General features: G+C 38.0%; 4 protein-coding genes and 2 long non-coding RNA genes across 12 annotated transcripts; 2 read left to right on the top strand and 4 right to left on the bottom strand.

Annotated features, from left to right (window-relative positions):
* Positions 1-3,781: 3,781 nt before the first annotated feature.
* Positions 3,782-10,397, bottom strand: LOC140035351 (uncharacterized). Its single transcript, XM_072075992.1, has 2 exons — positions 8,240-10,397; positions 3,782-7,144 (listed from the first exon to the last, which is right to left on the bottom strand). The coding sequence occupies exon 2, from the start codon at positions 7,063-7,065 to the stop codon at positions 6,148-6,150; it is 918 nt and encodes a 305-aa protein (XP_071932093.1). The 5' UTR covers positions 7,066-7,144; positions 8,240-10,397; the 3' UTR covers positions 3,782-6,147.
* A 5,395-nt stretch (positions 10,398-15,792) lies between these two features.
* On the bottom strand, positions 15,793-22,408 carry LOC140035350 (uncharacterized). The gene is made up of 2 exons (XM_072075991.1): positions 20,251-22,408; positions 15,793-19,155 (listed from the first exon to the last, which is right to left on the bottom strand). Exon 2 carries the CDS (start codon positions 19,074-19,076, stop codon positions 18,159-18,161), a length of 918 nt encoding a protein of 305 aa, XP_071932092.1. The 5' UTR covers positions 19,077-19,155; positions 20,251-22,408; the 3' UTR covers positions 15,793-18,158.
* Positions 22,409-27,803: 5,395 nt separating this feature from the next.
* Positions 27,804-35,124, bottom strand: LOC140035349 (uncharacterized). Its single transcript, XM_072075990.1, has 2 exons — positions 32,262-35,124; positions 27,804-31,166 (listed from the first exon to the last, which is right to left on the bottom strand). Exon 2 carries the CDS (start codon positions 31,085-31,087, stop codon positions 30,170-30,172), a length of 918 nt encoding a protein of 305 aa, XP_071932091.1. The 5' UTR covers positions 31,088-31,166; positions 32,262-35,124; the 3' UTR covers positions 27,804-30,169.
* A 5,660-nt stretch (positions 35,125-40,784) lies between these two features.
* LOC113727366 (uncharacterized) lies at positions 40,785-48,159 on the bottom strand. Its single transcript, XR_003457793.2, has 2 exons — positions 47,782-48,159; positions 40,785-41,380 (listed from the first exon to the last, which is right to left on the bottom strand). It is a non-coding gene; the product is annotated as an uncharacterized lncRNA (long non-coding RNA).
* Positions 48,160-52,102: 3,943 nt separating this feature from the next.
* LOC113727362 (mediator of RNA polymerase II transcription subunit 15a-like) lies at positions 52,103-63,352 on the top strand. Of its 7 annotated transcripts, XM_072075988.1 has the most exons (13): positions 52,103-52,351; positions 53,389-53,518; positions 53,684-53,804; positions 56,019-57,389; positions 57,939-58,009; positions 58,130-58,204; positions 58,599-59,447; positions 59,511-59,760; positions 59,848-60,002; positions 60,102-60,446; positions 61,841-62,041; positions 62,141-62,229; positions 62,877-63,352. In XM_072075988.1, exons 1-13 carry the CDS (start codon positions 52,167-52,169, stop codon positions 63,085-63,087), a joined length of 4,053 nt encoding a protein of 1,350 aa, XP_071932089.1. In that variant the 5' UTR covers positions 52,103-52,166; the 3' UTR covers positions 63,088-63,352. The 7 variants fall into 7 exon arrangements, with proteins under 7 accessions (XP_071932089.1, XP_071932087.1, XP_071932088.1 ...); XM_072075986.1 differs by having other exon boundaries at positions 58,599-59,760; XM_072075987.1 differs by having other exon boundaries at positions 52,104-52,351; positions 53,407-53,518; positions 58,599-59,760.
* LOC140035348 (uncharacterized) lies at positions 54,787-55,102 on the top strand. Its single transcript, XR_011839484.1, has 2 exons — positions 54,787-54,859; positions 55,048-55,102. It is a non-coding gene; the product is annotated as an uncharacterized lncRNA (long non-coding RNA).
* Positions 63,353-71,907: the final 8,555 nt, after the last annotated feature.

Genomic DNA, 71,907 nt, shown 5'->3' with positions numbered 1-71,907 from the left:
ACGGGACTGACCCGAACAAAAATGTAAACGGGACTGACCCGAAAAAAAATGTAAAATGGGATTTCGCTGGGGAATTTTTAAACAATGAATTGAGTTCTTACCTGAGAGTAGTTCAAATTTTTGTACCAAGAGGGAGATTTGGATCTTTATAGCTAGAACGATAGCTGATGTTGTTTCTTATGACCCAACCTTTGCCAAATTATCATTTCGTCTTTGCTTACTGGGGAGCTTTTTCTGACGTCGATTTAGGTGCGAAAAGAAGTGTGGTTGTTTGTGTTTGTAAATGCAACGTTCTTGCAAGAAAAGAAGAAATAATGGACTTGCCACCATCATTCGATCCGGTTTGCCTTGAAGATCGTGTAAACATGAGTCTTTTGATGCCTTTGCCAACTTTTGCTGCGGTATCTGCCTTGGTTGAATTTGTAATTTTGAAACCTTTCGATTCTGGAGACCAATAAAGTGCGCATTTACCCTGTCACCAAATCCATGTAGCAGCTTGGTTGCATTTTACTCACTTTAATAGATGATTGAATCCCATATTCTTGCACAAATCTTACGGTTTATCATTCATCCGAATCCAATGGTAAAAGAATGATGCATGAAAAATCAAAATATATGCAAGATGATTTCCTATGTTATGCATGGAATGAATATGTCAAAGAATGTAAAACACATCCAACTATGCTTAATCCTACAAAATGCCATGAATACAAGCAAATGAGAAAAGATGTATTTGGAAAAGAATATTTTTACAAAGCAACACAGTTTTGGCCAACAGATGTCATATTCAAACCTCTGGATATCTTTGTTCTGGAATTCAACATTGGCCGAAGTATGACAAAAATGAGGAAAAGGTCCAAATGAACCAGGTCACCCGCTGTTCCTTCTCGTGCTCGTCTGTCGAGAAAAATTGCCTTGACGCCCTCTCGGGTTTTCACCAAAGTTGCCCCCACCCTTTTTATTTTTGTTTTGTCTTTTCTTTTTCTTTCTTTTCCTTCTTTTTGCTTTTGCTTGCTTTTTCCTTTTTCGAGGCGCCCTTTCGGGTTTTCACCTAAAGAACAATGAACTATCTCGACCATGATTGACTCAGAAACATGAATTTAAGATTTCTGGCATCAGTAAAATGCACTTCTCTTATGAGGTTAGGCGAAGACATTATGGACATCACCTGCCAATTGATTAGCGAAAATCCCTAATAGAAATATAGCAAGTGACGAAAGCCAGGACTTTTGGATTTTTGTAATGAGGTCAGGTGGGGTGTTTTCAAGAAAAGTTGAGGCTTGAAAGCAAATTTTGCTTAAAGGTGTGAAATAACCTGAGATTGCATCATTTTGAGACTATCTCCAATTTTTGAACGAAACCGAGGAAGATTTGCCCCAGTTTGATTGAATTCTTCTCTTTGCATTTTTCATTGCATTTCCTCACTTTTGCATTTCTCTTCAAAAACTAAATTTGCCCCAGTGTGGGGTTTTCCTTTTCTTTCCGATCATCTCTTTTCAAAATGAATTTGCCCAGTGTGGGGTTTGCCTTTTCTTTCCGATCATCTCTTTTCAAAATGAATTTGCCCCAGTGTGGGGTTTGCAATTCTCAGGGGCTGCCAAACGAAAATTTGTCAATTCTGATGGCTCAAAGGGGACAAGTAGGGATAAAATGCTTTAAATGTAAAAGAAGAGGGCCTGACTTGCATTTCGTCACTTGCATGAATTTCTAAGGAAAATTTGCATGATCAAATGAAAATCTTCTTGCACATATCTGATTTGATGGGTTGAGGGAATGTTTGACCATCCATTTCCGCCAAAATGAGTGTTCCGCCAGGTAATACCTTTTGGACAACGAACGGCCTTTTCTGATTTTGAGCGAATTTGTCTCTGCCTTCGTCTTGTATTGGCAAAGTTCGCTTGAGTGCTTTGTCGCCTTCCTCAAAATGTATGCTGATGAAACTTCTTGTCGTAGGCTCAGACCAGGCATGTTTGTAACATTTCATGACAAACGACATTCTTGGCTGAACTCCCATTAGAGTGTGCAAAGATAGAATTTCTGCTACTGCAAACGAGACTGCCTCCAACCATCTGTATACCTTGACACATAGTCAAACTCTTAATCATCTCCTTTTCTGCTTTTGTCCAAACGAATGCTGATTTATGTCCTTTTGACCTCATTCTCAGTGCCAATGTGAACAATTGCTATGGCTTCTTGGTTTGGTTCGAATTTCTCCTCATTTTGTTCAAGATTTTTGAAAAAGAATCAAATACTTTCTCTTTATCACTCTCGCTTTGAAATCTGGGTTCCAAAATTTTCAAGTCGTGAGTGAGATAGAGATTGCCATTATTGAATTCCAGAAAAGTGATATCCAAAGGGTCAAATAATTTCATCTTTGGCCATTTGAAAGAATTAACGAATTTGGAATAATAAGCAAACAAGTATACAACAAACAAGCAATATGACCGAAATATAAACAAATGAATAAACAAAATAACCTGACAAGAATGACTTGTGCATTTTCATAAAACCTTTGATTGAAAGCAAATGGAAATGAAATAAAAACTTAAAAAATATTTACATGCGCAAATTTTAGTCAAAAGTAAAGATGCTTTCATTAGCTAATTACAGATGCAAAAGTATTTTTCATGAATTCGCATAAATGACAAACCCCTTGGTTTACCGGAACTCCTTCTGAATGGGTAGAAATTTGGCTGTCCAATTTACAAACACCTCAGCCTCACTTGACGAGTTTTTAACAGGCTCCTTAAATTCCGTATTGTCCATAATAACCCCAATGGTGTTATCGTATTCTGGCAGGGGGTTCTTATCCACATTTGGCGCTTGTGCCTCTTTTCTTCTAATTACAATCTCTCCAGCTTCAATCATGTCTTGAATTTTATGCTTGAGTGTTTTACACTCAGCAATCGGATGGCCGGGTGCCCCTGAATGATAAGCACAGACAGCTTGTGGGTTATACCCAACGGGTATGCCATACGGATAGGTTGGAGGGGGAATGACACCTATTTTTCCGTGTGACGACCCCACCTCCCCCTAGGGCGTACCCCAGGGTTCGGCGGGCCGCCTGCCCAACTCTCGCCGGGACTCAGTCGCTCACTACAGTCCTCAACCCAATTACAATATAAATCTCAAAATTTCATCAAATTCGCCAATAATTACATATCACAAATACAGCGGAAACTGATTCCAATCATGGAACGTATACTTACATCCATATCAAATTCAAATATTTATACAAGACCAACTCGTACATAAAATAGATCCAAACTTAAACTGTACACGATATAAGCCATCCAGTCACGTGAATAAGCACTCCAAGCTTTTCTTCGCCTTGAGCCCTGTGGGGGGGGAATAAAACATTTTTGGGGTGAGCTAAAAGCTCAGCGAGTAACCAAATAAAACCAGTAATCAAATATCTTTCACAATAATGCATTTCGATGATGTCGTGATGTCATGATTCAAGTATCAAATGCACGTATTTTTGCTCTCGTGAGCCAGTGAAATCATTGAAACTTGAACACCCAACGCTCAAATAGAGCATAACACACGAACAGAGAGAGGAAGCCCCTTTTTGAGCTCCAGATAACATGAACATGAACCACAAACAGAGTGGAGACGTTGGTGTCCAGTACAAGACTTTCCCAGAACTCATTGAAGCCAAAATCATATCATGAATTCACATGCAAGCACGCATGAGATGCAATCGAGTAAATAATGCAAGAAACATTTCATAAGAAGCTTTAACAATAGTTTGGGGTCACTCACCTCCACGGCTCAGAAACCATCCATCATGTATCATTGCCTTGCTCAACTCCAAGCCTTAGATCACAAACCCAATGCAAACAAGTCCCTTCAAAGTTCGGACAACACTTCCCCTACATTTCTAACTTTTCCAGCCATTAAGGCTTCATTATTACTCCAGCCAGTCCCAAAGTCACACAAATAAGTTCATCTAATATCCATTCAGCAAGCTCCAAGTAGTACAAAGACAAGTCAAGCTAGGAAAAAGTCTGGAAATGAAAGTTAAGTTCAAAACCAGAAAAACAGGTTTTGACGTCATTTTGCGGTAATGGCACCAAAGGCGCTACGATTGTCGGATGAAGGTGCAAGATACACCGTTTCGAAGCTAAGAACCAGGGCTACAACAATGTAGAAGGTCACTCAGTCCAGTTCCTAGCACAACTAGGTCAAATATGCCAAAAATACCAAACCAGAACCACTAAAACAGGTTCACAAATCACACAATGCTGTAATTACTATAACTCAACCTATACAGGTCCAAATGCCGAAATTCCAAAGGCATATGTTAGCTAAGACATCCAGCTACATTTCATCAGAAGACACCAACTTCAAAATCCAAACCAATTCCAGTGAAAACAAACGATTACAAGCGCAGTTTTCACATTCTGAGCAACCCAGACCAGCAACAGTAAAATCGACATAAATCACTCTACACAAATCCAAATGACCTGAAATTTTACAGGCACTTCAAACTCATCAATACCTACAACTTTCATGTTTTGAGCAAAGTCCAATTCGGCCTCTAACATGGTGCAATAAATTCGGGCAGAATGTAGCTTCATGAACCCTAACTTTCCAAAATTTATTCCAAATCCAAAATTGGTTGCAAATATCAATCATTTCCATCCACTAGAGTCATAACCCCTCATTATCAATCATCATAAACAACCACAACACCATAATCCAATTAAACCAGAAAAATCATCAATAAAATCAAAACTTCACCAAATCACTTCAAACCAAGATAAAACCAGAAATTTCAGCACTTTAATCACTAATAAGCATAACTTAAGCTTCATTAAGTGCAAGAGGGAATTCACACACCACTCACCTAGTAACCAAGAGAGATAGAGATGTTGGACACCTTAACTCTTCCAAAAACTTCACCAAATCAACCACTAACACCAACTAGAAAGATTTTATGGAGTAGAAACTAATTTATGCAATTGTTTTGGTTGATTTGAGCTAATTGGGAGCTTGAAAATTGAAGAAGCTTTCTTCCTTCTTGAGCTAAGAGGGCCGGCCATCCAAGGTAAGAAAATGGTGATTTTTTGTGAAATTTTTAGATATTTAACCAATTTTGGTCAAAAGTCAAAAAAAATGAATAGTAACTCTTAAGTCAAATCAAATGAAATGGTGACACTTGTCACTCTCATAAATGCAATCCTATCCTTTCTTTTCTCTCTCATATCAATCATTTCACACACTCTACTTATCTCTTAACACCCGATAAATTTTACACAGTATCCGAAACTTAACCTTATTGGCCGAATTTTTCCGAACTTTTCGCACTAGTGGGTCCCACGTCCATTATACACTCTTAATTTTCCAAAAACTCTCCAATACTAGAAAAACCATCTAAAAACAATAATTACTCATAAAAATTCCTCAGGAAAATTTCCTAAGCCAGGAAATGCAGAAAACATGCTATTAAAGGAACCCTCGGAAAAGATTAGGGTTTTTACGGGTTCTCAAACTCTTTTTTTCGGGGCGTCACATTCCGGCAGCCTTCAATTGGTCATATAATTGATCCAAAGGCCTGTCGAGATTGGTGAATGTGCGGTTACGTCCCGGATTGTTGGCTTTAGGAGGCCGAGGATAGTTGTAAACGGGTCTGCTTGGCGGAGGCATTCTTGGATTGAATGGAGGCCGATGCCAATTTTGGTGAGGATTTGGTTGAGAAATTTGAAAAGGGGTTAAAGGCGAGTTGGTGTAGTTAGGGCGAGATCGAGGATGATTGGTGTTGGTGTGATAAACAGGATGAAGGTTTGAATAGTAAGGGTAAGGGTTGGAGTAGGTGGGATATTGTCGAGGTTTAGGTCTTGGGATAGGGTTTTGACCCCATATGAAGGCAGCTTCCCCCTCTTTCTTTTTAAGTTGTGGATTCTTCCCACTATTCCCCTGTCCCTGCAAGGCATCCAACTGGGATTTGAGGGCAGAGACATTAACAATCTTCCCAGCTTTCACGAAGTCATCGAACTCTTCAAGCTTATTGACAATAGCGGCAAACGAGCATCCAGTCATGCGAAAAATTTCTTCAAAGTACGGCGGATCATGTGCTTTAATGAAAGTGCGTATGATTTCGTCCTCGGTCATTGGTGGCTCGACTTTTGCAGCTATTTTCCTCTACCTCTTGGCATAAGTCTTGTGATCTTCAGATGGCTTCCTCTTTGTCCCTTCCAACGTGGTTCGTGTTGGAGCCAGCTCGCAATTATACTCGTACTGCTTTACAAAAGCGTTGGACAAGTCAAGCCAGGTCTTCGCTTCTTCGGGTTTCAGCTTGGAATACCAGTCGAGTGCATCCCCCTCCAAACTTTCTGGGAATAGCCTCAAAGGCAGATTTTCATCATCTGTTGGCCTACCCAACTTGTTGGCGAACAGTCGGAGATATGTTTTGGGATTACCCGTGCCATCGTACTTGTTAAACTTCGGAGTTTTGAACCCCTCAGGCAATTGCATATTCGGGAAAAGGCAAAGCTTATCGTAATCCAAGACTCCTTGTTTGTTCAACCCCTGACTTTTCCTCATAAACTCATCAAAACGGTCAAGGCGTTTGAGCAGCTTTATATCAACGGGAGCGAAAGATTCCCCCATTTCTGGCTTGGTTTGAACAATATGGTCGGGTAGGAATGGCTCAGCAGCAGTGTGATAAAAAGTATGTGGCTCTGGTGGTATGTTTGAAGTGATTTGGGGTTGTGGGCCTTGCATGCAAGTAGGGAAAAATGAAGGATCAGGAGGGTAAGTGTATGGCAAATGTATGGTGGGATATGTGAAAGTTCCTTCGGGTGGAATAGGGAAAGATGGAGTAACGGTGACTTGAGTTGAAGGGATGACAAATGGCTCTTGCTCAGGCTGCTTAACGGGTATAGGTTCAGGTTGAACTCCGCTGCTAATTAGCTCATCAATCAACTTCCTTTGGGCCGCCATTTCGGTAGCCATTTCACCAAACTTAGTAAGCATCTCAGTCAACTGAACCCCTAAACTTGTAGTTTCAGGTTGGGCGGTAGTAGTAGACCTATCTGCTTGTTCCGATTGTGAACTCATGTTTACACGACTCCTCTGAGCTTGACTACGGGATCGTGTTATGATGGGGTTTCGACGAGAAGCTATGTTTAAATATATCCTGAAAATTTTTGAAAAGATTGCCTTTAGATTCAACCCTCGCTTAGTTATTCCAATAAAATAAAGAAAAGGAAAAGGAAAAGACAAGAGTTAGTAAATATCCAAAAAATCGGATGCATGTCCTATGGAGGAGCTCTTTTTGTGCCAAGGGTAAGCCTAGAATGAGGATGCAATCCTCTAGGGTAGGCACTATACCATACCTGATGGATCCGATCAACTCATTGAGTGAGAAGTAATTTTAAAAAAATTTGGTCAATTGAAGTGAGAAGAGACGTTTGTCAAAATGAGGATATCGTCCGAAGGGATTGATCACTTTGGATCGATACAAGAATTTGCACGGGTTTTGACCTTAACGAACTTCCTATCGAAGAGACTGGAATTTGTTTGACAAAATTTTCTCAGTGAAGCACGGGCCAAAACCCCAATTGAATCAAATGGCTGGATGCAATGGATGTTTTTATCAAAATCGACTAGATTTTCCAATTTGAAATTCGACATTGAAATCCTAATTGGTCAAATGAAATTGACAATTTATTAAAAGAGAAACAGGTCAAATGAATTGAATGAAATTTAATTTATCCAAAATTAATCAGATCACCCTAAAAAGGGTAAATTGATCAAATAGATTGAACGAAACTTGATTTATTCAAAATCGGCTCGGTTGCCCTAAAAAATGGATAAATTGGCCAAATGAAATGAAGATTTATTCAAAAATCGACCGGATGACCCTAAAAGGGGTAAATTGGTCAAATGAATTGATGATTTATACAAAAATCGACCGGATGACCGGATGACCCTAACAAAGCAAATTAACACGTAGTAACTAAACATGCAAGACACATAAGACAATTAAAGCCCTAACTATTACATTTGCTAGCTAGGCACATGACTTCGATAGGTCTTCATTGAATGCTCCTCCAAGCCCTATCTATTACAAGCCAAGAGGTGTACACATACCCCATAAATAATAACTTAAATAAAAAGCAAAAGTAAATGAAAGGAATTAAAGAAAAACAAGGGAAGCAAGTAGACATGCAATTTTCACGTAGCACGTTGGATCACATAGGAGAGACAAAAAAGATAAAAGAAGTTATACCTCCCTTGAGTTGGAGCTCTAATGGGGTGAAGTCACTTATTTATCCTCCAAAATAAAAGAAATGGTCAAGGTACCAATTTATTTGGGAAAATTAAAGAAAATAGGCAAACACAAGCTCATTTAGATATAAAATTCACAAATTCATGCAATTAAGCACCACCTTAACAAAATATGGTCATTAATGAAAGTAAACAAGCAATCAAGTTGAAAAATTGAGGCTACCAAGGACTCAATTGTGAGCATTAATCAAGCACTCAAGCCTAATTAAACATTTTTAGGAACTTCAAGGGCCCAAGAGCAAAGAAAAGGTCAAGTAAAGGTTAAAATGCAACTACTTCTAGGACCAAATTGCAAGAAAATGGAATGTAATTGGGCCATAATGCATTGCTGCAAAAATCACAGGGACCCAATTGATTAATTTTCTCAATTTTGTGGGTCATAATAGCATAAGGTGAAACTTGAGGGGGTTAAGAGGCAATTTTGAAGAATATTTTCATGCAAACGTTGTGCCATGCATTCAGGTTTCTGTAACTTCAAACCGCAACTACTCCTGCAAGCCTTTGCAATTCTCGAAAGATTTGAATCATTTGCACATCACCAAAGGAAGCTATAATATGGCATTCCAACACAAAAACCTACATGAAACCTACATGAAGCTACTCAACTCTAGCCAACGAAATTTCTGAAATGATAACATGTGACACAGAAGAGGACATCGGCAAAGAGAGAAAATGGAGCAGCAAAAACGAGAAAACATGTGTGACCCCAAATGACTAAAACAAACTCTACTGACTGGAGCATGATAAGATCCCAGGCACATGACAAACACAAGAAGTGAGACAGGAGGCATCAAAACCTTAAACCTTTTGGGAAACGGACCCAAATAATGAAACAAACAAGATAGCAAGAAACGCAGGATGAACTGATGCAAAAATCTGGGGTTACATTCATGTAAAACAGGTTTGGCAACCTGAAATTCATCTTCAACGGGTATGTGATCTTGATTCAGGTGGTTTAGACTCCAAGCAGGCCAACTCAAACACCACTTATTCAATTTCTTCTTTTCAATATAAGGTCAACAAACAAGCTAGGGGCGAAACTTGGTGGGCAATCGTGGAAAGGGAATCAGCAAAGAAAATGCAGCAAAATGATTCGATGGCTGCAACGAATGGGATTGCTATATTGCAGCTGAACTCTATTTCAAAACATAACTCTACTTCACATCATACATGCATACGGTACTCCAATCAAATGGTAAACAAATCAAACACTTTAACTATGCAAAACTTCAACAAACGGACATGCAAGCCTGCTGCATTTTTTCATTTCCAAACTCAAATTTCAGACCCAAACATTCAGCTTTGTTTTAAAAAAATTTCTGGTTTTCTGGTGTGATTTCTTTTCATCCGAACACCACAAATGACTTAAACAACACAGCCTTGGACTTGACATCCAATCAAGCAAAAACTTAGACAGAAATGACGCAAACTCTTGGAAAACTTTTATGCAAAAAAAATGCGATTGAAGCTGCGTCCTTCAGCAGAGGACGACAACTTCATCTAGCCATCCTTTCACTCAAACCCGGCGTTTCAGACTCAGATAATGAAATATATCAAGGACCCACACAAACACTAACTAATCAGGTTCGATCATGCACCATTAGGTGACAGAAAGATAACAGGTCAAGAACCTGTCTGACACTCTAGACAGATTTCCAAGATAACAATAAAAAACCCATGTGAAACATGAATCAAGAAAGTGATTGTTACCTTCAATGAAGAGGCTTGCGGAGAAAAGGTTCTTACTTCAGAACAAATCTTTCCAGTTTGCTATTTTCCTTCCACAGATTTTCCGTTTCCAACCTCCCTTTTCGAATCCCCTCGGCTGCAACTTTCTCCTTCGTGCGCAGTCTGCAACCTTTTTCTATCCGCAAGTTTTCTTTTCGTTTGCCCCAAGATTTATAGCTATCCTTTTTCTGGTTCCTCTCTACCCAGTAGCCCTCAGCCGTAGCTATCTCATCTCTATCCGTCTCTCAGTTTTCCTTTCTCCTTTCCAATTCCACCGCCGCACCTCTGTCTTCATTTTTTTCTTTCCAGATTGGCAGCCGCCACCCTCACTCTCCTTCGTTGCCCCCTTTTCTTATTTCTTCTCCTTCGTCTGCCCGAAACCCAGCTCCTCTATTTCCTTCCTCTGTTTTTCCTTAAGTTTTGCAGCCGTCACTTGATGCCTATTCTCTCTGATTTCTATTTTCTTTTGTTGTTTTTAGATTTGCGGCCGTTATTCCCTATCTAAAACTTTCTCGCCGTCCCTCTCCTATCTTTTTCTTTTTTTTTTTCGTTCTTTTTTCTGTTCTGGCCACCCCTTTCTCTCCCAAAACTTTCTATTCTGTCGATGTTTTCTTTCTTTCTTCTCTCCAGATGTGCGGCCGTCGATCGATACCCCCTTATCCTCTCCCTCAAGTTTTCTCCGTAGCTTTTCTGGTTTTTTTTTTTACCGTCGCTCCCTCACAGCCGCCTCACTCTTATTTCATCAGCCCCCCCTAAAATAATAAAAGGCTATCTCCTCCCTTTTATATGGGAACCTCCAACCCCTAAAACCCTCAGCCATTTTCCTAAAATTGCAGCTAAAGGGGCTGCCCAATTCTCTGTTTGCAAGCTGCGACAATACGCAGCTTGCATGCCGCGTATCTGTTTTTTTTTTTCATGATTTTTCCTTTTTTTCATTTTCCATGATTTTCTATGCTAAAACTTAAAAAGCAAAAACTAAAAAAAAACTAAAAAGTGAATAAAACTAAAATAAAATAAAATAACACCTAAAAGGGCAAAACAAACGATAATGAACAAAAATGCAAACCATCTAAAATAAAATCATGAAATTAACAAAAATCAATAGACAAGAATTATCACTAAAACGAAGCATATAAATTATTTCAAAATTTGGTGTCTACAGTTTGCCCCTCTTTGTCTGAGTTTTGAAAAAACTTGAGACCAAGAAGTAGACACCAAATACTTACCTGCATTATTCGGCTGCGAATGATTCCAACGATAGCCGCCCTTGAAACAAGGACTGACCTCTTTATCAAAATGTTGAAATGAGATTGACCCAAACAGGAAATTAAAACGGGGCTGACCCGAGCAGAAATTTAAACGGGACTGACCCGAACAGAAATGTAAAAACGGGACTGACCCGAACAGGAAATTTAAAACGGGATAGGCCCGAACAGAAAATTTAAAACGGGATAGACCCGAACAGAAATGTAAATGGGATAGACCCACGGGATAGATCCGAACAGAAATGTAAACGGGATAGACCCGAACAGAAATGTAAATGGGATAGACCCACGGGATAGACCCGAACAGAAATGTAAATGGGATAGACCCGAACAGAAATGTAAATGGGATAGACCCGAACAAAATGTAAATGGGATAGACCCAAACAGGAAATTAAAACGGGGCTGACCCGAGCAGAAATTTAAACGGGACTGACCCGAACAGAAATGTAAACGGGATAGACCCGAACAGAAATGTAAATGGGATAGGCCCACGGGATAGACCCGAACAGAAGTGTAAATGGGATAGACCCACGGGATAGACCCGAACAGAAATATAAACGGGATAGACCCAAACAGAAATGTAAATGGGATAGACCCACGGAACAGAAGTGTAAATGGGATAGACCCACGGGATAGACTCGGACAGAAATGTAAATGGGATAGACCCACCGGATAGACCCAGACAGAATTTAGACGGGACTGACTCGAACAGAAATTTAAACGGGACTGACCCGAACAAAAATGTAAACGGGACTGACCCGAAAAAAAATGTAAAATGGGATTTCGCTGGGGAATTTTTAAACAATGAATTGAGTTCTTACCTGAGAGTAGTTCAAATTTTTGTACCAAGAGGGAGATTTGGATCTTTATAGCTAGAACGATAGCTGATGTTGTTTCTTATGACCCAACCTTTGCCAAATTATCATTTCGTCTTTGCTTACTGGGGAGCTTTTTCTGACGTCGATTTAGGTGCGAAAAGAAGTGTGGTTGTTTGTGTTTGTAAATGCAACGTTCTTGCAAGAAAAGAAGAAATAATGGACTTGCCACCATCATTCGATCCGGTTTGCCTTGAAGATCGTGTAAACATGAGTCTTTTGATGCCTTTGCCAACTTTTGCTGCGGTATCTGCCTTGGTTGAATTTGTAATTTTGAAACCTTTCGATTCTGGAGACCAATAAAGTGCGCATTTACCCTGTCACCAAATCCATGTAGCAGCTTGGTTGCATTTTACTCACTTTAATAGATGATTGAATCCCATATTCTTGCACAAATCTTACGGTTTATCATTCATCCGAATCCAATGGTAAAAGAATGATGCATGAAAAATCAAAATATATGCAAGATGATTTCCTATGTTATGCATGGAATGAATATGTCAAAGAATGTAAAACACATCCAACTATGCTTAATCCTACAAAATGCCATGAATACAAGCAAATGAGAAAAGATGTATTTGGAAAAGAATATTTTTACAAAGCAACACAGTTTTGGCCAACAGATGTCATATTCAAACCTCTGGATATCTTTGTTCTGGAATTCAACATTGGCCGAAGTATGACAAAAATGAGGAAAAGGTCCAAATGAACCAGGTCACCCGCTGTTCCTTCTCGTGCTCGTCTGTCGAGAAAAATTGCCTTGACGCCCTCTCGGGTTTTCACCAAAGTTGCCCCCACCCTTTTTATTTTTGTTTTGTCTTTTCTTTTTCTTTCTTTTCCTTCTTTTTGCTTTTGCTTGCTTTTTCCTTTTTCGAGGCGCCCTTTCGGGTTTTCACCTAAAGAACAATGAACTATCTCGACCATGATTGACTCAGAAACATGAATTTAAGATTTCTGGCATCAGTAAAATGCACTTCTCTTATGAGGTTAGGCGAAGACATTATGGACATCACCTGCCAATTGATTAGCGAAAATCCCTAATAGAAATATAGCAAGTGACGAAAGCCAGGACTTTTGGATTTTTGTAATGAGGTCAGGTGGGGTGTTTTCAAGAAAAGTTGAGGCTTGAAAGCAAATTTTGCTTAAAGGTGTGAAATAACCTGAGATTGCATCATTTTGAGACTATCTCCAATTTTTGAACGAAACCGAGGAAGATTTGCCCCAGTTTGATTGAATTCTTCTCTTTGCATTTTTCATTGCATTTCCTCACTTTTGCATTTCTCTTCAAAAACTAAATTTGCCCCAGTGTGGGGTTTTCCTTTTCTTTCCGATCATCTCTTTTCAAAATGAATTTGCCCAGTGTGGGGTTTGCCTTTTCTTTCCGATCATCTCTTTTCAAAATGAATTTGCCCCAGTGTGGGGTTTGCAATTCTCAGGGGCTGCCAAACGAAAATTTGTCAATTCTGATGGCTCAAAGGGGACAAGTAGGGATAAAATGCTTTAAATGTAAAAGAAGAGGGCCTGACTTGCATTTCGTCACTTGCATGAATTTCTAAGGAAAATTTGCATGATCAAATGAAAATCTTCTTGCACATATCTGATTTGATGGGTTGAGGGAATGTTTGACCATCCATTTCCGCCAAAATGAGTGTTCCGCCAGGTAATACCTTTTGGACAACGAACGGCCTTTTCTGATTTTGAGCGAATTTGTCTCTGCCTTCGTCTTGTATTGGCAAAGTTCGCTTGAGTGCTTTGTCGCCTTCCTCAAAATGTATGCTGATGAAACTTCTTGTCGTAGGCTCAGACCAGGCATGTTTGTAACATTTCATGACAAACGACATTCTTGGCTGAACTCCCATTAGAGTGTGCAAAGATAGAATTTCTGCTACTGCAAACGAGACTGCCTCCAACCATCTGTATACCTTGACACATAGTCAAACTCTTAATCATCTCCTTTTCTGCTTTTGTCCAAACGAATGCTGATTTATGTCCTTTTGACCTCATTCTCAGTGCCAATGTGAACAATTGCTATGGCTTCTTGGTTTGGTTCGAATTTCTCCTCATTTTGTTCAAGATTTTTGAAAAAGAATCAAATACTTTCTCTTTATCACTCTCGCTTTGAAATCTGGGTTCCAAAATTTTCAAGTCGTGAGTGAGATAGAGATTGCCATTATTGAATTCCAGAAAAGTGATATCCAAAGGGTCAAATAATTTCATCTTTGGCCATTTGAAAGAATTAACGAATTTGGAATAATAAGCAAACAAGTATACAACAAACAAGCAATATGACCGAAATATAAACAAATGAATAAACAAAATAACCTGACAAGAATGACTTGTGCATTTTCATAAAACCTTTGATTGAAAGCAAATGGAAATGAAATAAAAACTTAAAAAATATTTACATGCGCAAATTTTAGTCAAAAGTAAAGATGCTTTCATTAGCTAATTACAGATGCAAAAGTATTTTTCATGAATTCGCATAAATGACAAACCCCTTGGTTTACCGGAACTCCTTCTGAATGGGTAGAAATTTGGCTGTCCAATTTACAAACACCTCAGCCTCACTTGACGAGTTTTTAACAGGCTCCTTAAATTCCGTATTGTCCATAATAACCCCAATGGTGTTATCGTATTCTGGCAGGGGGTTCTTATCCACATTTGGCGCTTGTGCCTCTTTTCTTCTAATTACAATCTCTCCAGCTTCAATCATGTCTTGAATTTTATGCTTGAGTGTTTTACACTCAGCAATCGGATGGCCGGGTGCCCCTGAATGATAAGCACAGACAGCTTGTGGGTTATACCCAACGGGTATGCCATACGGATAGGTTGGAGGGGGAATGACACCTATTTTTCCGTGTGACGACCCCACCTCCCCCTAGGGCGTACCCCAGGGTTCGGCGGGCCGCCTGCCCAACTCTCGCCGGGACTCAGTCGCTCACTACAGTCCTCAACCCAATTACAATATAAATCTCAAAATTTCATCAAATTCGCCAATAATTACATATCACAAATACAGCGGAAACTGATTCCAATCATGGAACGTATACTTACATCCATATCAAATTCAAATATTTATACAAGACCAACTCGTACATAAAATAGATCCAAACTTAAACTGTACACGATATAAGCCATCCAGTCACGTGAATAAGCACTCCAAGCTTTTCTTCGCCTTGAGCCCTGTGGGGGGGGAATAAAACATTTTTGGGGTGAGCTAAAAGCTCAGCGAGTAACCAAATAAAACCAGTAATCAAATATCTTTCACAATAATGCATTTCGATGATGTCGTGATGTCATGATTCAAGTATCAAATGCACGTATTTTTGCTCTCGTGAGCCAGTGAAATCATTGAAACTTGAACACCCAACGCTCAAATAGAGCATAACACACGAACAGAGAGAGGAAGCCCCTTTTTGAGCTCCAGATAACATGAACATGAACCACAAACAGAGTGGAGACGTTGGTGTCCAGTACAAGACTTTCCCAGAACTCATTGAAGCCAAAATCATATCATGAATTCACATGCAAGCACGCATGAGATGCAATCGAGTAAATAATGCAAGAAACATTTCATAAGAAGCTTTAACAATAGTTTGGGGTCACTCACCTCCACGGCTCAGAAACCATCCATCATGTATCATTGCCTTGCTCAACTCCAAGCCTTAGATCACAAACCCAATGCAAACAAGTCCCTTCAAAGTTCGGACAACACTTCCCCTACATTTCTAACTTTTCCAGCCATTAAGGCTTCATTATTACTCCAGCCAGTCCCAAAGTCACACAAATAAGTTCATCTAATATCCATTCAGCAAGCTCCAAGTAGTACAAAGACAAGTCAAGCTAGGAAAAAGTCTGGAAATGAAAGTTAAGTTCAAAACCAGAAAAACAGGTTTTGACGTCATTTTGCGGTAATGGCACCAAAGGCGCTACGATTGTCGGATGAAGGTGCAAGATACACCGTTTCGAAGCTAAGAACCAGGGCTACAACAATGTAGAAGGTCACTCAGTCCAGTTCCTAGCACAACTAGGTCAAATATGCCAAAAATACCAAACCAGAACCACTAAAACAGGTTCACAAATCACACAATGCTGTAATTACTATAACTCAACCTATACAGGTCCAAATGCCGAAATTCCAAAGGCATATGTTAGCTAAGACATCCAGCTACATTTCATCAGAAGACACCAACTTCAAAATCCAAACCAATTCCAGTGAAAACAAACGATTACAAGCGCAGTTTTCACATTCTGAGCAACCCAGACCAGCAACAGTAAAATCGACATAAATCACTCTACACAAATCCAAATGACCTGAAATTTTACAGGCACTTCAAACTCATCAATACCTACAACTTTCATGTTTTGAGCAAAGTCCAATTCGGCCTCTAACATGGTGCAATAAATTCGGGCAGAATGTAGCTTCATGAACCCTAACTTTCCAAAATTTATTCCAAATCCAAAATTGGTTGCAAATATCAATCATTTCCATCCACTAGAGTCATAACCCCTCATTATCAATCATCATAAACAACCACAACACCATAATCCAATTAAACCAGAAAAATCATCAATAAAATCAAAACTTCACCAAATCACTTCAAACCAAGATAAAACCAGAAATTTCAGCACTTTAATCACTAATAAGCATAACTTAAGCTTCATTAAGTGCAAGAGGGAATTCACACACCACTCACCTAGTAACCAAGAGAGATAGAGATGTTGGACACCTTAACTCTTCCAAAAACTTCACCAAATCAACCACTAACACCAACTAGAAAGATTTTATGGAGTAGAAACTAATTTATGCAATTGTTTTGGTTGATTTGAGCTAATTGGGAGCTTGAAAATTGAAGAAGCTTTCTTCCTTCTTGAGCTAAGAGGGCCGGCCATCCAAGGTAAGAAAATGGTGATTTTTTGTGAAATTTTTAGATATTTAACCAATTTTGGTCAAAAGTCAAAAAAAATGAATAGTAACTCTTAAGTCAAATCAAATGAAATGGTGACACTTGTCACTCTCATAAATGCAATCCTATCCTTTCTTTTCTCTCTCATATCAATCATTTCACACACTCTACTTATCTCTTAACACCCGATAAATTTTACACAGTATCCGAAACTTAACCTTATTGGCCGAATTTTTCCGAACTTTTCGCACTAGTGGGTCCCACGTCCATTATACACTCTTAATTTTCCAAAAACTCTCCAATACTAGAAAAACCATCTAAAAACAATAATTACTCATAAAAATTCCTCAGGAAAATTTCCTAAGCCAGGAAATGCAGAAAACATGCTATTAAAGGAACCCTCGGAAAAGATTAGGGTTTTTACGGGTTCTCAAACTCTTTTTTTCGGGGCGTCACATTCCGGCAGCCTTCAATTGGTCATATAATTGATCCAAAGGCCTGTCGAGATTGGTGAATGTGCGGTTACGTCCCGGATTGTTGGCTTTAGGAGGCCGAGGATAGTTGTAAACGGGTCTGCTTGGCGGAGGCATTCTTGGATTGAATGGAGGCCGATGCCAATTTTGGTGAGGATTTGGTTGAGAAATTTGAAAAGGGGTTAAAGGCGAGTTGGTGTAGTTAGGGCGAGATCGAGGATGATTGGTGTTGGTGTGATAAACAGGATGAAGGTTTGAATAGTAAGGGTAAGGGTTGGAGTAGGTGGGATATTGTCGAGGTTTAGGTCTTGGGATAGGGTTTTGACCCCATATGAAGGCAGCTTCCCCCTCTTTCTTTTTAAGTTGTGGATTCTTCCCACTATTCCCCTGTCCCTGCAAGGCATCCAACTGGGATTTGAGGGCAGAGACATTAACAATCTTCCCAGCTTTCACGAAGTCATCGAACTCTTCAAGCTTATTGACAATAGCGGCAAACGAGCATCCAGTCATGCGAAAAATTTCTTCAAAGTACGGCGGATCATGTGCTTTAATGAAAGTGCGTATGATTTCGTCCTCGGTCATTGGTGGCTCGACTTTTGCAGCTATTTTCCTCTACCTCTTGGCATAAGTCTTGTGATCTTCAGATGGCTTCCTCTTTGTCCCTTCCAACGTGGTTCGTGTTGGAGCCAGCTCGCAATTATACTCGTACTGCTTTACAAAAGCGTTGGACAAGTCAAGCCAGGTCTTCGCTTCTTCGGGTTTCAGCTTGGAATACCAGTCGAGTGCATCCCCCTCCAAACTTTCTGGGAATAGCCTCAAAGGCAGATTTTCATCATCTGTTGGCCTACCCAACTTGTTGGCGAACAGTCGGAGATATGTTTTGGGATTACCCGTGCCATCGTACTTGTTAAACTTCGGAGTTTTGAACCCCTCAGGCAATTGCATATTCGGGAAAAGGCAAAGCTTATCGTAATCCAAGACTCCTTGTTTGTTCAACCCCTGACTTTTCCTCATAAACTCATCAAAACGGTCAAGGCGTTTGAGCAGCTTTATATCAACGGGAGCGAAAGATTCCCCCATTTCTGGCTTGGTTTGAACAATATGGTCGGGTAGGAATGGCTCAGCAGCAGTGTGATAAAAAGTATGTGGCTCTGGTGGTATGTTTGAAGTGATTTGGGGTTGTGGGCCTTGCATGCAAGTAGGGAAAAATGAAGGATCAGGAGGGTAAGTGTATGGCAAATGTATGGTGGGATATGTGAAAGTTCCTTCGGGTGGAATAGGGAAAGATGGAGTAACGGTGACTTGAGTTGAAGGGATGACAAATGGCTCTTGCTCAGGCTGCTTAACGGGTATAGGTTCAGGTTGAACTCCGCTGCTAATTAGCTCATCAATCAACTTCCTTTGGGCCGCCATTTCGGTAGCCATTTCACCAAACTTAGTAAGCATCTCAGTCAACTGAACCCCTAAACTTGTAGTTTCAGGTTGGGCGGTAGTAGTAGACCTATCTGCTTGTTCCGATTGTGAACTCATGTTTACACGACTCCTCTGAGCTTGACTACGGGATCGTGTTATGATGGGGTTTCGACGAGAAGCTATGTTTAAATATATCCTGAAAATTTTTGAAAAGATTGCCTTTAGATTCAACCCTCGCTTAGTTATTCCAATAAAATAAAGAAAAGGAAAAGGAAAAGACAAGAGTTAGTAAATATCCAAAAAATCGGATGCATGTCCTATGGAGGAGCTCTTTTTGTGCCAAGGGTAAGCCTAGAATGAGGATGCAATCCTCTAGGGTAGGCACTATACCATACCTGATGGATCCGATCAACTCATTGAGTGAGAAGTAATTTTAAAAAAATTTGGTCAATTGAAGTGAGAAGAGACGTTTGTCAAAATGAGGATATCGTCCGAAGGGATTGATCACTTTGGATCGATACAAGAATTTGCACGGGTTTTGACCTTAACGAACTTCCTATCGAAGAGACTGGAATTTGTTTGACAAAATTTTCTCAGTGAAGCACGGGCCAAAACCCCAATTGAATCAAATGGCTGGATGCAATGGATGTTTTTATCAAAATCGACTAGATTTTCCAATTTGAAATTCGACATTGAAATCCTAATTGGTCAAATGAAATTGACAATTTATTAAAAGAGAAACAGGTCAAATGAATTGAATGAAATTTAATTTATCCAAAATTAATCAGATCACCCTAAAAAGGGTAAATTGATCAAATAGATTGAACGAAACTTGATTTATTCAAAATCGGCTCGGTTGCCCTAAAAAATGGATAAATTGGCCAAATGAAATGAAGATTTATTCAAAAATCGACCGGATGACCCTAAAAGGGGTAAATTGGTCAAATGAATTGATGATTTATACAAAAATCGACCGGATGACCGGATGACCCTAACAAAGCAAATTAACACGTAGTAACTAAACATGCAAGACACATAAGACAATTAAAGCCCTAACTATTACATTTGCTAGCTAGGCACATGACTTCGATAGGTCTTCATTGAATGCTCCTCCAAGCCCTATCTATTACAAGCCAAGAGGTGTACACATACCCCATAAATAATAACTTAAATAAAAAGCAAAAGTAAATGAAAGGAATTAAAGAAAAACAAGGGAAGCAAGTAGACATGCAATTTTCACGTAGCACGTTGGATCACATAGGAGAGACAAAAAAGATAAAAGAAGTTATACCTCCCTTGAGTTGGAGCTCTAATGGGGTGAAGTCACTTATTTATCCTCCAAAATAAAAGAAATGGTCAAGGTACCAATTTATTTGGGAAAATTAAAGAAAATAGGCAAACACAAGCTCATTTAGATATAAAATTCACAAATTCATGCAATTAAGCACCACCTTAACAAAATATGGTCATTAATGAAAGTAAACAAGCAATCAAGTTGAAAAATTGAGGCTACCAAGGACTCAATTGTGAGCATTAATCAAGCACTCAAGCCTAATTAAACATTTTTAGGAACTTCAAGGGCCCAAGAGCAAAGAAAAGGTCAAGTAAAGGTTAAAATGCAACTACTTCTAGGACCAAATTGCAAGAAAATGGAATGTAATTGGGCCATAATGCATTGCTGCAAAAATCACAGGGACCCAATTGATTAATTTTCTCAATTTTGTGGGTCATAATAGCATAAGGTGAAACTTGAGGGGGTTAAGAGGCAATTTTGAAGAATATTTTCATGCAAACGTTGTGCCATGCATTCAGGTTTCTGTAACTTCAAACCGCAACTACTCCTGCAAGCCTTTGCAATTCTCGAAAGATTTGAATCATTTGCACATCACCAAAGGAAGCTATAATATGGCATTCCAACACAAAAACCTACATGAAACCTACATGAAGCTACTCAACTCTAGCCAACGAAATTTCTGAAATGATAACATGTGACACAGAAGAGGACATCGGCAAAGAGAGAAAATGGAGCAGCAAAAACGAGAAAACATGTGTGACCCCAAATGACTAAAACAAACTCTACTGACTGGAGCATGATAAGATCCCAGGCACATGACAAACACAAGAAGTGAGACAGGAGGCATCAAAACCTTAAACCTTTTGGGAAACGGACCCAAATAATGAAACAAACAAGATAGCAAGAAACGCAGGATGAACTGATGCAAAAATCTGGGGTTACATTCATGTAAAACAGGTTTGGCAACCTGAAATTCATCTTCAACGGGTATGTGATCTTGATTCAGGTGGTTTAGACTCCAAGCAGGCCAACTCAAACACCACTTATTCAATTTCTTCTTTTCAATATAAGGTCAACAAACAAGCTAGGGGCGAAACTTGGTGGGCAATCGTGGAAAGGGAATCAGCAAAGAAAATGCAGCAAAATGATTCGATGGCTGCAACGAATGGGATTGCTATATTGCAGCTGAACTCTATTTCAAAACATAACTCTACTTCACATCATACATGCATACGGTACTCCAATCAAATGGTAAACAAATCAAACACTTTAACTATGCAAAACTTCAACAAACGGACATGCAAGCCTGCTGCATTTTTTCATTTCCAAACTCAAATTTCAGACCCAAACATTCAGCTTTGTTTTAAAAAAATTTCTGGTTTTCTGGTGTGATTTCTTTTCATCCGAACACCACAAATGACTTAAACAACACAGCCTTGGACTTGACATCCAATCAAGCAAAAACTTAGACAGAAATGACGCAAACTCTTGGAAAACTTTTATGCAAAAAAAATGCGATTGAAGCTGCGTCCTTCAGCAGAGGACGACAACTTCATCTAGCCATCCTTTCACTCAAACCCGGCGTTTCAGACTCAGATAATGAAATATATCAAGGACCCACACAAACACTAACTAATCAGGTTCGATCATGCACCATTAGGTGACAGAAAGATAACAGGTCAAGAACCTGTCTGACACTCTAGACAGATTTCCAAGATAACAATAAAAAACCCATGTGAAACATGAATCAAGAAAGTGATTGTTACCTTCAATGAAGAGGCTTGCGGAGAAAAGGTTCTTACTTCAGAACAAATCTTTCCAGTTTGCTATTTTCCTTCCACAGATTTTCCGTTTCCAACCTCCCTTTTCGAATCCCCTCGGCTGCAACTTTCTCCTTCGTGCGCAGTCTGCAACCTTTTTCTATCCGCAAGTTTTCTTTTCGTTTGCCCCAAGATTTATAGCTATCCTTTTTCTGGTTCCTCTCTACCCAGTAGCCCTCAGCCGTAGCTATCTCATCTCTATCCGTCTCTCAGTTTTCCTTTCTCCTTTCCAATTCCACCGCCGCACCTCTGTCTTCATTTTTTTCTTTCCAGATTGGCAGCCGCCACCCTCACTCTCCTTCGTTGCCCCCTTTTCTTATTTCTTCTCCTTCGTCTGCCCGAAACCCAGCTCCTCTATTTCCTTCCTCTGTTTTTCCTTAAGTTTTGCAGCCGTCACTTGATGCCTATTCTCTCTGATTTCTATTTTCTTTTGTTGTTTTTAGATTTGCGGCCGTTATTCCCTATCTAAAACTTTCTCGCCGTCCCTCTCCTATCTTTTTCTTTTTTTTTTTCGTTCTTTTTTCTGTTCTGGCCACCCCTTTCTCTCCCAAAACTTTCTATTCTGTCGATGTTTTCTTTCTTTCTTCTCTCCAGATGTGCGGCCGTCGATCGATACCCCCTTATCCTCTCCCTCAAGTTTTCTCCGTAGCTTTTCTGGTTTTTTTTTTTACCGTCGCTCCCTCACAGCCGCCTCACTCTTATTTCATCAGCCCCCCCTAAAATAATAAAAGGCTATCTCCTCCCTTTTATATGGGAACCTCCAACCCCTAAAACCCTCAGCCATTTTCCTAAAATTGCAGCTAAAGGGGCTGCCCAATTCTCTGTTTGCAAGCTGCGACAATACGCAGCTTGCATGCCGCGTATCTGTTTTTTTTTTTCATGATTTTTCCTTTTTTTCATTTTCCATGATTTTCTATGCTAAAACTTAAAAAGCAAAAACTAAAAAAAAACTAAAAAGTGAATAAAACTAAAATAAAATAAAATAACACCTAAAAGGGCAAAACAAACGATAATGAACAAAAATGCAAACCATCTAAAATAAAATCATGAAATTAACAAAAATCAATAGACAAGAATTATCACTAAAACGAAGCATATAAATTATTTCAAAATTTGGTGTCTACAGTTTGCCCCTCTTTGTCTGAGTTTTGAAAAAACTTGAGACCAAGAAGTAGACACCAAATACTTACCTGCATTATTCGGCTGCGAATGATTCCAACGATAGCCGCCCTTGAAACAAGGACTGACCTCTTTATCAAAATGTTGAAATGAGATTGACCCAAACAGGAAATTAAAACGGGGCTGACCCGAGCAGAAATTTAAACGGGACTGACCCGAACAGAAATGTAAAAACGGGACTGACCCGAACAGGAAATTTAAAACGGGATAGGCCCGAACAGAAAATTTAAAACGGGATAGACCCGAACAGAAATGTAAATGGGATAGACCCACGGGATAGATCCGAACAGAAATGTAAACGGGATAGACCCGAACAGAAATGTAAATGGGATAGACCCACGGGATAGACCCGAACAGAAATGTAAATGGGATAGACCCGAACAGAAATGTAAATGGGATAGACCCGAACAAAATGTAAATGGGATAGACCCAAACAGGAAATTAAAACGGGGCTGACCCGAGCAGAAATTTAAACGGGACTGACCCGAACAGAAATGTAAACGGGATAGACCCGAACAGAAATGTAAATGGGATAGGCCCACGGGATAGACCCGAACAGAAGTGTAAATGGGATAGACCCACGGGATAGACCCGAACAGAAATATAAACGGGATAGACCCAAACAGAAATGTAAATGGGATAGACCCACGGAACAGAAGTGTAAATGGGATAGACCCACGGGATAGACTCGGACAGAAATGTAAATGGGATAGACCCACCGGATAGACCCAGACAGAATTTAGACGGGACTGACTCGAACAGAAATTTAAACGGGACTGACCCGAACAAAAATGTAAACGGGACTGACCCGAAAAAAAATGTAAAATGGGATTTCGCTGGGGAATTTTTAAACAATGAATTGAGTTCTTACCTGAGAGTAGTTCAAATTTTTGTACCAAGAGGGAGATTTGGATCTTTATAGCTAGAACGATAGCTGATGTTGTTTCTTATGACCCAACCTTTGCCAAATTATCATTTCGTCTTTGCTTACTGGGGAGCTTTTTCTGACGTCGATTTAGGTGCGAAAAGAAGTGTGGTTGTTTGTGTTTGTAAATGCAACGTTCTTGCAAGAAAAGAAGAAATAATGGACTTGCCACCATCATTCGATCCGGTTTGCCTTGAAGATCGTGTAAACATGAGTCTTTTGATGCCTTTGCCAACTTTTGCTGCGGTATCTGCCTTGGTTGAATTTGTAATTTTGAAACCTTTCGATTCTGGAGACCAATAAAGTGCGCATTTACCCTGTCACCAAATCCATGTAGCAGCTTGGTTGCATTTTACTCACTTTAATAGATGATTGAATCCCATATTCTTGCACAAATCTTACGGTTTATCATTCATCCGAATCCAATGGTAAAAGAATGATGCATGAAAAATCAAAATATATGCAAGATGATTTCCTATGTTATGCATGGAATGAATATGTCAAAGAATGTAAAACACATCCAACTATGCTTAATCCTACAAAATGCCATGAATACAAGCAAATGAGAAAAGATGTATTTGGAAAAGAATATTTTTACAAAGCAACACAGTTTTGGCCAACAGATGTCATATTCAAACCTCTGGATATCTTTGTTCTGGAATTCAACATTGGCCGAAGTATGACAAAAATGAGGAAAAGGTCCAAATGAACCAGGTCACCCGCTGTTCCTTCTCGTGCTCGTCTGTCGAGAAAAATTGCCTTGACGCCCTCTCGGGTTTTCACCAAAGTTGCCCCCACCCTTTTTATTTTTGTTTTGTCTTTTCTTTTTCTTTCTTTTCCTTCTTTTTGCTTTTGCTTGCTTTTTCCTTTTTCGAGGCGCCCTTTCGGGTTTTCACCTAAAGAACAATGAACTATCTCGACCATGATTGACTCAGAAACATGAATTTAAGATTTCTGGCATCAGTAAAATGCACTTCTCTTATGAGGTTAGGCGAAGACATTATGGACATCACCTGCCAATTGATTAGCGAAAATCCCTAATAGAAATATAGCAAGTGACGAAAGCCAGGACTTTTGGATTTTTGTAATGAGGTCAGGTGGGGTGTTTTCAAGAAAAGTTGAGGCTTGAAAGCAAATTTTGCTTAAAGGTGTGAAATAACCTGAGATTGCATCATTTTGAGACTATCTCCAATTTTTGAACGAAACCGAGGAAGATTTGCCCCAGTTTGATTGAATTCTTCTCTTTGCATTTTTCATTGCATTTCCTCACTTTTGCATTTCTCTTCAAAAACTAAATTTGCCCCAGTGTGGGGTTTTCCTTTTCTTTCCGATCATCTCTTTTCAAAATGAATTTGCCCAGTGTGGGGTTTGCCTTTTCTTTCCGATCATCTCTTTTCAAAATGAATTTGCCCCAGTGTGGGGTTTGCAATTCTCAGGGGCTGCCAAACGAAAATTTGTCAATTCTGATGGCTCAAAGGGGACAAGTAGGGATAAAATGCTTTAAATGTAAAAGAAGAGGGCCTGACTTGCATTTCGTCACTTGCATGAATTTCTAAGGAAAATTTGCATGATCAAATGAAAATCTTCTTGCACATATCTGATTTGATGGGTTGAGGGAATGTTTGACCATCCATTTCCGCCAAAATGAGTGTTCCGCCAGGTAATACCTTTTGGACAACGAACGGCCTTTTCTGATTTTGAGCGAATTTGTCTCTGCCTTCGTCTTGTATTGGCAAAGTTCGCTTGAGTGCTTTGTCGCCTTCCTCAAAATGTATGCTGATGAAACTTCTTGTCGTAGGCTCAGACCAGGCATGTTTGTAACATTTCATGACAAACGACATTCTTGGCTGAACTCCCATTAGAGTGTGCAAAGATAGAATTTCTGCTACTGCAAACGAGACTGCCTCCAACCATCTGTATACCTTGACACATAGTCAAACTCTTAATCATCTCCTTTTCTGCTTTTGTCCAAACGAATGCTGATTTATGTCCTTTTGACCTCATTCTCAGTGCCAATGTGAACAATTGCTATGGCTTCTTGGTTTGGTTCGAATTTCTCCTCATTTTGTTCAAGATTTTTGAAAAAGAATCAAATACTTTCTCTTTATCACTCTCGCTTTGAAATCTGGGTTCCAAAATTTTCAAGTCGTGAGTGAGATAGAGATTGCCATTATTGAATTCCAGAAAAGTGATATCCAAAGGGTCAAATAATTTCATCTTTGGCCATTTGAAAGAATTAACGAATTTGGAATAATAAGCAAACAAGTATACAACAAACAAGCAATATGACCGAAATATAAACAAATGAATAAACAAAATAACCTGACAAGAATGACTTGTGCATTTTCATAAAACCTTTGATTGAAAGCAAATGGAAATGAAATAAAAACTTAAAAAATATTTACATGCGCAAATTTTAGTCAAAAGTAAAGATGCTTTCATTAGCTAATTACAGATGCAAAAGTATTTTTCATGAATTCGCATAAATGACAAACCCCTTGGTTTACCGGAACTCCTTCTGAATGGGTAGAAATTTGGCTGTCCAATTTACAAACACCTCAGCCTCACTTGACGAGTTTTTAACAGGCTCCTTAAATTCCGTATTGTCCATAATAACCCCAATGGTGTTATCGTATTCTGGCAGGGGGTTCTTATCCACATTTGGCGCTTGTGCCTCTTTTCTTCTAATTACAATCTCTCCAGCTTCAATCATGTCTTGAATTTTATGCTTGAGTGTTTTACACTCAGCAATCGGATGGCCGGGTGCCCCTGAATGATAAGCACAGACAGCTTGTGGGTTATACCCAACGGGTATGCCATACGGATAGGTTGGAGGGGGAATGACACCTATTTTTCCGTGTGACGACCCCACCTCCCCCTAGGGCGTACCCCAGGGTTCGGCGGGCCGCCTGCCCAACTCTCGCCGGGACTCAGTCGCTCACTACAGTCCTCAACCCAATTACAATATAAATCTCAAAATTTCATCAAATTCGCCAATAATTACATATCACAAATACAGCGGAAACTGATTCCAATCATGGAACGTATACTTACATCCATATCAAATTCAAATATTTATACAAGACCAACTCGTACATAAAATAGATCCAAACTTAAACTGTACACGATATAAGCCATCCAGTCACGTGAATAAGCACTCCAAGCTTTTCTTCGCCTTGAGCCCTGTGGGGGGGGAATAAAACATTTTTGGGGTGAGCTAAAAGCTCAGCGAGTAACCAAATAAAACCAGTAATCAAATATCTTTCACAATAATGCATTTCGATGATGTCGTGATGTCATGATTCAAGTATCAAATGCACGTATTTTTGCTCTCGTGAGCCAGTGAAATCATTGAAACTTGAACACCCAACGCTCAAATAGAGCATAACACACGAACAGAGAGAGGAAGCCCCTTTTTGAGCTCCAGATAACATGAACATGAACCACAAACAGAGTGGAGACGTTGGTGTCCAGTACAAGACTTTCCCAGAACTCATTGAAGCCAAAATCATATCATGAATTCACATGCAAGCACGCATGAGATGCAATCGAGTAAATAATGCAAGAAACATTTCATAAGAAGCTTTAACAATAGTTTGGGGTCACTCACCTCCACGGCTCAGAAACCATCCATCATGTATCATTGCCTTGCTCAACTCCAAGCCTTAGATCACAAACCCAATGCAAACAAGTCCCTTCAAAGTTCGGACAACACTTCCCCTACATTTCTAACTTTTCCAGCCATTAAGGCTTCATTATTACTCCAGCCAGTCCCAAAGTCACACAAATAAGTTCATCTAATATCCATTCAGCAAGCTCCAAGTAGTACAAAGACAAGTCAAGCTAGGAAAAAGTCTGGAAATGAAAGTTAAGTTCAAAACCAGAAAAACAGGTTTTGACGTCATTTTGCGGTAATGGCACCAAAGGCGCTACGATTGTCGGATGAAGGTGCAAGATACACCGTTTCGAAGCTAAGAACCAGGGCTACAACAATGTAGAAGGTCACTCAGTCCAGTTCCTAGCACAACTAGGTCAAATATGCCAAAAATACCAAACCAGAACCACTAAAACAGGTTCACAAATCACACAATGCTGTAATTACTATAACTCAACCTATACAGGTCCAAATGCCGAAATTCCAAAGGCATATGTTAGCTAAGACATCCAGCTACATTTCATCAGAAGACACCAACTTCAAAATCCAAACCAATTCCAGTGAAAACAAACGATTACAAGCGCAGTTTTCACATTCTGAGCAACCCAGACCAGCAACAGTAAAATCGACATAAATCACTCTACACAAATCCAAATGACCTGAAATTTTACAGGCACTTCAAACTCATCAATACCTACAACTTTCATGTTTTGAGCAAAGTCCAATTCGGCCTCTAACATGGTGCAATAAATTCGGGCAGAATGTAGCTTCATGAACCCTAACTTTCCAAAATTTATTCCAAATCCAAAATTGGTTGCAAATATCAATCATTTCCATCCACTAGAGTCATAACCCCTCATTATCAATCATCATAAACAACCACAACACCATAATCCAATTAAACCAGAAAAATCATCAATAAAATCAAAACTTCACCAAATCACTTCAAACCAAGATAAAACCAGAAATTTCAGCACTTTAATCACTAATAAGCATAACTTAAGCTTCATTAAGTGCAAGAGGGAATTCACACACCACTCACCTAGTAACCAAGAGAGATAGAGATGTTGGACACCTTAACTCTTCCAAAAACTTCACCAAATCAACCACTAACACCAACTAGAAAGATTTTATGGAGTAGAAACTAATTTATGCAATTGTTTTGGTTGATTTGAGCTAATTGGGAGCTTGAAAATTGAAGAAGCTTTCTTCCTTCTTGAGCTAAGAGGGCCGGCCATCCAAGGTAAGAAAATGGTGATTTTTTGTGAAATTTTTAGATATTTAACCAATTTTGGTCAAAAGTCAAAAAAAATGAATAGTAACTCTTAAGTCAAATCAAATGAAATGGTGACACTTGTCACTCTCATAAATGCAATCCTATCCTTTCTTTTCTCTCTCATATCAATCATTTCACACACTCTACTTATCTCTTAACACCCGATAAATTTTACACAGTATCCGAAACTTAACCTTATTGGCCGAATTTTTCCGAACTTTTCGCACTAGTGGGTCCCACGTCCATTATACACTCTTAATTTTCCAAAAACTCTCCAATACTAGAAAAACCATCTAAAAACAATAATTACTCATAAAAATTCCTCAGGAAAATTTCCTAAGCCAGGAAATGCAGAAAACATGCTATTAAAGGAACCCTCGGAAAAGATTAGGGTTTTTACGGGTTCTCAAACTCTTTTTTTCGGGGCGTCACATTCCGGCAGCCTTCAATTGGTCATATAATTGATCCAAAGGCCTGTCGAGATTGGTGAATGTGCGGTTACGTCCCGGATTGTTGGCTTTAGGAGGCCGAGGATAGTTGTAAACGGGTCTGCTTGGCGGAGGCATTCTTGGATTGAATGGAGGCCGATGCCAATTTTGGTGAGGATTTGGTTGAGAAATTTGAAAAGGGGTTAAAGGCGAGTTGGTGTAGTTAGGGCGAGATCGAGGATGATTGGTGTTGGTGTGATAAACAGGATGAAGGTTTGAATAGTAAGGGTAAGGGTTGGAGTAGGTGGGATATTGTCGAGGTTTAGGTCTTGGGATAGGGTTTTGACCCCATATGAAGGCAGCTTCCCCCTCTTTCTTTTTAAGTTGTGGATTCTTCCCACTATTCCCCTGTCCCTGCAAGGCATCCAACTGGGATTTGAGGGCAGAGACATTAACAATCTTCCCAGCTTTCACGAAGTCATCGAACTCTTCAAGCTTATTGACAATAGCGGCAAACGAGCATCCAGTCATGCGAAAAATTTCTTCAAAGTACGGCGGATCATGTGCTTTAATGAAAGTGCGTATGATTTCGTCCTCGGTCATTGGTGGCTCGACTTTTGCAGCTATTTTCCTCTACCTCTTGGCATAAGTCTTGTGATCTTCAGATGGCTTCCTCTTTGTCCCTTCCAACGTGGTTCGTGTTGGAGCCAGCTCGCAATTATACTCGTACTGCTTTACAAAAGCGTTGGACAAGTCAAGCCAGGTCTTCGCTTCTTCGGGTTTCAGCTTGGAATACCAGTCGAGTGCATCCCCCTCCAAACTTTCTGGGAATAGCCTCAAAGGCAGATTTTCATCATCTGTTGGCCTACCCAACTTGTTGGCGAACAGTCGGAGATATGTTTTGGGATTACCCGTGCCATCGTACTTGTTAAACTTCGGAGTTTTGAACCCCTCAGGCAATTGCATATTCGGGAAAAGGCAAAGCTTATCGTAATCCAAGACTCCTTGTTTGTTCAACCCCTGACTTTTCCTCATAAACTCATCAAAACGGTCAAGGCGTTTGAGCAGCTTTATATCAACGGGAGCGAAAGATTCCCCCATTTCTGGCTTGGTTTGAACAATATGGTCGGGTAGGAATGGCTCAGCAGCAGTGTGATAAAAAGTATGTGGCTCTGGTGGTATGTTTGAAGTGATTTGGGGTTGTGGGCCTTGCATGCAAGTAGGGAAAAATGAAGGATCAGGAGGGTAAGTGTATGGCAAATGTATGGTGGGATATGTGAAAGTTCCTTCGGGTGGAATAGGGAAAGATGGAGTAACGGTGACTTGAGTTGAAGGGATGACAAATGGCTCTTGCTCAGGCTGCTTAACGGGTATAGGTTCAGGTTGAACTCCGCTGCTAATTAGCTCATCAATCAACTTCCTTTGGGCCGCCATTTCGGTAGCCATTTCACCAAACTTAGTAAGCATCTCAGTCAACTGAACCCCTAAACTTGTAGTTTCAGGTTGGGCGGTAGTAGTAGACCTATCTGCTTGTTCCGATTGTGAACTCATGTTTACACGACTCCTCTGAGCTTGACTACGGGATCGTGTTATGATGGGGTTTCGACGAGAAGCTATGTTTAAATATATCCTGAAAATTTTTGAAAAGATTGCCTTTAGATTCAACCCTCGCTTAGTTATTCCAATAAAATAAAGAAAAGGAAAAGGAAAAGACAAGAGTTAGTAAATATCCAAAAAATCGGATGCATGTCCTATGGAGGAGCTCTTTTTGTGCCAAGGGTAAGCCTAGAATGAGGATGCAATCCTCTAGGGTAGGCACTATACCATACCTGATGGATCCGATCAACTCATTGAGTGAGAAGTAATTTTAAAAAAATTTGGTCAATTGAAGTGAGAAGAGACGTTTGTCAAAATGAGGATATCGTCCGAAGGGATTGATCACTTTGGATCGATACAAGAATTTGCACGGGTTTTGACCTTAACGAACTTCCTATCGAAGAGACTGGAATTTGTTTGACAAAATTTTCTCAGTGAAGCACGGGCCAAAACCCCAATTGAATCAAATGGCTGGATGCAATGGATGTTTTTATCAAAATCGACTAGATTTTCCAATTTGAAATTCGACATTGAAATCCTAATTGGTCAAATGAAATTGACAATTTATTAAAAGAGAAACAGGTCAAATGAATTGAATGAAATTTAATTTATCCAAAATTAATCAGATCACCCTAAAAAGGGTAAATTGATCAAATAGATTGAACGAAACTTGATTTATTCAAAATCGGCTCGGTTGCCCTAAAAAATGGATAAATTGGCCAAATGAAATGAAGATTTATTCAAAAATCGACCGGATGACCCTAAAAGGGGTAAATTGGTCAAATGAATTGATGATTTATACAAAAATCGACCGGATGACCGGATGACCCTAACAAAGCAAATTAACACGTAGTAACTAAACATGCAAGACACATAAGACAATTAAAGCCCTAACTATTACATTTGCTAGCTAGGCACATGACTTCGATAGGTCTTCATTGAATGCTCCTCCAAGCCCTATCTATTACAAGCCAAGAGGTGTACACATACCCCATAAATAATAACTTAAATAAAAAGCAAAAGTAAATGAAAGGAATTAAAGAAAAACAAGGGAAGCAAGTAGACATGCAATTTTCACGTAGCACGTTGGATCACATAGGAGAGACAAAAAAGATAAAAGAAGTTATACCTCCCTTGAGTTGGAGCTCTAATGGGGTGAAGTCACTTATTTATCCTCCAAAATAAAAGAAATGGTCAAGGTACCAATTTATTTGGGAAAATTAAAGAAAATAGGCAAACACAAGCTCATTTAGATATAAAATTCACAAATTCATGCAATTAAGCACCACCTTAACAAAATATGGTCATTAATGAAAGTAAACAAGCAATCAAGTTGAAAAATTGAGGCTACCAAGGACTCAATTGTGAGCATTAATCAAGCACTCAAGCCTAATTAAACATTTTTAGGAACTTCAAGGGCCCAAGAGCAAAGAAAAGGTCAAGTAAAGGTTAAAATGCAACTACTTCTAGGACCAAATTGCAAGAAAATGGAATGTAATTGGGCCATAATGCATTGCTGCAAAAATCACAGGGACCCAATTGATTAATTTTCTCAATTTTGTGGGTCATAATAGCATAAGGTGAAACTTGAGGGGGTTAAGAGGCAATTTTGAAGAATATTTTCATGCAAACGTTGTGCCATGCATTCAGGTTTCTGTAACTTCAAACCGCAACTACTCCTGCAAGCCTTTGCAATTCTCGAAAGATTTGAATCATTTGCACATCACCAAAGGAAGCTATAATATGGCATTCCAACACAAAAACCTACATGAAACCTACATGAAGCTACTCAACTCTAGCCAACGAAATTTCTGAAATGATAACATGTGACACAGAAGAGGACATCGGCAAAGAGAGAAAATGGAGCAGCAAAAACGAGAAAACATGTGTGACCCCAAATGACTAAAACAAACTCTACTGACTGGAGCATGATAAGATCCCAGGCACATGACAAACACAAGAAGTGAGACAGGAGGCATCAAAACCTTAAACCTTTTGGGAAACGGACCCAAATAATGAAACAAACAAGATAGCAAGAAACGCAGGATGAACTGATGCAAAAATCTGGGGTTACATTCATGTAAAACAGGTTTGGCAACCTGAAATTCATCTTCAACGGGTATGTGATCTTGATTCAGGTGGTTTAGACTCCAAGCAGGCCAACTCAAACACCACTTATTCAATTTCTTCTTTTCAATATAAGGTCAACAAACAAGCTAGGGGCGAAACTTGGTGGGCAATCGTGGAAAGGGAATCAGCAAAGAAAATGCAGCAAAATGATTCGATGGCTGCAACGAATGGGATTGCTATATTGCAGCTGAACTCTATTTCAAAACATAACTCTACTTCACATCATACATGCATACGGTACTCCAATCAAATGGTAAACAAATCAAACACTTTAACTATGCAAAACTTCAACAAACGGACATGCAAGCCTGCTGCATTTTTTCATTTCCAAACTCAAATTTCAGACCCAAACATTCAGCTTTGTTTTAAAAAAATTTCTGGTTTTCTGGTGTGATTTCTTTTCATCCGAACACCACAAATGACTTAAACAACACAGCCTTGGACTTGACATCCAATCAAGCAAAAACTTAGACAGAAATGACGCAAACTCTTGGAAAACTTTTATGCAAAAAAAATGCGATTGAAGCTGCGTCCTTCAGCAGAGGACGACAACTTCATCTAGCCATCCTTTCACTCAAACCCGGCGTTTCAGACTCAGATAATGAAATATATCAAGGACCCACACAAACACTAACTAATCAGGTTCGATCATGCACCATTAGGTGACAGAAAGATAACAGGTCAAGAACCTGTCTGACACTCTAGACAGATTTCCAAGATAACAATAAAAAACCCATGTGAAACATGAATCAAGAAAGTGATTGTTACCTTCAATGAAGAGGCTTGCGGAGAAAAGGTTCTTACTTCAGAACAAATCTTTCCAGTTTGCTATTTTCCTTCCACAGATTTTCCGTTTCCAACCTCCCTTTTCGAATCCCCTCGGCTGCAACTTTCTCCTTCGTGCGCAGTCTGCAACCTTTTTCTATCCGCAAGTTTTCTTTTCGTTTGCCCCAAGATTTATAGCTATCCTTTTTCTGGTTCCTCTCTACCCAGTAGCCCTCAGCCGTAGCTATCTCATCTCTATCCGTCTCTCAGTTTTCCTTTCTCCTTTCCAATTCCACCGCCGCACCTCTGTCTTCATTTTTTTCTTTCCAGATTGGCAGCCGCCACCCTCACTCTCCTTCGTTGCCCCCTTTTCTTATTTCTTCTCCTTCGTCTGCCCGAAACCCAGCTCCTCTATTTCCTTCCTCTATTTTTCCTTAAGTTTTGCAGCCGTCACTTGATGCCTATTCTCTCTGATTTTTGTTTTCTTTTGTTGTTTTTAGATTTGCGGCCGTTATTCCCTATCTAAAACTTTCTCGCCGTCCCTCTCCTATCTTTTTCTCTTTTTTTTCGTTCTTTTTTCTGTTCTGGCCACCCCTTTCTCTCCCAAAACTTTCTATTCTGTCGATGTTTTCTTTCTTTCTTCTCTCCAGATGTGCGGCCGTCGATCGATACCCCCTTATCCTCTCCCTCAAGTTTTCTCCGTAGCTTTTCTGGTTTTTTTTTTTACCGTCGCTCCCTCACAGCCGCCTCACTCTTATTTCATCAGCCCCCCCCAAAATAATAAAAGGCTATCTCCTCCCTTTTATATGGGAACCTCCAACCCCTAAAACCCTCAGCCATTTTCCTAAAATTGCAGCTAAAGGGGCTGCCCAATTCTCTGTTTGCAAGCTGCGACAATACGCAGCTTGCATGCCGCGTATCTGTTTTTTTTTTCATGATTTTTCCTTTTTTTCATTTTCCATGATTTTCTATGCTAAAACTTAAAAAGGAAAAACTAAAAAAAAACTAAAAAGTGAATAAAACTAAAATAAAATAAAATAACACCTAAAAGGGCAAAACAAACGATAATGAACAAAAATGCAAACCATCTAAAACAAAATCATGAAATTAACAAAAATCAATAGACAAGAATTATCACTAAAACGAAGCATATAAATTATTTCAAAATTTGGTGTCTACAGCATTCCTTTAGGTCATACACATTTGTATATTATTATTTTCTTTACTTTTTCTTTCTTTCGAGTCTCATGACTTACATTATTCGTGACTTCTTCGAATAGTCTTTATTGGGCATCACAATTAATGTGATTGGCACCAATTGAGTTTTGAAGAGATATTTCGATCTCCCGATACCCTCTTAGGTCTAGGGTTTGCATTCATATAGTACATCCAAATGTGATAAATCTTTAGGTTAAAATAAGAAAATTTTTGACTAAATCGCCCAACTAACCTTGGTTAGGTTGAAAGGGTGCCTTGGATTCTTATCATTGCCTTCCCTTTCTTCAAATGTGACTCCCGAATCTTTTTCTCTAATTTTCGTAGACTTGGAGTCGTTTAAAAAAGGTTTTCTATTTTTTTCTTTAAAAATTTATTTTTTGGTGACTTGGTACACCTTAACTCTATACCAAGTGGCGACTCCATTTTTCATTCAAAAAACCCTTTTTAAACTATATTTTTGATCAAATTGTCACATTTTCAAGTCCCATTTAGACCCGTGTTTTTCCATTTTCTTTTTAAATCAAAATTTTCCAATCAAAAATTGAATTAAAAGTCATATTTCAAAAACTGTCTTTCATTTTTCTTATTTTAAAAAAAATGGGGCGCGATAGCCCTGTAAGGAAAACAATGATAACGGGAACGGGGCGAGCTTGCGCTCAATGAGGTACCACAAGTACAAGTAGTCAAGAATCATGGCATTTCACTTTTAAGGCACATATACACATCATATAAGGAAATGAACAAACACCACATATAGAAAGGATACAAATGACTCTCACGAGCCAAATTTCCGTTGCAGTACTTGATCCGAACTCATTGACGCTCCGTCAACGTTCGAGGAAACAAACATGACCGTAGACCCCACTTGATATCAAATTCCGTCCACAAAACATACCCGTTGCCGGGCCCGAACACCACACACAGAACAGAGATGGTAATACTCACCAGTTCAAGTAAAGATAACTTCAAAAGTTTTCTCCCAAAAGATGGCTTTGATCACCGTCATGTCCTAACAACAACCAAGGTAAAACAATTATGATTTTCCCCATCCACAAACCCAGGAAACTGAATGCACAAATGAGACTCGACTACAAGTCGTATGCTTAGTCAAGTTAACTACAAGAGCAAAGAGATAACAATGTGGCGTTGGAGTAAAAAGGTAGCAGTTAGTCTTAAAAACATGAACAACCCTAAAACCTTTTGCTCAAATCGCGAGTACATCCAACTAACTCTCGAGTGAAAATTTGGACAGCACGTCCTTTATATTTACCTATTTTTCAGCCATTTATGACTTCATTATTTTTCTCAATTCAGCCCCAAAATCACACACAAATAATCTTGCCAAAATAGCCTTTCACTAGGCTCAATGTTATTCAATTACAAAATAATGCTAGCAATGCGACCGGAACTAATGTTCAAGACAAATAACAAAATAACAGGTTTGAAATCTGTTGGCGTTTCAGTCACAATCGAAGTTATACTTATCGGATCGGACTGGGTTCCTTTTTTCAGCGTTTCGAAGCTAAGGCAGAGAACTACATTTCCTATGAAGACATCAACACCCAATTCGTTCATTTTCAAGGTCAAAATATACAATTTCAGAGAAAACAAAACACTGTTCACAAAACAGTATATTTGGCAGTCAATGGTATTTTTATCATTTCACATACTACCATACTTCGATTGAGTTGAAATTTTGTAGCCAAATAGTTAACACCATTTCCTATAACTTTCATGTTTTGACCTAAACCTGGTTCGACCTCTAACATGGACGAATTAAACAGGTCAGAACAGGGCAGTTTCAACCTTAAAGCTGAAAATTTTCTTTAGATAAGTCCATCTAGCACATAATACACTAATTTATCACATAACAAAACTATCAAACCATGGCCAATCATTAATCATCACATGAGGGCAGAAAATTCATCATAAAAATTGAAATTTATCATAACACTACTTCAACCCATGAAATTTCTCACAAAACTACATATTTAACAACTCTAATCCACCAATTTACAATTATTAGGAGCAAAGGGGGATTTCTAGACAAGTTACCTTGGAATTTTAAGAAAGATGGTAGCTTAGGGTTCTTCTTCCAAAATCACTCCACCAAAAGCTCTAAACCTTCTTAGTGAGTAACTTTTATGGAGTAGTTTACAATTTTAACGGTTGGAACTCAAGATTTGAGAAAGAAATTGAAGATGCAAGATGAAGTTTTCTCTCTTTTTTCCTCTCCCTATTTTCGGCCAAGAAGACAAGAAAGTGAAGAAAATTTTGGTCAAATTTTAAGTTTTAGTAAAGGTAAGAAACTTGGGTCAATGTTGGGTAGATTTCCCACAAGTATCGCCGTAAGACCAAAGCACCATTTTTTTCTTTTTTTTCTTTTTCTTTGGCCAAACATTGTAGCTGGTTTAAGAGATATTTTAGGGTTAATTAGCTGAAATAAAAGCAATGATATTATGGTAATAAAATAGTGTTCAAGTGGTGCACTCACTCGATAACAAACGGTATACGTCGGTTCATACCGTTTTTCCTCATCTCGCGCGTATTAAGGTTTTCACTTATAATTCACTAGATTATTATTATTACTTCTAATCACATATATTTTTTTCTTATTTAAAACTTGTTCTTAACCACCAAATTTAGTACACACACCTCCACAATTATCACACTACCAAAATACGCGAAAACTCTAATTTACCCGAACTATAAAACTAAGGGTAAAACTCTTAAATCTCTTATTCATTACAGTAAATGAGTAGTAAAACTATCATAGGGTAATTGAGTCAAAATAAAAGAGAATGTTAGTCAAATTTTTGTATTTAGTAGAAGTAAGAAAGTCTTGGTCAAAATCCACCATCCATTGGTTTTGTGACAAATGGCGCACTAGGGTTTATTCTCATCATTTTGGCTACCAATGATTAATTTACCTAACCAACCTCTAATTATCCCCGAGCACCTTGTAAAAATAATATTCCCCAATACAACATCACCTAGTCGTCAAAATTTTATCGCACAAACGGGTCCCACGTCCAATATATACTACTAACGTCACATAGACTAACTTGTACCGGAAAAATGTTTTAACAACTTAATTCCCTTATAAAAATCTCTCAAAAATTAATATAATAAAGAAAGGTATAGAAATTGTATGCAAGAAACTAAATAATTACTAGAAATAAAGAAATTTATGGGTTCTCACACTCTCTCCCCCTTAAAGAAATTTCGTTCTCGAAATTTTCTTACCACCAGGATGTATCCAAATCTTAGTTAAACGGTGAAATACAGGAATCGTATCTTTTACGTTCTCAAACGAGTCAGGGACCCGATGTTGCTCTAGGGAATACACTCGAGCCGGTACTTTCGATCCAGTCCCTTCCCTTTTCGACTGTCCAATGTTAGTCTTGGTTGGTTGTTGGGTCCTTTTCCCTTCTCGCAATTGAACTAGGCAGTCAGCAATCCGATGATCGACGCTCCCACAATGCAAGCATTTTCCCTCTTTCTTCCAACAATTATTTTTCATGTGATTCGGCCCCCCGCAAATTTGCAGGGACCACGAGATGTAGAAACGAGCCTCCCCGTGAGGCACCACTCTGTTCTCGCCCAACCTGACCACCTCTGGCCTGGGCTCCCCTTGACTCCCTGGGAAGTTTTACTCCTTCAGTTCCCCTTCCAGACTTGGGAGGGGTACTTTCATCCTCTTGTCCCAAAATACTTCCAGGTCATTCCCGTTTCTTCGCTTGGAAGGTTCTAATTTGAAATCTTGCATTTTCAACTCGTAGGGCTTTCTCTACAGCATCACTAAATGTAATTATCTGTGCTACGACTAAATTCTTTTGAATCTCAATGTTCAACTCCTGAATAAATCGCCGTATCCTCCTCTGCTCGGTCACAATAAGTTCGGGAACGAACTTAGACAACCTAGTAAAGTGGCTCTCGTATTCTGCCACAGTTTGAACTCCCTGACGAAGTCTAATGAATTCATCCTCCTTTTGCTCTTGAACTAGAGAAGGAAAATACTTGGCATTGAACTCTCTCATGAAATTGACCCAAGTCCTTGGTGTTTGCTATATCTCTCACTTCATTCTGATCACATTGCACCAAGAACAGGCTGCTCCCTCCATTTGGAAGACAGCAAATGTTACCTGTCTCTCTTCAGCATAATGCAAAGCAGCGAAAATATCAATCATCTTCTCCAACCACTTCTCGGCCATATCTGGGTCTAATCCTCCAATAAATTATAGTGGAGAGAACTTTTGAAATCGTTCGAGGGCCCTATCCTCACCCTCTACATGGTTTCCAAGGTTTCCAGGTTGAGGAATAGAGTTTTGGCCCTGACGCTCCACTACATGAGCCAACAGATCGGTCATACGCTGAATAGCGATGGCTACCTGAACATTAGGGTCAACCCTCGATCCAACATTCTGCTCAGGTACCGATTCACTATTACCCTCTTCATTCACAGATTGCCTAGATCCGCGCCCACGGCCTCGTTCACTACGAGTACCCTCCATTCGATTTAACCAATCTAAGGTCGAAGCACGAAGGTAATATGAAAGAGAGATAAATGCATGGACAAGTTACAACAATACACACAGGTCAAAAAATCAAATAGTTAACACAGTTTTAACATATGTATCACACAATAACAGTCAGATACAAACAAAAGTAATCCCATGGAAGTAGGGGGTCATTCAAAAGTACAATATACAAACTGGGCCAGAAGTACAAAAGCATCTGAGCTTTTCTAACTGCCCCTCACATGAAATCAAATTTGGCTTACAGGAGGTCTAACCTAGTTCCCAATAGAGTTAACGAACTCTCCCACATGGGTAGAACTAGGTGTGTCTCCCTCTCTAGGAGCTCCGTCCGTAACCAACAAAAATAATGCAGTTTATATCGTAGATAGGGTTAATCATACTTAATGATACCTTAACACATCACACGAGATTCCGTAGAATCAAAGTTCTAGTTCGCCCAAGTTATTTTTAACCTAGACTCTCATCTTTAGTATTCGGATACAAGAATCCCAAATAAGATAATTCACAACTCGAACTGGCCAGTCCCCAAGAGTAAATCATCTACATTTCAAATTTCTACCTGACATGCATATCTATTATCTCCAAGTACCACGAGAAAGGTTTGAAAACTATAACATTTCACGATCTATAGCTTATGCTCAAAAGAGCACTTAGTCCTTTACACTTATTCACCACTTAGCCCAAATTCATTTCGCGCAAAAACCACGCGAAATAGCTCTAATACCATCTGTGACGGCCTCACCTTCTAATGCGAACCAAAGGATTGGCGGACCGCCTGCTCAACTATCGCCAGGACTACGAATCAAATCATTCATAAACCTTACCAAACAGTCCAAAGAACTTTGAAAAAATGAATCATTGGAAAGCGCGAAAGACCGCAGCCACGTCAAAATCCGACCCAATTTTTTTCTTCCTCGTTCAAGCTTCACACTTGCTCGATTTTCTCAATAGATACAAGAAAATTCACATAATCATAGAAACGTACAATGTCAAACAAATACGCTTGAAACACTTGATTACATAGTTATATACATATATAAATCAGAGTTTTCAACAAGTTAACTTGAAATACAAGCCATAATAACCATACGTATATAAAATACAATTAGGATTTCGGCTACAGAGGAGCATAATCAAAAGAATGTTTACACTAGTTCGACTCTTTCTTCAAAAATCATAACTCTCAAAATTTTGATCCCTGTAAGGAAAACAATGATAACGGGAACGAGGTAAACTTACGCTCAATGAGATACCACAAGTACAAGTAGTCAAGAATTATGGCATTTTACTTTTAAGACACATATACACATCATATAAGGAAATGAACAAACACCTCATATAGAAAAGATACAGGTTGCTCTCAAGAGCCAAATTTCCGTTGCAGTACTTGATCCCAACTTGTTGACGCTCCATCAATGTTTGAGGAAACAAACATGACCGTAGACCCCACTTGATATCAAATTGCGTCCACCAAACATACCTGTTGTCGGGCCCGAACACCACACACAGAACAGAGGTAGTAATACTCACCAGTTCAAGCAAAGATAACTTCAAAAGTTTTCTCCCAAAGGATGGCTTTGATCATCGTCACGTCCTAACACAACCAAGGTAAACCAATTATGATTTCCCCCATCCACAAACCCAGGAAACGGAATGCACAAATGAGACTCGACTACAAGTCGTTTGCTTAGTCAAGTTAACTACTAGGGCAAAGAGATAACAATGTGGCGTTGGAGTAAAAAGGTAGCAGTTAGTCTTAAAAACATGAACAACCTTAAAACATTTCGCTCAAGTCGCAAGTACATCCAACTAACTCTCGAGTGAAAATTTGGGCAACACGTCCTTTGTATTTACCTATTTTTCAGCCATTTATGACTTCATTATTTTTCTCAATTCAGCCTCAAAAGCACACAAATAATCTTGCCAAAATAGCCTTTCACTAGGCTCAATGTCATTCAATTACAAAATAATGCTAACAATGCGACCGGAACTAATGTTCAAGACAAATAACAAAATAACAGGTTTGACATCTTTTGGCGTTTCGGTCACAATCGAAGCTACGCTTATCGGATTGGGGTACACTTTACTCCGTTTCAAAGATAAAACAGAGAACTACATTTCCTATGAAAACATCAACACCCAATTCATTCATTTTCAAGGTCAAAATATACAATTTCAGAGAAAAATAGAACACTGTCCACAAAACAATACATTTGACAGTCAAGGGTATTTTTGTCATTTCATATGTTACCGTACTCCGATTGAACTGAAATTTTGCAAGCAGATAGTTAACACCATTTCCTACAACTTTCATGTTTTGACCCAAGCCTGATTCGGCCTCTAACATGGACGAATTAAACAGGTCAGAACAAGACAGTTTCAACCTTAAAGTTAGAAATTTTCTTTAGGCAAGTCCATCTAGCACATAATACACTAATTTATCACATAACAAAACTATCAAACCATGGTCAATCATTAATCATCACATGAGAGCAGAAAATTCACCATAAAAACTGAAATTTATCATAACACTAGTTCAACCCATGAAATTTCTCATAAAACTATATATTTAACAACTCTAATCCACCAATTTACAATTATTAGGATCAAAGAGGGATTTCTAGACAAGTTAATTTGGAATCTTAAGAAAGATGATAGGTTAGGGTTTCTTCTTCCAAAATCACTCCACCAAAAACTTTAAACCTTCTTAGTGAGTAACTTTTACGGAGTAGTTTGCAATTTTAACGGTTGGAACTCAAGATTTGAGGAAGAAATTGAAGATGCAAGATAAAGTTTTCTCTCTTTTTTCCTCTCCCTATTTTCGGCCAAGAAGACAAGAAAGTGAAGGAAATTTTGGTCAAATTTTAAGTTTTAGTAAATGTAAGAAACTTAGGTCAAAGTTGGGTAGATTTCTGACAAGTGTCGCCGTAGGATCAAAACTCCATTTTTTTCTTTTTCTTTGGTCAAACATTATGGCTAGTTTAAGAGATATTTTAAAGTTAATTAGCTAAAATAAAAGCAAGGATATTAAGGTAATAAAGTAGTATTCAAGTGGTGTACTCACTCGGTAACAAACGATATACGTCGGTTCACACTGTTTTTCCTTATCTCGCGCGTACTAGGGTTTTCACTTATAATTCACTAACTTATTATTATTACTTCTAATCACATACTTTTCCTTATCTAAAACTCACTCTTAACCATCAAATTTAGTACACACACCTCCACAATTAATCACACTACCAAAATACGCGAAAATCTTAATTTACCCGAACTATAAAACTAAGGGTAAAACTCTTACATCTCTTATTCATTACAACTATTGAGGGAGTAACTGAGTAGTAAAACTATCATAAGATAATTGAGTAAAAATAAAAGGAAATTTTAGTCAAAGTTTTGTATTTAGTAGAAGTAAGAAAGTCTTGGTCAAAATCCACCATCCATTGGTTTCGCGACAAATGGCGCACTAGGGTTTATTCTCATTCTTTTAGCTACCAATGGTTAATTTACCTAACTAACTTCTAATTATCCCCGAGCATCTTGTAAAAATAATATTCTCCAATACAACGTCACCTAGTCGTCAAAATTTTATCGCACTAGCGGGTCTCACGTCCAATATGCACTACTAACGTCACATAGACTAACTTGTAGCGAAAAAATGTCATAACAGCTTAATTTCCTTATAAAAATCTCTCAAAAAATAATATAATAAAGAAAGGTATAGAAATTGTATGCAAGAAACTAAAATAATTACTAGAAATAAAGAAATTTTCGGGTTCTCATACCCTTAACATGTCTTTTTTCTACAATATGTTTTAACATAATTGTTGGACAGATTTTAGTGGGATTGTAGGATAAATTTTGAAACTTTAATAAATTTTGTAGTTTTGATTTCAATTTTCCTTAAAAGTTTTAGCTAGTTTTGTTATTTAATTATAATAAATGGATTTTCATTCATTTTGTGAAGTTTAGCATTTGATTTTGACATGTTTCATCTTAAGTCATTAATTTTAATTTCCTTTTTTTAGACCCTTAGTATTTTAATAATAATAAATTGATCCCTCGAATTTCTTTAATTCTTTCAAATGGATCCTTGTTTGTTTAAATAGGGGTTGTTTAGTTCATTTGAATGCTTTGAATGATTCAATTTGGTGTTTATTTTCATTTCATGTGATTATTTATTAATTAAAGTGATGTCTTGACCTTTTCTTAGTTTTTGGAGGATAAAAAAATAACTTCGCTTCATTAAGGTACCAATTCAAGAAAGGTACACTCTACCCCTTATTTTGATTTTTTTTTACGCTATGTGCCCCTATGTGACTTTATGTACTTAATTGCATGTCTTTTAAATGTTTTCATTTCATTTATTTATTTAGTCGTTTTATTTGTTTTAATTTTATATATTTATTTTAGTTCAATTTTGATTATTTGAAAGGTATTTAAATGCCAAATTGTAATAGTTAGGGAGATTCAGGATATGTATTTACATAGAATGTGTAATAGTTAGGTATCTATTTTATTACTTATTTTATTCCTTCCCCTTTTTAGATTGTAGCTAGGACCCCAAATGTAATAGTTAGGGCTTTGTTTGCTTTATTTGTTTTTGCATGCTTGTGTTTTACGTGTTATTCGCTTTCTTAGGGTCTTGTATCTAAATATCATGATTATGTATTATGTGTTTATGCGATATTATGTGTTTACATGCTTTTATTATGTTTCACATGATTAGTTAGTTATAATTAATGCGTGATGTCACCACACTAGTCAACGCTAGTTGTGACCCCTTTCTCGTCACCACACTAATCCAATGCTAGTTGTGGTCTCTTTTTCTGATTGCTCACTAGTCCAACGCTAGTGAGAACTCGTAGACATGGGCTAATCCAACGCTAGACCCTTAGAGACCGTTCACGCGTTACACCATCTTTGTGTGACACGATCACAACATTTCATGCATATTTTTCTACTTTTTAGGATTTTTATCATTTTTGCATGACATTTCCCTTACATGTTTATGTCTTATCCCATATTTCCCCTATATATATATATCCCCTATCCCTATGTGCGACACATGACATTAGACTTATATTCCATTTAAGAATTAGAGTTAGGATAGTGCATTTGTTTGATTAGATTATGGATAACCCCTCGAATATAGGGTATGGACGAGTTTGACTTTCTAATCTTAGCACGCTCGTATTCCCTTTATTAAAGGGAACATTAAAGTCATGAGTATTAACTCTCTGCACCCGTTATGATGCATTCTTCTAGGCCATATATAGTTGTATGATTATTATTTTTTTATTATTTTCTTTCTCTTTCTTCGAGTCTCATATTTTGCACATTCGTAACCTCTTCAAAGAATCACTCTTGAACATCACAATTAATGTAATTGACATCACTTAATTTTTGAAGAGATATTTTGACCCCCTGATATCCTCCTAGGGTTAGATTTTGCATCCATATAACACGTCCAAATGCGATAAATTTTTATGTTACAAATAAGAAAAACTTTGACTAAATCATGCGACTAACCTTGGTTAAATTGAAAAGGTACTTTGGATTTTATCCTTACCTTCTCTTTTTTCAAATGTGACTCTCGAACACATTTCTTTGATTTTCAAAGATTTGAAATCACTTAAAAAGGATTTTTTCTACTTTTTTATTCGAAATTCATTTTAGGTGATTTGGTACACCTTAACTCAATATCAAATGACGACTCCTATTTTTTATTAAAACCCTTTTTAAACTATTATTTTGGGGGCAAAACCGTCGCACTTTCAAGTCCTATTTAGGCTCATTTTATTTATTCATTTTCTAAAAAAATTAAAAAATAACTTATTTTTTCAAATCAAAAATCCATTTTTTCTAAAACTCACTATTTTTCGTTTTTTTAAAAATGGGGCGCGATAGATGGTTCCTAAGGATCTAGCGTTAGACTAACCCATGTCTATAAGTTCTCACTAGTATTGGACTAGCGATAAATCGGAACAAAGGATCACAACTAGCGTTGGACTAGTGTGGTGACGCCATGCATTCATTATGATCATATAAAACATTATAAAAGCAAATAAACACATAAATCACATATAGCACATAACACATAAGTATGATATCTAGATGCAAGACTCTAAGAAAGCAAGTAACACGTAAACACACAAGCATGCAAAACACACAAAACAAATAAAGCAAAGAAAAACCTAACTATTACATTTGGGGACCCTAGCTACACTCTAAAGGGGGAAAAAATGAAATAAAATAAAATAATAACCTAACTATTACAATTTTGGCATTTAATTGCCTTCCAAATAATTAAAAATTAAATTAAAATAAATATACAAAATCACAACAATTACAGTGACTAAAAAAATGAAATAAAAACATTCAAAAGGCATGCAATTACGCATGTAAATCACATAGGGGCACATAAGTAAAATCAAAATAAGGAGTAGAGTATACCTCCCTTGAATTGGTGACCTAATGAAGTGAAATTTATCCCTTTCTACCCTCCAACACAAAGAAAAGTTATTAAGGTATCACTTTAATTAACAAATAATCATAAAATATGAAAATAAACGTGAAATTTAATCAATTAAATCATTTAAATGATCGTAAACAACCTATATTTAAGAAATTAAAACAAGCAAGGAATTAATTGCAAAAATTAATAAAGTTTTAGAGGTTAAATTATAATTATCACAAAGATCCGGGGTCAAAATTTTAAAAAATAAAGTTTAGAGACCTATTTGCAATTAAATTAGGGACCTAATTGAAATAAGGTAAAAGTTTAAGGGCCATAGTATAATTAATGAAAAGTACAGGGACAAACTGCAAATTCGTTTCTGATCTTTCTAACCTAACAGGCCACTTGGGCCATTTTGCATTTTATTTGGGCCAGAAGCTCCCTAAGCCCGTCTCAAAACCCTGAGGCTACAGGTGGACCGGCCTTCCTTTCTCAACAAAACAAACCCACCAAAGAGTGGACTTTTACCTCCTAAGGCCAAGCCAGAAACCCAAATAAGCTAAACCCACTCCCTTAAACCCAAGCAAAAATAACCTCTTAACCCAAATTACCTATTTCACTAAAACCCAACATGATAAAACCAACTAAAATTATTAAGCTACAATTACGACCTAAAATCAAGAATTAATCTACCCAAAAGACTACTCAAAAAGATTAAAAGATGATTAAAATCTAAAAGGGCGAAATAAGTTCAACTTTTCCAATTTTTCAGCCATATCAGAATAGGGGAAACTTGAGGGGATCAAATGCAATGAAAATAGGGACCTAATTGAAATAATTATAAAAGGTTTGGGGTCAAATTATAAAGTCTTAAAACTTTGGGGAAAATTAAAAAATAAAAAAATTTGAAGGTCTAAAATCGCGATTTCTGGAATTGGGTCGTCTTCTCCAAACGTTTGAATGGCAGCTGCCATTTTCGTCTTTCTTTACGGACGAATGAATACCAGAAAGTTCACCTCTGGCCACTCCCCAAAAAAATAAATGAAACTCGCGCAAGCTTCCTCTCTCACAATCTCAAGATGTAACTCGAATTCATACAAAGGAAAGACAAAGAAAAACAGAAAAGGTGCGAAAGGAAGGCATATCAAGATTTTTCAAAAAACTCTCGTTTCTACCCTGAAAAATCAACTATTGTGTTCAGACAAGCGTTGAACTAGCCTAATATTCATTTTCTCACATGCAAAACGCAGGTCAATCATTCTTCAAGTAGAATTTTCAGCTGGGCATTTTATCAAACAGTAAATAGGCATGAAAATTCCAACGATTTCCTACTCAAATGAGGTCGTGGCTGGCCTCAAAACTATCAGAAACAAAAGGGACTTCAATCCAATCGACACATAAAGCATGTATATTCTAAAATCGTGAACAACTAACAAGAAAATTGTAATAAACAAAATCAAGGCAGACATGCTCTGAGAACTTCAAGAGCCTGTGATTGAAGAAAAGTGAAGTTTAAAGGAAAAGGATAAGCTTACAGTGCTTTATCTTTCGGAGAAATTTCGCAGGTAGTAATGGAAGAATTTCGGAACTAGCAACAAGCTTCAATGCCTCCGCCAAGTCTTTTCTCCTTTTTCTTTCCTTCTTGCCCGCAATTCCTCCTCAGTTTCTCCCTTCTTGCTCGGTTTCTTTTTTTTCCTTTTGTTCCTTATTTCCAGATTTTGCTGTCTTGTTCCCTCTACCTCTCTCTGTATTCTCTTGCTCTCTCTTCTGTTTCACCCCTCCCCCGGCCCCCCGAAGCTCCTTCCCAATTTTTCAGATTTTCTCCCTTTCTGTTCTTTTGTCCCCTTTCCCTTTTCCTCTGTTTTTTCCTTTTTGTCCGTAGTCTTTTCTTGCTCTTTTTTTGGCCTTTTTGTTTTTTTCTTTCCTTTTTCACCGCCAACTCTCCCCTTTCCTCTTTTCTTTTATTTGTTTTTTTGTTTTCCCAATTTTCGAAGGCTTCCAAGTGTCTTGTCACCTACCTCCTCCCTTTACATGTGGTATCAATAAAATGGGGACACTTGTTCTATTTACATGCACTAACACTTGTCCAACACTCCCCTAATACACTTGTTTAATACTCCTTTAGCACACTTGTTCAACATGCAAACCTCCCACCTATCTTCTTATTTTTATTTATTTATTATATTTTTTTTCAAAAAATCAATTTAGGTAAACAAAGAAAAAACTAATTCCTAATTGAAATTGCATTGCAAAATTTTTTATTTATTTTAAAGAAATCGAATCTAAGATGATTAAAATATATTTTTGTGAAAATTTTCCTTTTCAGAATTTTAATGCAAAAATATCTTAAAATTTATTAACCTAATTTATAAAAAATAAGCAAAAAAATAAAGACTAACTATCATTTAATCAATTAAAATAAAATAAAATAAAACAAGAATAAAATAAAGCTAAAATTGAATTAATAACAAATAAAGCTAAAATTGAATTAAATACAAAATAAAGCTAAAATTGAATTAAATAAATGAAATTTTGGTGTCTACAATGTGAAAACAAGGAAACATGGAGCTGGTTCTTTCACTTTTTTGAGGAGTTTTTTGGACCATTCAACAGCCATTTATATTTAACCTTTATGAGTGATAGGCAAAAGGTACTGCTCAAAACAATCTATTTTTTGTTTGGACTTGTTGAAGGATCTGAAAAAGCTTTTTTTGACTCATCTATTTGTTGTTTCAGACGCTCAACCTTGCTTATGATGAGATTTTTCCAAATGCTAGTGGCAGATATTGTTGTAGGCACATTTGCAGCAACTTCAAGCAGTAATTTCCAGGCATGCAACTTAATAGTTTCTTCAGCAAGGCAGCAAAGAGTCTTGATCACATAGACCACAATGAAGCAATGTCAACCATTAAAGACATCAACATACAGGCTTAGAAATATTTGAACAAAATTCCCAAGAAGACGTGTAGATATGCATTCTCAAAAGAAATTAAATGTGACCATGTCATAAATAATTTCACTGAATTGTTTAATTCATGGGTTGGTCATGGGTTGGTGATCTCAGGGGCAATCCCATACTTACCCTTGTTGAAGGTTTGAGAAGAAAGTTCATGAAGAAAATGCATATGAGATACCAAAAGGGATGCACATTAACTAATAGAATCACCCCAAATTTGTTGAAAAGCTCAAAAAAATTGCTCAAGCATCGAGGCATTGTACCCTGAATATGGAAAGTGAGGATACATTTGAGGTTGTGATATAGACAGATCATTCATAATCAATTTAAACTAAAGGACCTGTGATTTTGGTGCCTTCCAATTAGTTGGACTTCCTTGCAAACATGTTGCACTTGGCATTATCTACAAAAGGGAAAAGCTGGAAGATTACTGCGATCATTGGTTCTCCAAAGACATTTACTTGAAGGCATCTGCTCCTATGATTCACCTTATACCTCATGAAAAGAGGTGGCCTCCTATGCATGAAGTTACCCCTAAGGTTATACTGCCCCCTCCTTTGAGAAGAGTTCCTGGTAGACCAAGAGTTAACAAAATGAGAAAAGCTGATGAATGACCTTCATCTCAGCCAAAAAGATCAAGTACCTTAAAGTGTAGAAATTGGGGTTAGTTTGGTCACAACATGAGAACATGTCAAAGAGCTCCTGTGCAAAGAAAGAATCCAGCCAATACTCATGCTCAACAGGTATCATCATACACACATATTTACAAATTAATTGTTCTTTCTTGACTCATCAACTGCTTATGTTGTTTACTTCATAACAGATGCCAACTAGAAAAGGGAAACCAGGCAGAGGAATTGCAAATTTAGGACTGCAAGGATCTGTTCTTTGGGTATAAATCATGTTTGAATTATGCAAGTAGTCTGCAGTGTTGCTTAGTCATATTACTTTAACATGTAAATTTGTTATGATAGGATCATACACATAGGAAGGTGCCTATTGTGCATTCAAGTCAAGGTAGCAATTCGAGTCCTTCTAGTGGAAATGCTGCCATAAATGTTCAGGTTAATGTACAGACAGGTACAATTGCATCTAAAAGAAAGGTACGGGCTCTTTTGTTATGAAATCCAATCTAGTGCTGCTACATATGTATTCAGTAAGGCACGAGCTCTTCTATTTTGAACAATTGCAGAGAGGAAAGCCTTCAAATGCCACTTCGACAAATGCTGCAACAGGTTCTCGCAGAAGAGTTGCACCAAAACTTGTTCAACCAACTAATCATCTGTCAACAGCTCCTATTCAAGCCCCTGGTGTTACTTAACTGCTACATCTACTATCATGAATACAGCTACAACTCTTAACTCTGCCAATATTAGCACCACCAGCAGTTTTAGCTTGCATTTCTAATTACTACTGTTATGCTTACATTTCTCTTCTTTTGTACTTAGTGGTGCTTTGTGAATTATAGTTCATTAACATGATGCCTACTTATGCTTTTGTATATGGTGTTATGTGAAACTATGACTAAACAATGGTTTTGCAATCCTCACCCTCTGCTTGAATTGCTTCAAGGCAGATGGTGTTTTGGATAGTCTTGGATTGCATTTCTATTTATTTAATGCATGGTTATGAAATCTAAAATGATATTACTCTTGGATTGCAGTTTTGGTTTGCACCTTATTACTGTTAAGGTTTCATAAATGACTATTTTAGTTCTTAGCTTGTTTCATTTAATGGATCTATAATGTTGCAACTTGAGCATATGGCAAATAACTTAGTCTCTGCATTGCTCATGAACCTGTTCAATTCACTCTTTTCCACCTTAGTTTCTGCAACAAATCACTCTTTTCCACCTTAAATATTGATGCTTAAAGTGAAAGTAGCGTCCTTCTTAATGCTTGTCCATAATATGTTGAAGATAAAAAAAACCGTATCCAAAGTCAAGGTACTGCCGTGGTGTTCCAGATCCAAAGATCAGGATCTATGATGTTGGCATGAAAAAGAAGGGAGTTGATGAGTTCCCATTATGTGTCCACTTGGTTAGTTGAGAAAAGAAGGGAGAATGTCTCCAGTGAAGGACTTGAGGCTGCTCTGCTACTCTTTACATGAAGTTTTGTTTGTTTTTGGTCTTGGCACATTTTTTTGGCCTGAATTTCAAGGGATTCACCAAGTTCAGCAGCACAGACTATGTCAAATGGAAGCAAGAGAATCGTATTGTTCTAGATGGTGTTAATAACAAGGTTTGTTGCTGTTATATTTGTTTGATTTGGAGCAATTTTTACTTGTATTGCTGTTCTTTGATTGTACTCTTGGCTTTTTGGTTGTAAGGCTAGTGCTAACTTGGTTTTGTTCAAATCTTGCAACTTCCTGGTTGCCACGGACCATTGGCTAATCGTCAATCAGGAAGAGTGTTTTTACAAGCAACTTTTTAGTTTATTTCATTAGCATTTTGTCTCTAGTACTATTGGATGATGTACACCTATTGGATAGCATAACTTAGATAGTTCATAATAATTCTTCAACATTGCAAAAGATAGTAGTAGCCATTGCTACAGCTTTGTGCAAGTAAATGGTCAATGACTCTTTTTCTTTATTTCACTAACATCCCCTCACTTTTTCTAATTTATTTCTGATTTTTATTAGTTTTTATTATTTCACTAATATAACTTGTACACTTACCTCATGAGCATTTATGGGAATAAATTTCCCTCTCTTTCCTAAAAACACTTTTTTTTGTTCACTTTTGACATCAGGGGCTGATTTTGTTACAAAATCCTAAACCTCAAGGGAGGTCAATGTCATTGTGGAAACCTCAGGGGAGGTCAATGAAATTGTCAAAAACCTCAGTGGAGGTTTCTGAAGTTATCCCTAGATTTAATGCTCACGGGTAAATTTCCGAATTGTTTTATTGGGTTTCAAGCTTTTCGATTTATTTCTGTCGGCCAAATTGTGTTTGATTCGGCAATGGATAAAAACAGTTGGAGGGCGCCTCAAGGCCAGATGGCTCAGGGTCCTCCTCAAGGTGGTCAAGTAGGCGGCAGTGGAGAAGTATCGGCTGTCCCAAATCCAGCTCCGCCCGCTACTATTGACAGCGGCGATTGGAGGACTCAACTCCAAGCTGATTCTCGTCAAAGAATCGTAAATAAGATGTAACCCCTCGTTTTCTTTTTGCTTTGTCTCTTTACTTTGGATTATATATGTATGCAATTTTTTTTAAAATTTTTTTAGATTGATATCTGGTTTGGAAACTGGTAAAAATTTTTTTTTTTTCTGGACTTTCTTGAAGGCTCTTACCTGGGTTAAAACTGTGATTTTTCTTATTTAATGTAATACTAGAAAAATATATTATTTGTTTAGTTGGTGTTGATAATTATTTTTCCAGTATGAATAATTAATTTTCATTGGGTGTGGGAGACTAATATGTTTGAGATTCTGGATGATTTTATGGTATTATTGGGAATGGAGTTGAGGAAGAATTGGAAGCTTCTTGGAGCTTCCAATGCTTCATGGGCTCTGTCTTATTCCAGAGGAGTGTATGTTAATACAATATGTCGTTTGGATAATGTGTTGTATGTGTGGAATTCTTATATTTGTTGCACTACTACATCTTTTACCGAGAATGTGTAGCTTTGAACTTATCTTTGCCAGAATTTTCCTCTTCTGATATTTTAAATGCATGGATTCCGTTGAAGGACTCCTTGGTGAGATTAGAAAATACCGAGTTGAGAGAGTTAATATGTTGAAGAATGAAATCCTCGTGTCTTTGTGTTTCAAGTTATATACATGGAGTTGAAAAAAGTTTCAAGAATGAAATCCTCATATCTTTGTGTTTCAAGACTAAGTTCTCTTCTGCCTTCCCTCCTTCACTTCTTCCACTTCTTGTTACACTTCCTCTTTTAATTCATGCGCAACTTCTACAGTACTTTTATGGCTTTCCTGATTAACACAATTTGTTTGGGAAGCCATGATGTGGAAAACTGAAATTTAGAAGACTCTGCATTTAGTATAGTTTCTAAACTCTTGTAGGTTTACTTGCTATTGGTTTTCCTTTATTGAATTTAAGATGCTTGTTTTCCTAAGTTGATTTTGCATGGTAGTGTGCAACTGTGGAGCTGGTTTATGATTTTGTTTCCTGTTGTTGATGTACTTCTGTAAGGTTGTAAGCAGATTTTAGTTTAATTTTCAGATGTGCTCACATGTGCAGAATGGAGACTTTGAAGAGGCACCTGCCATTCTCTGGACAAGAGGGGCTGCAAGAACTTAAGAAAATTGCTGTGAGGTTTGAGGAAAAGATTTATACTGCAGCAACTAGCCAGGTAGCCATGCAATTCTGCAGCATGTATGGTCTTAATGTATCACTTGCATCCTTTTTCCATTGATCCTGCGCGAAATTTTGCTGTTGGTCCGTTTTATTAAGTTACTCTTGTTTCTCATTATTTGGTTATTAATTTTTTCGTCTGGACATGATTTATTTTTTGCAGTCAGATTATCTGAGAAAGATATCTTTGAAGATGCTGACAATGGAAACTAAGTCCCAAAATCCCATGGCTAATCCACTACAAGCTAATGCTGCCAATGCAAGCAAAAATCCTCCAGACCAAGGTAATTGGATGGCATATTCACTTTCTTGGATTGTGGTACTGATCCCCTCAACTTTTTCATCTGTCATCTTTCTTTTTTGAATGTAATAGGAGTTGGTGCTGCTAATGTTCTCTAATATTTGCCTGTGCTGATGGCTAATTCCTCTTCATGGCTAATTAGTAGTTTTGATGACCTATGATGTTTTTGTGCCATACTTAGATGAATTAATTATGAACCTTCGGATCCAGTGGCCTTGTTGTTTCTACGAAGTTTAAAAGATGTTGTCTTTAGTAGTCAGGCATGGATATTTGTGAGGAACTGACGGAACTATATGAATAGGTATCTTACCTGTATTAACAAAACCCAACGTGCCATGTGGTCCAAGTGCGTCTATGTTTTGGTCTGACAAAAGGTTGCCAGCTTGACTAGCCATATAAAGTTGTCATGTGGTCTATCAAAACAACAGTTAATGATTTCCAGAATTTCTCTCAGGCTTTAATCAGCACACTTTGGAATATAGGAAGACATTTTTAAAGTTACGTTACATAGACTTGGGTGGTGTCTGGGTGCAGTTGCATGTTGAAGTGTCAGATTTCCATATTTGAAAATTACAGGATCCGGGGATATTTGCCCAATTTTGGGTACAGGTGTGTGGTTGCATCTCTTATACTCGTGTACATAAGATTTAAACACAAATCATTCTAAAATATCCAAAACTTGTTTAAAGCATATATGCTAAGAAAAAGATCAATTAGATGTGCGATTAAATTGAAAAGAAACATAAGCTGGGTTACAACGTATTTCAGTAGGAGGGGATGAATTATTATTGAAAAGGGAAAAATTGCAGAAACATTAAGTTACTTATTCAGTAATTAAAGTTGAAATAGTGGGGGCAAAGTAGATATTGTTGTCAAACCCTATCTCTATCTTAGTCATTCTGTGCTGCCGTCACATCAAAACAGAGTGCCTCTTTTCAATTTATCATAGCCTCTCTTACTCTCAGATGCCACGATTTCACATCTTCCTCCAACAAAAGAAGCAGCCCTTATGTCTGCAGTGAAAATACGCCATGGGATGTGAGTATTTTTCTTTTGAAACTTGAGTGGCTTTGGCTTTCCCCTCTTTTCTCCTCCCTCCACAGAACCACCCTTCTTCCTCTTCCATTCTCTTCTCATCTCATGAGACTTCTTGCCCATCTCTCCTCCTTGGCCATCAACATCGCATCACAACAGTTGACATACCCAAAAGCTTTTGACTGTGTCAGGTGCATATCCCGTCCTGCCTGGGGTGAATGAAGATTCCAGGTAACTAACACAAAAGTATCTTAATTAGGAGTCTCTAGCCAAGCGTGTTTAGCAGGAATTTTGGTTTCATGCGTTCAGTTGTTCCTTTTTTGGTTTTGATAGGCATTTTGGTAAGTTAGCTCTTTTTCCGTAGGATTTTATATTTTGTGTTTAGTACTTCAGGATCTTGTCTTAGAGTCAATAATTAATTGTATGATTGAAGGATATTATCCCATATGAGAAATAAGAGTTAAATCTAGTCAACATATTACGGACTTAACTTCATGTAAGTCCATCTGTTGTTTACTGTCTTTTGAAGTTTATGAGATGCAATCTAGCTTTCTTATGATGCCAAATAGTGAGCAGTGGTACGTGCAGTTTCGTTATCAATATCTTCTTTTATCCAGAATACTGTTTTATCTGATGTCCACACAATCAATGTTTAATTGCTGTTTTTGCACATCCTGATCTTCAGAGAGTATTGCCAAAAATCCAGTGGCATACTAATCTCTCTCTCATATGATCTTATTGTCTTAATTGGATCTAAATGGGTGATTCAAAATCCACTCACTTTACACCCACTAATTAAGCTTGCTTGGATTTGTCAGTATCTTTCTAGGCCTAAGGTTTCTCTTGCTGGCCACCTCTAAATGGTTGACTACTGTGAGTTATAAACTGAGACTGCATCAAAAAAGTTGATGGAACATTTAGTTGCAGAAGATATATGTACTTTTTGTTTTAAAAGGTTAAGAAGGATTGGGGTAGGTTATCACCTGATTGCTTTGGACTTTAGTGTTACTGCTTTTGGGTTAGTTTTGGTACCATTTGTTGTTGTGCTTTGCTGGTTTTGACATTTGAGATAAACGTCTTTTTCCTTTGTGGTTCTATCCTTTCGATGATGTCTAATGAATGAGTTCTCTCCTTCTCTGTGTGCATCTGTTCATCTTGATAGCTGTCCATGGCATGCAATCCCAAATTCAGAACCAGCCACTTCCCATGCCAGTGGTGAGCAGCCAATCACAATCCCGACAACAGCTGTTACCACAAAACATGCAGACTAATATGACATCAACGGGAGTCCAGAATTCTGCTATTTTGGCTTCTACACTTCCAACTGCTGGTAATTTGCAGCAGGCTCCCATGCCTAATATTGGTCAGAACTCCAATTTGCAGAACATGCAGAGTGTTCCCAGTGTTTCTCAGAACCCAGTAGGGAGTTCCATGGGACAGGTGATGCCTTCAAATGTTTTCACTAATTCTCAAAGACAGATGCAGGCTGGACAACAACAGGTTGTTCCCTTGCAGCAACACCAGCAGACACAGAATCCACAGCATTATCTTTATCAACAACAGCTGCAGCATCAGTACATGAAACAAAAGTTACAACAAGGAGGAGGAATGGCACAGCCCCTTATGCAATCTCATATCCAGCAGCAGCAGCAGCAAAATCTTTTGCAACCAACTCAAATTCAAACCTCCCAGCAAGTTGTTATGCAGCCATCTGTAATGCAGTCAGCTCCTCTATCTGGCCTCCAGCAGAATCAACAGTCTTCTATGCAACAAGTGACTCAACCAGTAATTCAGCAGCAGTCTCAAGCAGTTTTGAGGCAGCAGCAACAGCAGCAGCAACAGCAGCAGCAACAACAGCAGCAACAGTCGCAACAGGCTTCCATGTTGCATCAGCAGCAAACCTCCATGGCTCAACAGCCATTACTGCCTGCAGCACAGCAGCCACATCAACAACAGCAGCAGCTGATTGGGCAGCAGCCTGGTGCTACAAATATTCAACACAACCAGCTCATTGGCCAACAGAATAGCATGCCTGATATGCAGCAACAGCAACAAAGGCTGATAGGCCAGCAGAACAATATGCAGCAGCAGCAGCAGCAGCAGCTAATTGGTCAACAGAACAGCCTTTCGAGTATGCATCAACAACAATTGGCCCCTCAAAGTAGCGTTTCTGGGCTCCATCAGCAGTCAATGCTAGGGACTCAACCTGGTAACTCTGCCCTGCCAACAAGTCAGCATTCTGTCGTCATGTTACAGCAATCTAAGGTTGCGGTACAGCAACAAATGCAGCAGAATGCAACAGCATTGCTACCAAGCCAAAATCAACAGCCACAGCAACCGCAGCAACAGATGGTATCACAGATTCAAGCACAACCAGGGGGCCTACAACATATGCAGCAGCAGTCAAATGCGTTGCAAAGAGATATGCAGCAAAATATTCAACCTACAGGTTCTTTGCTTCAACAGCAGAATGTTGTAGAACAGCAGAAGCAGTTATTTCAGCCACAAAGAGCCCATCCTGAGGCATCATCAAGTTTGTGCTCTTTCTTTTTTAATATTTCCCAAGTAGTTTTTGATTATTTCGTTTTCAATGTTATTTGATCTGTTCTTATGTTGTGCATTTCTCTATGAACTTTTGCGCACTTTTCTCAGGATAGGATTACGTACTTTTCCAGAATTTATGTATTGATCTTTAAACATCCTAATGTAGGTTGTCATTCTGATAACATGCATTGAAGTTAGCTTGTTATCCCATCATGATAAGATTTTGTGAATTTTTATTCTTGTAGTTTTATTTGAAACATCTGCTTGGTTATTAATTCTTAGACATCTTTAAGGCTATAGTGCCTTAATTTTCACTAATTTGTTAAATGTTGGCCAATGGGTTTTTATGTTCTACATTTTTAGGCAAAATTATGTTTCATCTTTTGCAAATTATGTTTGTTTATGCAATTTCTTGCTTGCCATGGCAATGCTCCTATTTTTTACTGCTACTCGTGCTAATCTCATCTTTTATCTCACAAGTAATTATTGCCTTTGATACCAATAACATATATGATATCCTATTTGAAACTTTATGTAGCTTCGTTAGATTCAACAGCTCAGACGGGGAATGCAAGTGGTGGAGATTGGCAGGAGGAGGTTTATCAAAAGGTATTGATATATGATCTTTTCATTTTCAATTAGGAGATGTAATGGTATAGAATGATTTTTTAGCTTCAGTATGTAGATTCCATCTGCAACCATGTTCTCATTTGCAAAATTTACTTGCAGATTAAATCCATGAAGGACATGTATTTCCTGGAATTAAATGACATGTACATGAAAATTGCTGGAAAGCTGCAACAGGTATGTGTAACTTATGTGTGATTATTGTTCTATCAAAGCATTGCAGAGTGGTACTTTGCAATCTGCATCCACTTTTCAGGTCTTTAAGTATCAATCTACTAATGTGTTAACCAGGAAGAAACAGTCAACTTGTCCTCTTATCAAGTGCAGTGAGCCAGGAAAAACTTTTCGTTTGTTCCCGAGTCCATTTGTCAGTCATGTGCTTGTTGATCAAGTATAGACAATGGGCTTGTGCATGCTAGTGCTTGTTATTGTCCATACCAGTATGTTTTAGTTGCAGAAATGGGAGAAAATTTGTGGGAGAAACAAAGGAACAAAATATCTTAATTTTCTGTTAGAAAGGTTCATTCTTTTGTTCCCGATTCTTATTAATGAAAGTCTTGTCCTTTTGTAGCATGATTCTCTTCCTCAACAACCAAGAAATGAGCAGCTTGAAAAGCTCAAATTCTTTAAGCTCATGCTGGAACGCCTAATAGGATTCTTGCGATGTACCAAGAATGACATTCAGATCAGTCACAAGGAGAAGTTGGCTTCCATTGAAAAACAGATAATCAATATTCTTACTACAAATCGGCCCCGGAGGCCCGTTTCTTTGCAACAAGTGCAACTTGCCCAACAGCAAATGTCCAACATGCAGCACTCTCAGCCTCAGACTCAAATTCCTCAAATACAGCCCCAGGAAAATCAAATGAACCAACAGATGCAGCCAATGAATGTACAGAGTTCCATAACACCAATGCAGCCAAGTAGCTTGACCAGCCTGCAGCAGAACACATTGTCCTCTGTGCCATCAGTTTCGAATTTGCAACAGAATATGATGAGTACCCTACAGCCTGCTTCGACTTTGGACCCAGGACAAAGTAATACTCACCCGTTGCAGCAGGTAGCTATAAGCTCTTTACAGCAGAATACTGCCAGTGGTCCTCAAACAATGAACATAAATTCTTTATCATCGCAAAGTGGCATGACTGCGCTGCAATCAAACCTCAATAATGCTCTACAGCCTAATTCGACTATGATTCAGAACCAGCAGCTTAAAAAACAGGAGCAGCAAATGTTGCAAACCCAGCAATTGAAACAACAATTGCATCCCCGTCAGATGCAGCAGCAGCTTTTGCAAAGACAACAGCTAATGCAACAACAACAGCAGCAACAACAACAGCAGCAGCAACAGCACCAACAAATGAAGCCACAGCAGCAGCCTTCACAGCTGCCCGGACACCAAATGTCACCACTACATCAGGTAACTGATTCAAGTGACTTGAAGGTGAGACCGCAGATAAGTGTTAAATCAAGTGTTTTCCAGCAATTCCATACCAACAGCCAGCGAGCAGCGTATCATCACCAACAGTTGAAGTCGGGAAGCCCATTTCCTATTTCTTCACCGCAAGTCCTTCAGGCAGCATCGCCTCAGGTTCCCCCGCATGGTTCGCCTCAAATTGATCAGCAGAGTATGCTGACATCTATAGCAAAGACTGGAACTCCATTGCAGACTGCAAATTCACCCTTTGTGGTCCCATCTCCTTCGACTCCCTTGGCTCCGTCACCTATGCCTGGCGAGTCAGAAAAACTAAATTCTGGCATTTCATCCCTCTCAAATGCTGGAAATATTGGACCCTCACATGCAATTACTGTGTCTGCAGCAGCCCAATCACTAGCAATTGGCACTCCTGGGATATCAGCTTCGCCATTGCTTGCAGAATTTACGAGTTTGGATGGAGCTCATGTCAGCACATCAACTGCAATGCCATGCAAGCCACATACTGTCGAGAAGCCGCATGAACGGTTGATTAAAGCGGTTAGTTTCTATTATAATTTTACACGAACCGAGTTCTTTGTTTAACATGTTTCTGCACCTTCTCAGTTAGAAAATAAGATCTATATTTGTCATTTTCAGGTAAAATCAATTTCAAATAAAGCATTGGTTGCCTCCATTGATGATATAAGCTCAGTTGTCAGTATGGTTGATAGGATAGCTGGATCTGCACCAGGCAATGGATCAAGAGCTGCTGTTGGTGAGGATTTGGTCGCAATGACAAAATGTCGCTTGCAAGCAAGAAACTTTTTCACACAAGATGGACCTACTGGAACAAAGAAAATGAGGCGCTCTACGAGTGCAATGCCTTCCAATGTTGTTTCACCTGTTGGTAGTGTGAATGACAGTATGAGGCAGTTAAACGGTTCTGATGCCTTTGAATTGGAATCCACAGCTACATCAAGTATCAAAAGGGCAAGGAATGAGGTTTTTCCATTTCCTTGTCCATCATTATTGATCTAAAACAATTTTTTGTCTAAAACAATTGAGCCAATGCACAGTTTGTATATGTGGAAGTTACTATCTCCATGTTTGCTTAGGATTGCAAGCTATATGCTTTTCTTATCTTACTCCATGGTAGATTAACTAATGGTGAAGGGAAGCTAACCGTCTCATTCCATCTAAAATTTGATGATGTTAGAAGAGATGTTAGCACATCTAGTTTTAGAATCTTACATGCTTCCTTTGGTCAGGATCTGATATGTTTGCTTTCCCAAAATGCAATAGACAATGTGATGTAGAACTGCAACCCAGGATTCACTGTATCTACATTGAAGTTGTCCGGAGCACCTTGTGGCTCTGAAGGAGATATGCTTTGCTATTTGCGTCCCTCCCATTTTTGGAATTAAAACCTGTGGGAATTGTTTGAACATATTAATGGTCTCTTTACGTGGCATAATTCTCTTGCAAGTTGGCAATTCAATATTTTTAAGTTTTCAATCTCCTGAATCACTTCTTTGTATTATTGATTTTCAAAATCAGGTTTTGGCTCTTCTCCTCCTCTTTTATTCTTCTGCTGCTTTCCTCTCATATATTCTTGTTCTCTGCCATGGGCCAAGGCAATGAGGATACGATTCCAGGCTGCTGGTTTGTGGCATCTTTGATTCTTTGTTGTGGCCTCTTGGTTTTATTTGCTTTAGTTGATCATAGCATTACTATGTAATGCTCTGCTTTGGTGCTTTATAAACTGGTAAGCCTGGAATAAAACATACTAGTGTTCAAGGCACACACTAATGTTTGTGCAACCAGTAGGAAGAATATTATTAAAATTTTTGGGTATATTTGTTGAAATCATTTTCACGAGAGTTGGTTTTATAATTTTGATGATATAATAGTAGAAAATTCACCAAAATAGTGTTTAAATGGATAGTTATTTGGCAACCATAATTAGGAGTTGCTAATAAAAATTAGGGTTTATAAATAAGTGGAAATTAAAATAAGAAGAAATACATGGTACTTTGTAAGAGGAGATATGGTAGCGGTTTAGGAAGAAGATAAGGTGACGCAAAATTGTTTACACTAGACTAGAAGTCCCCTCCCCCTATATAGCATAGATTTCTGTTCTGAACAGGAAAGTTTATTGTTTTTAAACAAATACCAATCAACATGAAGTCTGAAAATCATCACGCTGATTTTCTGTTATCCATTCTTAGTCATCTGAAACTAGCATAGCTTATTAGATGTGTCTGGCATCCAAGACAGTTGTGGATGTTTTTTGTATTTAGTGTAGATGCCTCTCCAGATGCTTATCATTGGACTTATGTGGATTTCTGTCAATGATGCACTTATTTACTGATCGAACAATTTGTGACTGGTTGAAGGCCAACCATGCCCTTGTGGAAGAGATACATGAGATAAATCGACGCCTCATAGATACTGTGGTTGATATCAGCGATGAAGATGTTGATCCAACTGCAGTAGCTGCTGCAGCTGATGGTGGTGAAGGGACCATTGTCAAGTGCTCTTTCAGTGCTGTAGCTCTTAGCCCAAACCTGAAATCACAGTATGCTTCAGCACGGACGGTAAGATTCTTATGCTTTTTAGTTAGAATGCTAGTGTGCCACTCATTTCTGTTAGTAGCATCAGGCCTTAGTTTATTTGTCTCTTCAATGTTGTTTCAGTCTCCAATTCAGCCTCTGCGATTGCTCATTCCAACTAATTATCCTGATTCCTCTCCTATACTCTTGGACAAGTATCCTGTTGAAGTTAGGTAAGTAACATAAAATGTGGATCCTATTCAATTCTGTGTTTTGATCTGTAAATAGACATTTATGGATACCTTTATCTTGATATATATTTATAGCCAAACTGCACTAGCCATCATCTGTGGTGGCAAGGATTGGAAGGATAATATAAGAAACATGAAGTAGGCCCTAGAGACCCTGCCATGTGTTTGGATATATGGGTGGATGTGGGGTTCTGTAGATAGAACAGGCTCAGAGGGAGGAAAAGGGAGATGGGATTTTGGGGGGGGGGGGGGTGGAGGGGGGAGGAGAGAGAGATAGAGAGAGACAGAGGTCCAATTGGTGTTGAACCTCTCTGCACCTTTTGACATGGAATGCCCAATTTAAAAGCAGTCATTCTTTAGATGGATGTGTACAATTGATGGGATGATAGGATAACATGCAGTCAAATATGAATTGATATAGTTAATCAGGTTATCGATTATCTATAGCTGTGACACGAAAAGGTTTTTCTTTGTTCCTTTTTGTGCTTTGAAGGTTCTTGAAGCGACAAAACATCTGTCTTTTTGTAATACCGCTGACCACTCATTTCTTTTCCCCTCATTTTTTGTACTTCTTGTAGCTTCAATTAGATCTCTTCACTGAGATTGTATCAAATAAATCTTATGTGCAGTAAAGAGTATGAAGATCTTTCTATTAAAGCCAGGTCCAAGTTCAGTATATCACTGAGAAGTCTTTCACAGCCTATGTCACTTTTGGAGATGGCAAGGACGTGGGACATTTGTGCTCGTGCAGTTATTTCAGAATTTGCACAACAAAGTGGTGGAGGAACTTTCAGCTCAAAATATGGGACTTGGGAGAACTGTGTGAGTGCAGTTTTGTGATCAGCGGTATTTCAAGTGGAACTACAGGAATTAGAATGATAATGACTTGGACAATCGTACTTTCAGCTGTTTCTTTTCAATGAAGTTTGCATTGATCATGATTGTTTATAGCTTCTCAATGAAGGTTGTAGAACCCAATGGCAGTAGAGATACAAAACCATCTAGTATACAATTGGGAAGGTAAAACTTTGTACTGCATGTGAGTATTCTAAGTGCCAGTTGAGTAATTATTCTAAGTAGTGCTAAATGCTGAATTTATTGCGAAGTGTGTCACAATTTCATTGTTTTGTACTGATTTCTGAAAACAAATTTCTAGGTTGTGCGGCAATGGTTAAGATAAATGAATGTAGTTTTTTTTTGGGTGGCTTTGGAGTAAGGAATGCTGAATATATTGCGAAGAGCGTCACATTTTCATTGTTTTGTACTGATTTCTGAAAGACGATTTTCTAGCTTGTGCAGCAATGGTTAAGATAAATGAATGTAGGCCGCTTTTTTTTTTTTTTTTTCCCTCCTTTTTCGTTTTATTTTCGTGGCTTTGGATTGGGACGTGTTACTAACCAATTCTATCCACATGGTTCCTTCTTTCATTCTTGCTTACCTTTTTAATAAAGGCAAATAAAAAAAAGGAAAGTGACCAGTGCAGTTTGAGGGATATATGAATGGTTAGAAGGAGTCTTTTAACAGAAATATCTGCTTTGTTATTAACCGCCATTCAGTAACCATGGAATCATACAAAAGAAAGGTTGGAGTATTGAACATGCCCACAATGACAAGAAGGCTCTATTACCTACAAAACAAAAGTTTTTTAATTGGATGGGAGTCTTTATATGGTGACTTCTGGTGACCTAGGTACATGGTGAATTGATGCACAAAGAGATATATTTAGGATTATGGCCACGTTGGTGCTGGTTTAGCCAAATTAGTTTTGCTTACAGTGTCAACTGTTTTTTCCTTTTATGGTGAAGAAAAAAAATCTATATTTGTAGTATTGTGTTTTCTTATGTTGGATATTAGGAGAGGATGCAAGTAAAAAATTTCAGATTTGAATCCTCCCACTTACTATGACGCCCCCACTTCTCGTTAGGGCGAATCCTAGGGTATTAGCGGTACGCCTGTCCAACTTTCGTCAGGACTCACGTACTCGTTCAAACTTAATATAGAGCCACAAAATAACCATCGACTTAATTAAGAAGTATTTCGAATATACAAGCCACAACTTCTAAGCTAAAAGTTATGATAACAATCCACCAACCAACAATAACAAAATTACACTTTAAGAGCCACCAAAAGTTCATACAAAAGGTATACTAGCATCCACCAAATCGCTAGTCTAGAACCTCCAATCTACCTCCAAATCTTATTAAGAAAAACAAACTTAAAGGGATGAGCAAATGTTCAGCGAGACCAAGAAAATAAATAGGCAAGTAAGTAACACCAATCAATCAAATAACATGCTTTAAACAACTTTTAAACGTGACATTTCATTTAAGTGCACAAGTAGAAAATAACACACAAGGAAGGATACATAAACTCTCAGGAGCTCTTTCCATGTCTCAACCGATTCAAGCCATTTAGGGTTGACTCTCCGTCAACTTATGTAGTAACATGACCGTAGTGCTCCACTTACTACCTCCATCCAACAACACCCACTCGGATCCGTAACCAAACATTCATGTAATGGCGATACTATTCGAGTATGCCTAGCGAGATCTCAGAAGATCAAGCTATATCATTTCCCAAGGTTCACTGAGATTTTCGATCAAGCCCTTGACAGATCTAATCACAAGGTTAGCCAATGGATTGGATGTCCCCACAAGCATGATTGGTCGATGAGACAACGCTCCAATCGAGTTAAAATCGTTTATAGCACTGAATCGGGATGAGCGAAATTAGTTACAGGTTCATTTCTTCAATGAAATTACATGATATGAATCACTAAAAATCACATAAGTGCACCTCTACTTTCGTGAGTGTACTCCTTATGTTTAGCACTTCTTGAACTAGTGTTAAATCTCAATTTTCATTGCAGAAACAACACCTTAGATCATCACAATCAATGGTACCAGATTAATCATGATTTAAGAAGCCAAAGTGCTAAATAACTTGCTCAAATCATAGCAATCAAATAACCAAATAATAAACACTAACAATCATAGAAAGTTCAACCAAACCCAAGGTATAAACTTTAAAAACACATATTAAACACAAAATTCAGAACTTGTATATTAACTAAACTTGGAATCAAATACAAAAGATAAAGAGTTTTGAAGGAATACAACCCTTGTCACATGAGCTTTCTTCCTTGCCTTCTTCATCCTAATCTAGATAATAAACAAGAATGGAAAAGCTACACTACTCTATACTAAGCTAAACTAATACTAGGGAGATGAAAGAGCTACATTTCTGCAGCTTCAAGCTTTCTCCCGTAGCTCACTCTCTATTTTTCTGCTATGAACTCCAATCTCTCCTATCTACTCCCTTCTCTTGCAATCTTGGCTATTTTATGATGAAAGATGGTCAAGAAATGAGGCCTCCACCTTCCTTTTACAGCTGGAGATGTTTCTCACATGTCTAGCATCCCATGTGAGTTGGTGGAGGTGAAATTGAGTTTTCCGCGTAAAAAGCAGACCTCTCTGACCACAATCCGGCCAGAAATCCGGCCACAAATCCGGCCAAATTCCGGCCGGATTGCTACAGTGACCATTTGGTCACTTCTGGTTCAATTTCCAGCTCTGCTCCGATTTTGACTCAACTTCAACTGAACTTTTCTTGATGATAAAAGCTGATTTAGCTCTTGACCAAAACATAAAACTTGTAGCCCTTTGAGTTAGCTTTCCAATGCATCAAGAATCACCTCATTTGGATCTGTGTAGGCTGAGAAATGACCGAAATACCCTTACCTGCTCATTGCCCTGTTCCAGTTTCGACCAGTAGAAATTTGCTATTGTAATTCGGCATTTTGACCTGGAAAACCTTCAAACTGGATTTAGATGTCTTCACCAAAGTTGTAGATCTATCTCTTATCTTCAAATTGGTTCAAGAATCATCTTAATCCGATCACTGTAGCTCAAGTTATAGCCGAAATACGAAAATGTGTCAAAACTGTCAAAATACACAAAATCCAAGTAAAAAGTGATAAAAACCTCATTTAATCACTTAAAAGCATTTTTCACCAATTATAGCCAAAATGATTCATATTATTCCAATAATATAACCAAAGTGACTAAAAATAATATAAAATATCATACAATTATTACGTAAATTAGTCACTTATCAGCAGTACCTCCCACCCAAATAGGACGTGATACATCTAGCCGCTCAGTGCTCACGAGTTAAAACATTTTGAGTACAAGTGCAAGTCATATACATTCATTTAACAAGTATCATTCAATCACAAGAAAGAGAGGACAAGGGCGATAAAGTACACCCTTGTCTCAGCAAGTTCACGTATCATATAACACTTGTACTAATATCATTTCAATCACATTAGCATTGAATATGCACTTGACACGCATTACAAGTCAAGGGCAAAACAAGAGTAAAGTGAGAAGTTAGACGAGCTCTTCGGTGTTCTCGTGACCACCTGAGACATGCATAAACATCATTACCTAGGTACTCGACCAAGGTTATAAAGAAAATATTTTCTCGCTACCCACTCTCAAGGTCACAAGTTCAAGTCAAGTTAAAAGAGTTTTTCTCGTTAAATCATTGAAATAATGCTCAAAGAGAACTTAAAGGCCGTTTTCGAGTTAAGTCATGGTAGGTAATCCCAATTCCAAAAGAAAGTACCATATTTACTTTTGGCACGAAAATTGAAATAAAAGGTAGATAGTCTCCATCTCCCAAAACTTTTAATCTCATGTCCAAAAGTTAGAATATAAAGAACGTTCATATTTTCCAAATTAATGGAGTCAAAACTCATCCAAATCTCCACTTATTTCATAGAAAATGTCGAGGCTAAAGGTTCCAAGTTTTGAGTATAAAACTAGTGAAATTCTCCAAGAATTACTCTAGTTAAAACGCTCTCCTTTTGACATTCAAACTCATGAGAATCGAGGGCATAATAATAGGGGTGCTATTAACCAAGGAAGTTAACAACCAAGAAAATGCATCAAGAGAGGTTTAATCCTTTGGAAACCAAGATTCAAAATGAAGGTTTAAAGTTCAAAAGTGACCTTGTGTCAAACCATGAAATTAAACTTAAAACGGACTACAATCTCAAAGGGAGGTTGAAAGTGTTTAAAATAGTGCTTTGGTTGAAACTAGAAAATTTTCAATTTGGTGTGATACTACTTGGAAAATTCATATCTCGAGTTCCGTAAGTCTAAAAATTGGAAATTTTATACCTTTGAAAACTAGACTCAATGTACTAAAACTCTCTAGAAGATACTTTTCTCATACTCCAATTCGAAATCAGTCAAATTTTAGCTCAAAACCACTGTTCTAGACAGGACAGAGCAAAACAGGCTTGCAATTTCAGCAAAGTTTAGAAATTCGGTAAAATTTGTAAAAATGGAATCAACCCTTGAAATTTATACCACTAATAGAATTCCAAATCTAGTTTCAAATGCAACAAACAGAACCTAATTCGGACCTTTCTACATCAAGATACAATGGTTTTAAGAAAACTGAATTTTGGTACATGTTGCACAAAATTTCCAGTTTTGAAGGCTTGACAGAGTTTCAAAATCTAGTCATAACTAAAGCTACACAACTAAAAATTTAGTTTGGTTTATGGTTTTGAAAACTAGATTCAAAGTTCTAAAAATCACTAGAAGGAACTGTCTTAAAATTCGTTTCACAAGATAGGTGAAATTGAGCTACAAACTGCAGCCAGGCTTGTTTCTCGGATGAAAATAGTGAGGAAATTTAGTCATCTTTGCCGGTTCACTACGGCTCATAGGAAACAAATTTGGAGGTGCATTTTATACCTGACGGAAAGCTCTCGGAGTCTAGTTTTGGATGCCAAAATGACACTCGATTTCAACTCCCAGACAAAAAGTTATGACCTAAAATGTGAGCACTGGTTGGGTCTGCTGGTCCAAAAATTTTTCAGATTTCTTCCTCACTTAAACCCTACTTTAACTCAACCAATTGTAAAGTTTTTTGGGAGATATTTAACACACATAAACACCATCATATAAAAGACATTATTGCACCAAAACAACAACAAATTTTGAAATTAACATGAGGGTTTCATCCAGCCAAAATTCGGATAGCAAGCATCATCCATGCTTCTAGTTTTCTTTTCCAACTTTCCACTAAAACTAAGCCATAATTTCTCAAAATAAATATCAAACAAGCAAGTAAACACACAATAATCCTCAAGGCCTCTACCTATAAAGCAACCTCAAGTCCTCTACCCAGTGTCAAGGTTCTTGTAAACCCATCAACAACTCAACAACTAACTAACTATAACTAACTAACTACTAATAGTTGAGAGGAAAAAGATGAGAACTTGGAGGATTACCTTTGCTTCCAAGAATGAAGAACAACCACTAGTATATAAGCTCTTAAATCACCAAAGTTTCTTCCTTGTTCAAGTCACCTTCCAAGCTTGTATGAAGAACCAAGAAAAGAAGCAAATTTGGAGAGTCTTCTTGGAGGAAAATGGAAGACAAGGGAGCTGAAATTTTTGGTGGGAAATGAGGGAGGGGGAGTTGGCCAAGAGAGAGAGGAGGAAGAAAGGTTTTGGGTGGTAGTTGGGTGATTTGATGGTATGAAAGAAAGATTGACATAAAGGTATTTTTGTTTCCAAAAGTCAACAATTGAATAATGAGCAATTAGTGCTCCTAATTGAGTTTAATTTAACTTATTCACCTCTAATCCCTCAGTTAACTTTTCTTAATCGACTATTAATCATCCTTAATTCTCCAAGATTAATGTACTCTAGGATCGAATTTGCCTTGAAAAATGTTTATTTGTTATTTCTCGCCAAATGAGCTACAGAAAAATTAAATTCGCTAATGAAATGTTTTGTATTAATCTTAGTCCCTAGGTTTTGATGTTTACAAAACAAATGGATATTACTAATATCTTCTCAAAGATCTTTTCAGTAATGAAGCAAATTAGGTTTAAAAACTAAGTACAACTGAAAGAAACTAAGAGTGATGAAAGCTATCGGAAGCTCGTGAAGACTGGATTGGATGTCCGATAATCATTGCGCAACTTCGGACGCATGAAGAACTCCACCATGGGACGTCCGAAGAAATTAAGTCATTCCTTCTAAGCTCACTGACTTCGATCAGACATACAACATTAGAGCACCGAACGTCCGACAAACATTGCGATACTTCGAACGCAATGCATTGGAGGCACCGGACGTTCAAAAGGATTGAAGAAGAATTCTCAGTTTCACTATCTACTTTCGGACGCAAACATGACGTCTGAAAGAATTGAAGAAAACTTCTTGAGCTCACTGTCTACTGTCGGAAGCAAGAAACAGGTCTACCGGACGTTCGACACTACCAAAGGTTAGTTGACTCTTCAGCTACCTTCTATCCATTGGAAGCATTAGTAGATGAACTTTTTGGTCTCATATAAATAGAACATGGTCAACCACTTCCAAATACTTTTGTACATTGAGACTACAAAAGATCTAGAATGATTTTAGTGAGAAAATACTCTTCAAAGAGATTTGTATTCTTGTTTATGTGAATTTCGTGTAAGCTCTTCTTGTGTGAGAAATATACTTTAATAGTGTAGGTTTGTGAGGGTTATCCAAGTGATAGTAAAACTTTCTAACTTGATTAAGTGTAACTTGGGGTAAGGAGGAAGTGATCCTTCCTTTGTACACAAAGATTTGTTGTATTTGATCAACTTGAAGATGTGAGGACCCGTAATTTTCTTAATTTCTAGGTTTTAATTTCTTTTAATTACACGTTTTTCCACCTTTTCTTTATTCGAAAAATTGTGCAAATAAATTTTATGAGTAAATATAGTTTTTAAATGATTTTTCTAGTATCGAATAGTTTTTGAGAAATTAAGAGTATATATCGGACGTGGGACCCGCTAGTGCGGAAAGTTCGGAAAAATTCGGCCAGTTCGGTTGAGTTTTGGATACTGGGTTTAATTTATCGGGTGTTATGAGATATTTAGAGGTTGCCAAGTGGATAGGTGTGAGAGAGACAAAAAGTTAGGTATACAATTAATGAAAGTGACATGTGTCACTTAGAGATTCATTCTTACCTTTTGACCTTTTTACCACTATTCATGCCTTTACCATTTAAACCAAAAATTGACCAAAATTATCCCCAAATTGAAGCTTCTTGGCCGACTCTCTCTCTCAAGAAAACAAGGGAAGAAAACTCTCCACAATCTTGTCTTCAATCTTGCCCAATCTCTCAATTAAACCGATTAATCTTCCAATTATTCCATAAAACCTCTTAGTTTGGTGAAGTTAAGCTTGGTTGTGAATTGGTTTGGAAGCTCAAGGTGTTAAGTTGTTTCTTTCTTGACTTGGTAAGGTGAGTGGTGGAGGAACTCCTTTTCTCTTTTCAATAATGCTTAACTAGTGATTAATGTGAGCTTAAGTGATGATTTTAGTGGTTATTTTGTGATTTTTGGATGAAAGTGGTGAAGTTTTATATTTATTCGTGAGTTTCCTGTTTTCATATGATTATGATTATGTGGTCATGTATGATGATTGGAAATGATGTTTAAGGAAGTTAGAAGGTGGGAAAAGTGGTTAATTGTAAGAAATTTCTGGTTTGGAAGAAACTTGGAAAAGTTAGGGTTTTCTTATTTACATTCTGTCCGGTACAGTACCTCATAGTTAGAGGCTGAATTGGCCTTAGATTAAAACATGAAAGTTATAGGGAATGATATTTTAGAGATGCCTACAAAATTTCAGATCAATCAGAGTAGCGTAGCCTGTGAAAAGACCAAAATACCCTTGCTGCCCTGGTTTTACCCGAACTTGAGAATTGCTTCTGTAATTGGTTATTTTGGTTAGGAATGCTTCAGAATTGGTTGTTGAGGTCTTCTGATGAAATATACCCCTGTTTCTAAGCTTTCGGATGGCTTTAGAATTACTGGATTTGGACTTAGGTAGCTTGTTTTATGATGTTTACACCAGAATACGTTTTGTGAATCTGTTTTTCCGGTTCTGGTGTAGTATCTTGCATTTTTGACCTTGTTACACTCAAAACTGGATAGAGTTGCCTTCTAGAACATTGTAGCCCTATCTCTTAGCTTCGAAACGGTGGGTCTTGCACCTTCGTCCGATAATCGTAGTGCCTTTGGTGCCATTATTGTAAAATGAGGTCAAAAACTGTTTTTTCAGGGCTAAAGCTAATTTCATTTCCGGATTTTTCTGGTTTCCTCTAATGCTTGTATATGCTTATGGAACCCTATTGGGGTCGTATTTGGCATTGGTTTATGACTTGTAAGTGAGTCTTATTGTGTTTATTTGAATAGTTTTAGGGCTTGACTTTTGTTTTCGGTCATTTTCCTAGCTAAATTTTGTACTTGAATGACTATTAAGCCTAGTGAATGGCTTTTGGAAATGAGATTATTTTTGTACGAGATGCTGGGACTGATTTGAGGAAATAATGATGCCATGACGGCTGGAAAAGTAAGCAAATTTAGGGGAAATGTTGTCCAAATTTCTAGGCCATTTAGTCTCTTTAGGTTTGAGTTGCCTTTTGAAAGAAATGAAGGGCTTTTGGGTCATTCAAACCCTAGGTCCTCCCGTTACTTTTGTTTCCAAAAACATCATGTTTTGCACCCTTGCATTAGTAATTATTTGGTGAGGCATACGACTAGTAGTCGAGCCTCACTTGTGCATTCTGTTTACTCGATTTTGGATGTGAAACCTTC

Source organism: Coffea arabica, chromosome 2c, assembly GCF_036785885.1.
Source record: "Coffea arabica cultivar ET-39 chromosome 2c, Coffea Arabica ET-39 HiFi, whole genome shotgun sequence".
In the NCBI taxonomy this organism is placed as follows: Eukaryota; Viridiplantae; Streptophyta; class Magnoliopsida; order Gentianales; family Rubiaceae; genus Coffea; species Coffea arabica.
Note: the sequence above shows the minus strand (reverse complement) of the source record. Positions and strands in the feature narration are given on the sequence as shown.

Coding starts and splice junctions, on each gene's coding strand:
- LOC140035351 (XM_072075992.1), bottom strand. CDS start 7,065: ATGAGTTCACAATCGGAACAAGCAGATAGGTCTACTACTACCGCCCAA.
- LOC140035350 (XM_072075991.1), bottom strand. CDS start 19,076: ATGAGTTCACAATCGGAACAAGCAGATAGGTCTACTACTACCGCCCAA.
- LOC140035349 (XM_072075990.1), bottom strand. CDS start 31,087: ATGAGTTCACAATCGGAACAAGCAGATAGGTCTACTACTACCGCCCAA.
- LOC113727362 (XM_072075980.1), top strand. CDS start 52,167: ATGGATAAAAACAGTTGGAGGGCGCCTCAAGGCCAGATGGCTCAGGGT. Junction 57,390..57,938: donor CCATCCTGAGGCATCATCAA/GTTTGTGCTCTT, acceptor AACTTTATGTAG/CTTCGTTAGATTCAACAGCT. Junction 62,042..62,140: donor AGTATGCTTCAGCACGGACG/GTAAGATTCTTA, acceptor ATGTTGTTTCAG/TCTCCAATTCAGCCTCTGCG.